The 68,759-nt window shown below is 50.8% G+C and overlaps 4 protein-coding genes across 5 annotated transcripts; 1 reads left to right on the forward strand and 3 right to left on the reverse strand.

The window, feature by feature from the left end:
• Positions 1–20,780: 20,780 nt before the first annotated feature.
• On the reverse strand, positions 20,781–31,815 carry Plod3 (procollagen-lysine,2-oxoglutarate 5-dioxygenase 3). Its single transcript, XM_004666291.2, has 19 exons — positions 31,395–31,815; positions 30,901–30,992; positions 30,630–30,766; positions 30,361–30,524; positions 30,111–30,223; positions 29,887–29,950; positions 27,680–27,777; positions 27,372–27,473; positions 27,093–27,218; positions 26,854–26,975; positions 26,280–26,384; positions 26,075–26,200; positions 25,398–25,539; positions 25,163–25,276; positions 24,524–24,592; positions 23,445–23,549; positions 22,582–22,728; positions 21,461–21,586; positions 20,781–21,207 (listed from the first exon to the last, which is right to left on the reverse strand). Exons 1-19 carry the CDS (start codon positions 31,513–31,515, stop codon positions 21,052–21,054), a joined length of 2,229 nt encoding a protein of 742 aa, XP_004666348.1. The 5' UTR covers positions 31,516–31,815; the 3' UTR covers positions 20,781–21,051.
• Znhit1 (zinc finger HIT-type containing 1) lies at positions 31,654–39,173 on the forward strand. 2 transcript variants are annotated; one of them, XM_045143278.1, is made up of 5 exons: positions 31,654–31,768; positions 34,250–34,420; positions 37,341–37,420; positions 37,512–37,681; positions 38,980–39,173. In XM_045143278.1, the coding sequence occupies exons 1-5, from the start codon at positions 31,750–31,752 to the stop codon at positions 38,999–39,001; spliced, it is 462 nt and encodes a 153-aa protein (XP_044999213.1). In that variant the 5' UTR covers positions 31,654–31,749; the 3' UTR covers positions 39,002–39,173. The 2 variants fall into 2 exon arrangements, with proteins under 2 accessions (XP_044999213.1, XP_044999212.1); XM_045143277.1 differs by lacking the exon at positions 31,654–31,768 and adding an exon at positions 32,488–32,587.
• A 5,570-nt stretch (positions 39,174–44,743) lies between these two features.
• On the reverse strand, positions 44,744–52,550 carry Cldn15 (claudin 15). The gene is made up of 5 exons (XM_004666199.2): positions 51,517–52,550; positions 46,716–46,880; positions 45,481–45,562; positions 45,263–45,379; positions 44,744–45,177 (listed from the first exon to the last, which is right to left on the reverse strand). Exons 1-5 carry the CDS (start codon positions 51,731–51,733, stop codon positions 45,084–45,086), a joined length of 675 nt encoding a protein of 224 aa, XP_004666256.1. The 5' UTR covers positions 51,734–52,550; the 3' UTR covers positions 44,744–45,083.
• A 1,074-nt stretch (positions 52,551–53,624) lies between these two features.
• On the reverse strand, positions 53,625–57,339 carry Fis1 (fission, mitochondrial 1). The gene is made up of 5 exons (XM_004666290.3): positions 57,185–57,339; positions 56,251–56,383; positions 54,670–54,746; positions 54,125–54,230; positions 53,625–53,964 (listed from the first exon to the last, which is right to left on the reverse strand). Exons 1-5 carry the CDS (start codon positions 57,227–57,229, stop codon positions 53,867–53,869), a joined length of 459 nt encoding a protein of 152 aa, XP_004666347.1. The 5' UTR covers positions 57,230–57,339; the 3' UTR covers positions 53,625–53,866.
• Positions 57,340–68,759: the final 11,420 nt, after the last annotated feature.

A 68,759-nucleotide genomic window follows, 5' to 3' on the forward strand; every position in this document is an offset into this window, starting at 1 on the left:
GTCTCTATCTGCCTCGTGCTCTCTCTCTCTTTCTCTCTAAGATAATTAATAGATAAGTAAAAAATATATTTTTATTATTTATTTACTTATATAAGGAAGGCAGCTGGATGAAGGAAAAGACTCGGGCTTCGTGACAAACGCCTTTAATCCCAGCACTGAGGAGGCAGAGGTGGGAAGATCGCTGTGAGTTTGAGGCCATCCTGAGATTCCATAGTGAATTCCAGGTCAGCCTGGGCTAGAGTGAGACCCTACCTCGAAAAACCAAAAGAGAAAGAGAATGGGCATGCCAGGGCCTCCAGCCACTACAAACAAGCTCCAGAAGCAGGTGCCACCTTGTACAGCTGGTTTATGTGGGTTCTGGGGAATCAAACCTGGGTCCTTAGGCTTTGCATGCAAGCGCCTTAACCACTAAGCCATCTCTCCAGCCTCTCCTTTTTTTTTTTTTTTAATTTTTGTGCTCCTGCTCCCAGAAACTCCTAAGTGGGCCCTCAAACCTGTCCCTGTTTGGAGCTCCCCACTTCCCATACCCCATCCTCACCGACCTAGCTCTGGATCCCCAAACTTTACATTTTGATCTCAAAGCAGACCTTATCTTTAGTTAGCTAGAGGAGGGCTCACCTTGTCCTTGAGCCACCCCCTCACCTCTCAGCATTCTCACCCACGGTCAAGAGATGAGAATCCTGGCGCAAGCCCAGGTGGTAGCTCAAAAGGCAGGTGAAGCCGGGGTGGTGGCGCACGCCTTTAATCCCAGCACTCAGGAGGCAGAGGTAGGAGGATCGCTGTGAGTTCGAGGTCACCCTGAAACTACACAGTGAATTCCAGGTCAGCCTGAGACCCTACCTTGAAGAAACAAACAGAAAAAAAAAAAAAAAAAAAAAAAAAAAAAAAAAAAGCAGGGGAAAGGGGGACTTAAGGAAGGAAGGCTTGATTTCTGTTTGAAGTTCGAGGATATAGTCCATCTTGGCATTGAGGCATTGAGGCATTGAGGCAGCTGGTCCAAACTGAGGAAGCAGAAAAAGACAAGTTCTGATGCTTAGCTAGCTTTCTCCTTTAAAAAAAAATTACATATATATATATATATATATATATATATATATATTCAGTAGAATGCTGCCACCCACAGCAAAGGTGGGTCTTCCCACCTCAGTTAAATGAATCTCCACAGTCCCTCACAGGCATGCCCAGAAGCTTGTTTCCTAGGTAATTCTTGAACCTGTCAAGTTGACAGTCAATATATTTGAGAGAGACAGAGAGAGAATTGGCACACCACGGCCTCAGCCACTGCAATTGAATTCCAGAAGCTTGCGCCACCTAGTGGATGTGTACAACCTTGCGCTTGCCTCACATTTGTGTGTCTGGTTTATGTGGGTTCTGGAGAGTCGAACAAGTGCCTTAACAGCTAAGCCATCTCTATGGCCCGACAGCCAATATAAACCAACACAATACCTGAACCCCTATACAAAAATCTCCCAGAAAGCCAAACTCACCCTGCCCCACCCTAGTCAGGATGTCTTCTGCCATCCTAAACTCCTCCTCCTACCTCAGCCTCCCAACCTCTGGGGCCAAAAGCATGTACCCAGATATGCCCAGATCCATCTTTAAAAAAATTAAATTATATATATATATATATAAAGGCATGGTGGCGCACGCCTTTAATCTAAGCACTCGGGAGGCAGAGGTAGGAGGATCGCTATGAGTTTGAGGCTACCTTGAGAATACATAGTGAATTCCAGGTCAGCCTGGGCCAGAGTGAAACCCTACTTAAAAAAAAAAAAAATTTTTTTTAGTTATTTACTTGGAAGGAGAGAAAGAATGAGCACACCAGGGCCTCTCTAGCTGCTGCAAATGAACTCCAGATGCATATGTCACTTTGTGCATCCTGCTTTATGTGGGTACTGGACAATTGGATCCAGGTTGTTAGGCTTTGCAGGTAAGTGCCTCAACCACTGAGCCATGTCTCCAGCCCTCCCTGTTTTTCTGAGATAGGGTTCCTTGAATCCTGTTTTATGTGGGTACTGGGGAATTGAACCCAGGTCATTAGGTTTTCCAGGCAAATGCCTTAATCGCTGAGCCACGTCTCCAACCCTCCTTGTTTTATTTTTGAGACAAGGTCTCCTGTAGCCCAGTCTGACCTCAAATTCAATATATAGCTGAGGATGACTTTTAACTTCTGATCATCATGCCTCTATCTCCCAAGTAATGGGATTACAGGCACATGTCACCATGATTGGTAGGTGTGGTAATTTAAATGTATGGCCCCTAATATATTCAGGATTTTATTATAGTTTCTAATTTAGACCTGGCTGGAGGAGATGTCACTGGTCAGATCTTAGGGTCCAACCCTAAGATGTGATGGTGGATTTGGAATTCCAGTTTAAAGATATACAAAGGGCCCGAGTTCTGCCTGGAGGTCCTGAAGTGTGCTTGTTTGAGGTGTGGCTTGTTGGTGGTGCCTTGTGGCTTTCCCCCCTGTGCTTGGATCTGTGAAGGCAGGACAGCTTCTTCTGCCATTATGGAACTTCCCCTGGATCTGTAAACTTCAGTAAGTCCCTTCCTCCATAACTGTGCCTGGTCTGGAAGTTCGCCTCAGCGAACCTGAGGCTGTCTGCTAGAATTGGTAACCCTATAAGCTCTCCAGAGACTTACCTCAGACCTAGTCTAGATGCATCCAGTTCTTAGTGACCCAGCAAAAGGAAAGAAGGCCTTTGGACTGGTCAAAAAGTAGAGGAATACCTCTCAGGAGAGTTTGCCTTCTCTTCATAACCTCTGCAAAGATGGGAGGAAGAAACTCCCATTACCTCCAGTCTGCCTATGAAAGCTCCTCAGAGAAGAACGGAGGGTTTGCCCCCACTCTCTGGAGTCCCTTTCCTGCCTCTATCACTTCATCACTCCCCGGGAAAAAGGAGGATGCAGACCTCAGACCTCCTTCATATTGCTGGGCCAGCGCTCCGTCCCCTGACACGTGCATGCAAACACGAGCAAAGGGGGTGGGGGACAGCGTCACTAGACACCCTCAAGCCATTCTCCCTAGGGCAAGCAAGACCCTTTCCTTCCTTTTGCTAGAGATTATTTATTCCATATAGAGCTGGGGAGATTGCTCAGTGGCTAAAGGTGCTTGCAAGTCCTCAGTACCCACGTAAAGCCAGATGTACGATGTGACACGTGCATCTGGAGTTTGTCTGCGGTGTCATGGGGCTTTGACATGCCCATATTCTCATTCTCTCTCTCTCTCTCTTTGCATATATATGTATGTGCATATATATAGATATAGATATAGATATAGATATAGATATAGATATAGATATGGATATGGATATAGATGTAAATTTTCTTTTTGGTTTTTTGAAGCCAGGTCTCATTCTAGCCCAGATTGACCTGGAATTCACTATGTAGTCTCAGGCTGGCCTCAAACTCATGGCAATCTTCCTATCTCTGCCTCCCAAGTGCTAGGATAAAAGGCGTGCACCACCACGCCCGGCTAATTTTTTTTAAAGTATTATTTATTTATTTATTTATTTATTTGAGAGCGACAGACACAGAGAGAAAGACAGATAGAGGGAGAGAGAGAATGGGCGTGCCAGGGCTTCCAGCCTCTGCAAACGAACTCCAGACGCGTGCGCCCCCTTGTGCATCTGGCTAACGTGGGACCTGGGGAACCGAGCCTCGAACCGGGGTCCTTAGGCTTCACAGGCAAGCGCTTAACCGCTAAGCCATCTCTCCAGCCCTAATTTTTTTTTTAAATTATTTATTTGAGAGAAAGAGAGAGGATGGGTTCACCAGGGCCTTCAGCGGCTGCAAATGAACTCCGGACGTGTGCGCCCCCTTGTGTGCATGTGCAACATTGCACCCTTGCATCACCGCGCATCTGGCTTACATGGGAACTGGAGATTCAAACAAGAGTTCTTAGGTTTGGCAGGCAAGTGCCTTAACCTCTAAGCCATCCCTCCAGCCCTAAAATATGTTTAAAAAATAAGAGATTATTACTGGGCATGGTGGCACACAACTTTAATCACAGCAGATTGAGAGGTAGGAGGATCGCCATGAGTTCGAGGCTGCGCTCAGCCAGGGCTGGAGTGAGACACTACCTTGAAAAAAACAGGGGGGGTATTGTCCCCTACTCCTCCTCTCCTTCCTCCTCCTCCTCCTCTCTCTCTCTCTCTCTCTCTCTCTCTCTCTTTCTCCCTTCTCCCCTTCTCTCTTTTCATATTCCTTGCATCATCTCCCACATAGGATATTCTTTGAATTTCCCATTCCTTAATACCTCCTTCTGAAACAATCCCTGCGGAGCTGACATGCTTGAAGCTGCCAGTTTTACCTTCTCTGCCTAGAGACAGAGCCACCCTCCCTCACCAAGTCCTGACGCCTTCTAATTCCAGACCTATCTCTTCCATACCAACCAAACAACCAATCAAATCCCCCCTCCTGTCTCTTTCAGCCAATTACAATGCTCCCCTCCTAGCATTATCTAATTAAGCCTCATTTACTAACATCTCAGGGAACACAGACCAGCTACTCTGTAGGGGGTGATATCAACTCGGCTGGATTTTGGTTTAAAAACAAAAATGCAACCCAGACTTCAAGGAGGGAGACCAGCTGTGGCACCAAGAGGTGTTTGGGAGATACTTCTTTTAAAGCACAGCTTGTTTGCTACACATGCAGAGCGTCAAAACAGATCTAGCCACCTCTTTTCCTTTTATTATTTATTTTTGAGAGAGAGAGAGGAGAGAATATGGGTGCACCAAGGCCTTTAGCTGCTGCCAACAAACTCCAGATGTGTGCGACATTGCGTGTTAGGTTACTGTTGTGTGTCTGGCTACCTGGGACCTGGAGATTCAAACATGGGTTCTTAGGCTTCACAGGCAAGTGCCTTAACTGTTAAACCATATCTTCAGCCCTCCCCACCCCCCCTGCAAGGGTCTCACTCTAGCCCAGGCTGACCTGAAATTCACTCTGTAGTTTCAGGGTGGCCTTGAACTCACAGTGCTCCTCCTACCTCTTCCTCCCAAGTGATGAGATTAAAGGCGTGTGCCACCATACCCTAGCTTGGAGCTCACCAGTTAGGGGTTTCCACCTTCCCATAGCTGGGATTCCTGGCACATGTCACAGTACCCACATGGGCACTGGGGATCGAACTCAGGTCCTCAAAGGTAAAGGCAAACACTTTACCTACGGACCATCTCCCAAGCCCTTCCTCTTTCTTTTAATCCTTTCTGATCTGATTCCAGTGCTGTTGTTCTCTCCGAGGAGCCCAAGTGAGGTGAACAGCGTCCAGCCCACATCATCAGAGATAAGGGCAAGCTGAGCTGGAGGTTAACTGCTTCTCCTGGGGCATGAAAGCCACAACGTTCACCCTTTTTGCTTTTTCACAGCAAGGAGATGGACTTTTGTTGTTGTTGTTGTTTTCAAGGTAGTGTCTCACTGTAGCCCAGAATGACTTGGAATTCATTATGTAGTCTCAGGTTGGCCTCAAGCTCACAGCCTCCTGAGTGCTGGGATTATACACCACCACACCGGGCCTGAGATTGATGCTTTGAGGGTTGTTAACAAGCTGGTTCAAGGGGACTGGAGAGATGCCTTAGCAATTAAGGCTCTTGCCCACAAAGCCTAAAGATCCAGATTCAATTCTCCAGGTCCCACATAAGCCAGATGCACAAGGTAGTGCATGCATATGGAGTTCATTTACAGTGGCTAAAGGCCCCGATGCACCCATTCTCTCTCTCTCTCTCCCTCTGTCTCTAATAAATAAATAATAATAAAGACATTTATTTTCCCCTAAGGTAGGGTCTCACTCTAGCCCAGGCTGACCTGGAATTTACTCTGCATTCTCAGAGTGGCCATGAACTCATGGAGATCCTCCTACTTCTGCCTCTCAAGTGCTGGGATTAAAGGCGTGTGCCACCATGCCCAGTAGATTCTTATTTTTAAGTATTACTTATTTGTTTGAGAGAGAGAAAGAAGCAGAGAGAGAGAGAGAAGCAGAGAGAAGCACACCAGGGCCTCCAACCACTGCAGATGACTTTCAGACGCATGTGCTACCTTGCACATCTGGCTTACAAGGGTCCTGGGGAATTAAAAACCTAGGTCCTTTGGCTTTGCAGGCAAGTGTCTTAACCACTAAGCCACCTCCCCAGCCCTAATTTTATTAATATAAATGATCAGTCGAGGCATGGGGGTGAAGGTAATCACTGTGTGGGCATGCTGAAAATCCCCTTACCTACCACCCAAACTCACTCCCATCCTACCACACACACCTGAAATATTGATGCCCCCAAGGCCGGTGGATACTAAGCACTGAGGGAAGGAGGAGGGAAGGGAGATATAATGAGCAGAGTCAAAGAAGGCAGCCACACAAAAAGCCCAGATATACCAGGGGAGATGAGGCGGTAAGGAGATGCAGGCCAGGAGTGGACAAGGGACCCCTAGGAGGCATCCATCCTGAATTTCACACATGACGCTTCGTGACTCTCAGCCCTGGGGACGTCAAATAAAATAAAATTGATCCTAGCATGCAGCCCCGCCCCCTCCAGAGGAACCACAAACAGCCAAGTATTATGACACACCTCTTTGAGCTCCCTTGTGGTTGTCAGTGGGGGAGGCACCGAAGGGATGATGGAGTTAAAAAAAGAGGCTAAGACAGAGCAAGGGGCACCGGGCTGGACAGATATCTCGCAGGTTAAGGCGCTTGCCCGCAAGACCAAAGGACCCAGGTTCAGTTCCCCAGGACCCACGTTAGCCAGATGCACAAGGGGGCGCACGCGTCTGGAGTTCGTTTGCAGTGGCTGGAGGCCCTGGCGCTCCCATTCTCTCTTCTCTCTCCCCAAAATAAATAAAAATATGCAAAATATTTTTAAAGTGTCCTAGTAGCATCTCTTTTTTTAAACTTTATTTTTATTTATTTATTTGAGAGAGAGAGAGAGAAAGAGGCAGAGAGAGGGAGAGAGAAAATGGGTGCACCGGGGCCTCCAGCCACTGCAAACAAACTCCAGACACATGCACCCCTTGTGCATCTGGCTTATGTGGGTCCTGGGGAATGAAACTCTGGCCTCGCAGGCAAACACCTTAACCTCTAAGCCATCTCTCCAGCCCAGTGAGAAATATTTTAAAAAAAATATTTAAGTTTTAATTATTTATTTGACAGAGAGAAAGGAGTGGGGGAGAGAGGGAGAAAGAGAGAATGGGTGGGCCAGGGACTCCAGCCACTGCAAACCAATGCCAGACACATGTGCCCCCTTGTGCATCTGGCTTATCTGGGTCCTGGGGAATCAAACCTGGGTCCTTTGGCTTTACAGGCAAACGCCTTAACTGCTAAGCCATCCCTCCAGCCCATAATATGAGAAATATCTTTAGTGGGGGAGGAACACAGTATGAAGTGGGATAGGCTGCAAGTTGGGGGGGACAAGTGAAGAGAAAGGTGGCCTAGTGACAGGAGAAGGGAACTGTCGCAGAGGGCCGGCTTTACTGGGGGAGAGGGCGAGGGTCTAACTTCTCTGTTCCCACAGTGAGGGGTGCAGGGGGATTCCCAAGCAAGTTGTTTATTCGGATCTCCCTGGACATTGGGCCCTGGAGACCGGTGGTAGTGAAACATCAAAGGAGGAGGGTGCAAGCCTGTGGACTCCTGGGGTGATCTCTGTCCCAGTAATGTAGGTCACCAGAGCGGGCAGGGTTGGGCCACCAGTGAAGCCTCTTTGTCCCCTGGGAGATGGTTGCTTTGTACTGTTCCCTGTTCCACTAGGAGGAGCAGCCCAGTCGTCAATCCTCCACCTTCCTTCCTCCCCAACACACACACACACACACACACACACACACACACACACACACACACACAGGGACATCCCCTACCTGACCCGAGCTGGAGCCAGGATGCTGAAAAGTGAACACAGAGGCCCAGGGGTCAACTGGGGCTGGGGTGCCACTTCTGAGCCCCAAGAGCTGGAAAGGATGATGCGCAGGGGACTGGGCTGCGCTGTGGCGTCCCATACTGGGCCTGGGCCTGGGCAGCTCCGGGGCAGCTGCTGGTTCCAGGTTCGCGCTCGATGCCACAGCTCAGGCAACAGCTCAGGACGGCAGAGATCCCAGCGACCGTGGTGGAAACCTGGGACGGATCTGAATGGACCTGAGCCCTTGAGGGGCCGACAAGGGGGTGACACGGCCCTAGTGACAGTGCACCTACTGGATGGGCATGACACCCCCCCCCCCCACGCCACGTCCCTCCACTCCAGGACCCCTCTCAACTTTTAAATCCCCTGACTGCAGGTTGAGCGCCAGCATTCAATGCTATTCCTCCCTTAAACTGATTTTAGTCAGGTATTTTTGTTTTGTTTTGTTTTGTTTTTGAGGTAGGGTCTTAGTCTGGCCCAGGCTGACCTGGAATTCACTATGTAGTCTCAGGGTGGCCTCGAACTCACAGTGATCCTCCTACCTCTGCCTCCCGAGTGCTGGGATTAAAGGCGCGCGCCACCACGCCCGGCTCTGGTAATTTTTTTTTTTTGTAAGGTTTTTATTTTTATTTATTTATTACAGTCAGAGAGAGAGGAAGAGAGAGAGAACGGGCGTGCCAGAGCTTCTAGCCATTGCAAACAAACTCCAGATGCATGCGCCACTAGGTGCATCTGGCTTACATGGGTCCTGGGGCATCGAACCTGTTAGGCTTCACAAGCATGTGCCTTAACCACTAAGCCATCTCTTCATCCCCCACGGGCTCTGGTACTTTAAAAAAATATTAGTTATTAATTTATTTATTTGACAGAGACAAAGAGCGAGAATGGGCACCCCAGGGCTCCAGCCACTGCAAATGAACTCCAGACGCGTGCGCCCCCTTGTGCATCTGGCTAGTGTGGGTCCTGGGGAATGGAGCCTCGAACTGGGGTCCTTAGACTGCACAGGCAAGCCCTTAACTGCTAAGCCATCTCTCCAGCCCTAGTCAGGTATTTTTGTCTCCGCAACAAGAAGGTGATAAGCATGACCCGCCAGTATGGGGGTGGGCTGGGGGCGTCACCCAAACTGCTCCTGCCAGTCAGAAACTTGGACTTAGGAAGCGTGCAGACGCTGCTGGGATAGCAACCAAAGCCTGGCGGAGATGAGAGAGGAGCCCCGTGACCCAGCAGACCTGGGTTCCAGGGACCCCTCCAGTCCCAAGGGATGAGGATGATGCAGTGTGAACCCCGCTACACCCCTCCTCGTGTCCCCCCCCCCCCCCCGTGTGTTTTCAAAGTGATGGTGTGAAATGTCGCCCGAAGGCTGGTGCGGTTGAACACACTGAGTCTCCAGCAGACGGCGCTGCTTTGGGAATGCATGCAGTCCTTGGCACATGAGGCCTGGCTGGCAGAGGAGTCCGCTGGGGGTGGGCCTTGGCGATGGCGTGGCTTGGCCCTGCTTTTGCTTCCATACCCTGCTTTCTGATCTGTCAAGACGTCCTCTCAGACTCCTGCAGCTACGAACAAGAGCTGCCCCAGCCATAATGACAAGTCCTTGTCCTTGCAACAAAAATGTGGTCTGGGGGGGGTTTGGAGAGATGGCATAGCGGTTAAGTGCTTGCCTGTGAAGCCTAAGGACCCCGGTTCGAGACTCGATTCCCCAGGACCCACGTTAGCCGGATGCACAAGGGGGCGCACGCATCTGGAGTCCATTTGCAGTGGCTGGAGGCCCTGGCGCGCCCATTCTCTCTCTCTCCCTCCTTCTCTCTGTCGCTTTCAAAGAAATAAATTTAAAAAAAAAAATGTGGTCTGGGGTCTTGGCGTGTGCTAGACAGGCACTCTACTGACCCAGCTGCACCCTGGGGGCCCTCTCCTATGCTCTATAACCTTCACAACTAGCTGATTTCGCAGGGAAGGGGAGGCCAGAAATGATAGGGTTAAGTAATTTCCTAAGATCACAGAGCCAGAGAATGCCTTAAAAGCCTTACTGGGAATGACAGAAAGATAGCACTGAAAGGAGCCATCCAGATTAGCCCAGAAGACAATGCATTACTGACGTCACACTCACTGGTGAATCATGACGGCACAATTTCCCTTTCTATAAAGAGGACCTAACACCTCGCTTCCAGTAACAGCTGAATAAGAGGGTGCCTAGCACAGCACTTCTGGCCCAGAACTTCACATAATGGAAGTTGTTATTTACCCAGTTGAAGTAGCAATGGTCAAATGGGAAGCATGGAGCCAAGGATGCTGCAGTTCAGACATTAACAGAAGCCTGTCTCATGTAGTCTATAGACAGAATACAAGGAATGCCCAGAAGAGCTTCTTGAATCAGGCAGAGAGAGTGACGGAGAACCATTTTCCTGGCCCATTGTATTGGTGCCTTTCTCAGGCCAGGCGTGGTGGCACACGCCTTTCATCCCAGCACTCAGGAGGCACAGGTAGGAAGATCATAGTGAGTTCCAGGCCACCCCGAGACTACATAGTGAATTTCAGGTCAGCCCGGGCTACAGTGAGACCCTATCTCAAAAAAAAAAAAGGGGGTGGGGCTGGAGAGATGGCTTAGCAGCTAAGACATTTGCCGGCAAAGCCTATGGACCTAGGTTCAGTTCCCCAGTACCTACATAAGCCAGATGCACGAGGTGGCACATGTGTCTGGAGTTTGTTTGCAGTGGCTAGAAGCCCTGACATGCCCACTCTCTCTCTCTTTCCCTCTCTCTCTCTTCCAAATAAATAAAACAAAAATACAGGTTAAGAATGGAGAGATGGCTTAGTGGTTAAACACTTGCCTGTGAAGCCTAAGGACCCCGTTTCGAGGTTCAATTCCCCAAGACCCGTATAAGCCAGATGCACAAGGTGGCCCATGCATCTGGAGTACATTTGCAGTGGCTGGAGGCCCTGGCATGCCCATTCTCTCTCCCTCCCTCTCTCTCTCTCTCTCTCTCTCTCTCTCCCTCAATATATATATATATATATATATAGATAGATAGATAGATAGATAGATATAGATATAGATATCTGCCTCTTTCTGCCTCTCTGCCTGTCGCTCTCAAATAAATAATAAAGTAAACTAAAAAATTAAAAAAATATTTTACAGGTTAAAAAAAAAATGAAAACAGTATTGGTACTTTTCTCGTTGCTGTGACCCAGTCTCTGAGTGGAAGCAGCTTTAGTGGGAAAGGGTGACAGTGTGAGGGACGTAGCTCATCATGGCTTGGAAGGCACGGTGGCAGCCACAGGAGACTGCTGGTCACATTCACGGCAACCTCGAGGCAGAGAGCCATGGCTGCTGGCTGGTGCTAGAAGCCCTGGGGCGCCTCCCTCTCTCCTTCCCTCCCTCTCTCTCTCTGCCTCTTTCCCTCTCATAAATAAATAAATAAATAAATAAATAAAAATTTTAAAAAGAAAAAAATTGCAAAAAAACAATCTCTTTTCACATATCTTCGAGGCCCACGCAGGTTCTCAGACCATGTGGGCGTATTCATTTTCCTTCCCTTGGTTTTGTACTCTTCTAAACAAATAGAACAATTTAAAAGTTATCCTTCTCAGTTTGGTTTGCCCAACTCTTTGCTTGGACACAAAGGCACACTTAGGGTTTGGGGCTCCAGGACTTTCCTGGACTCCCCACAGACCCGGCGTCCCCAGCACATGTCTCTCACCCCAGCACTCTGGATACTGACCAGCCCGGGCTACACAGTGAAACCCTGTCCCAAAAAGAGCAAAACAAAACAAAACAAAAATAAATGAACAAAAGTGAGCTCTGCAGACTGCATGAGGCTGCACCTTTGCACCCACGCTGTGGGCAAGGCCGACCCGGCAGGGGGAGTTGTTAAACAGGCGCGGATTCACCATGTCGGTGGAGCCCACCCTCTGGTGGCCACACCAAGTATGACAGGGAGTGAAAAAAGCCCTGAGAAGGGGGAAGTTGACCTTGTGCCATTATGTTGCGCTAGACTGTACCAGACTGCGGCGAGAGGACCGCACAGGTGGGGGGGGTTGTTCAAGTACTGGGTAACTCTGATCACAGGACTCTTGGGTGTGGGGGAGGGAGGAGGAGTGGAGGGAAAAAGAAGAGAAAGACCCAGAGAAGAAGGGAAGAGAAGGGGAGGGAAGGAGAAGAAAAGGAACAGGATTGAACTGTCTGGGCACGGTGACTCATGCCCGTACCATCAGCACTCACGCTGAAGCAGGAAAGATTGTGAGCTGGAGGGTCAGAACAAGATCAGGGCTGGAGAGACGGCTCAGCATTTAAGATGCTTGCCTGCAATGCTTGCAAACCTGAGTTTGATTCTCCAGTAGCTACATAAAGACAGATGCACAAAACAATGCATGCATCTGGAGTTGATTTGCAGCAGCTAGAGACCCTCTTTCTTTCTTTCTTTTTTCTTTTTTCTTTTTTTGTTCATTCTTTATTTATTTATTTGAGAGCGACAGACATAGGGAGAGAGACAGATAGAGGGAGAGAGAGAGAATGGGTGCGCCAGGGCTTCCAGCCTCTGCAAACGAACTCCAGACGCGTGCGCCCCCTTGTGCATCTGGCTAACGTGGGACCTGGGGAACCAAGCCTCGAACCGGGGTCCTTAGGCTTCATAGGCAAGCGCCTTAGGCTTCATAGGCAAGCGCTTAACCACTAAGCCATCTCTCCAGCCCCCCTCTGTCTTTCTTAGGCAGAAGAGCATCACGGGACACCCGGCTTTCCACTGGGACAACCATAGGCAAGTGCCCCCTGATGCAGACAAATATATGGGGTGACACAGCACCCCACCAGACTCTTTATTTCTTTCTCTCTTTCTCTCTCTCTCTCTCACACACACACACATAGGCCAGAGACAGTAGCATAGAAGGTTATGGAATGGAATGGGCCTGGGATTTTGCTTTTCTACAGAGAGACTATCCTATGAACCCAGGTGGCTGCTGCACACTATAACCCTAGCACGTAGAAGATGAAGGCAGGAGGATCACGAGTTCAAGGTCAGCCCTGGAGCAATGTCTCAGCAGTTAAGGCACTTGCCTGCAAAGCCTAATGACCCGTGTTCGATTCTCCAGTACCCACGTAAAGTCAGGTGCACAAAGTAGCACATGCATCTGGAGTTCATTTGCAGCAGCAGGAAGCCCTAGTGCATCCATTCTCTTTATTTCCCTCTCACTTCTTATAAATAAATAAAAAAATCAAAACAAAAAAGAAAAGACAATATCTTACTGACAAGTATTGCTACTACACCTAGCTTTTTTTTTTTTTTTCAGGCAAGCCCAACAGACTGGCTTATTTGTGTGTGTGTGTGTGTGTGTGTGTGTGTATGAGAGAATTGGCACACCAGGGCCTCCAGCCACTGCGATCGAACTCCAGATGCATGTGCCCCCTTGTGCGCGTGTGCAACCTTGTGCACATGTGTCAATGTGCGTCTGGTTTACGTGGGACCTGGAGAGTCAAACATGAGTCCTTAGGCTTCACAGGAAAGCACTTTAACTGCTAAGCCATCTCTCTATCCCACACCCAGCCTTTTTTTTTGGGGGGGGGGTCTCACTCTAACCCAGGCTGACCTGGAATTCCCTATGGAGTCTCAGGGTGACCTTGAACTCAAGGCGATCGATCTTCCTACCTCTGCCTCCAGAGTGCTGGGATTAAAGGTGTGCGCCACCACGCCCGGCATCACAGCCAGCTTTTTTTTTTTTTTTTTAAATTTTTATTAACATTTTCCATGATTATAAAATATATCCCATGGTAATTCCCTCCCTCCCCACCCCCACACTTTCCCATTTGAAATTCCATTCTCCATCATATTACCTCCCCATTACAATCATTGTAATTACATATATACAATATCAACCTATTAAGTATCCTCCTCCCTAAAAATGAGTTTTAAATGTGGTTCAGTGATAGTGTACGCTTAGAATGTACAAGGTCCTGGGTTTCATTTCCAGCACCAAGGAATATATCAGTAAATTATTTAAAAATGGTACACAGATTCGGGCGTAGTGGTGTACACCTTTAATCACAGCACTTACGAGGCAGAAGTAGGAGGATTGCCAAGAGTTCAAGGCCACCCTGAGACTACAGAGTGAACTGCAGGTCAGCTTGAGATGGAGTGAGACCCTAGCTAGAAAAACAAGGAAAGAAACAAACAGAAACACAGCCTTTTATTTATTTTATTTTTTTTTCTTTAATTTTTATTTATGTATTTGAGAGAGTGAGAAAGAGGCAGAGAGAAAAAGAGAGAGAGAGAGAACGGGTGCGGCAGGGCCTCTAGCCATTGCAAACGAACTCCAGATGCATGTGCCGCCTTGTGCATCACAGCCAGCGTTTTTATGTGGGTTCTGGGCCTCATGCTTGTATGAGACTTTGTCAAGAGAGCCATCTCTTCAGCCCCTACCCCTCCTTTTACTCCTGTGACAATGAACATGGTCATGATTAGACTCTCGTTGGTTCCTGTTGTGTCTCCATCTTTATTCTAAGTCCTTACATCTTTTGTTTCTATTTATTTACTTATTTTTAAAATCTTAATTAATTATTTATTTATTTGAGAGCAACAGACAGAGAGAAAGAGGCAGAGAGAGAAGGAGAGAGGGAGAAAGAGAGAGAGAGAATGGGAGCGCCATGGCCTCCAGCCACTGCAAAGGAAGTCCAGATGCGAGCGCCCCCTTGTGCATCTGGCTAACGTGGGACCTGGGGAACCGAGCCTTGCACCGGGGTCCTTAGGCTTCACAGGCAAGCGCTTAACCGCTAAGCCATCTCTCCAGCCCTTATTTACTTATTTATGTGAGGTTTCCAAGTAGGGTCTCACTCTAGCCCAGGTTGATCTGGAATTCACTATGTATACTCAGGCTGGCCTCATAGCAATCCTCTTACCTCTGGCTCCCAAGTGCTAGGATTAAAGGTGTGTACCACCATGCCCAGCAGGTTTTGAAACATTTTTATTTGTGTGTGTGTGTGTGTGTGTGCATGTGTGCATGTGTGTGTATTATGGGCACACCAGGGTCTCTTGCCACACTGCAAATGAATGCCAGATGCATGTGCCGCTTTTTGTGCCTCTTTCCCTCTCTCAAATAAATAAAAATAATATATGTATTTTTAAAAATGCTGGGCATGGTGGCACATGCTTGTAATCCCAGCACTAGGGAGGCAAAAACAAGAGGATCCCTGAAGTTCATCAACCAGACAATCTAGCCTATTTAGCATGCTCCAGGCTGGTGCGGGACACCCTGTCTTGAATATTTTATTTATTTATTTAAAAGAGAGAAAGAGGGAGGGAGAGAGAGAGAATTTGTGCACCAGGGCCTCCAGCCACTGCAAACAAACTCCAGACACATGCGCCCCCTTGTGCATCTGGCTTACGTGGGTTCTGGGGAGTCGAACCTGGGTCCTGCAGCTTCACAGGCAAGCGCCTTGACCACTAAGCCATGGCTCCAGACAAATAGCAGACTAGCTGACCTGTGAGCTCTGGATTCTCCTGGTTCCACCTCCATTGTTGTAGGTTCCGTGGGATCACAGATGCGTGAACCACTTTTCAACCGGATTTATGTGAGTGCTGAGGAGGACTGAACTCAGGCCATCAGGCTTTGCAAGCAAGCAAGTGCCTTTAACCTGTGAGTCATCTCCCCAGACACTGAACTCATCCTCACACTTGCGCAGCATGGGCCTTATTCAGTGAGTCATCTTCCCAGCCCCACAGACGCCTTCTCTCTTGCTGCTCTTCCCAGGGCCTCTCTGGTGCCTGCGCACTTCTCTGGGGAGAACGACATCTACAGATTGAAGAAACGTCCTGCGGATGCCTTCAAGAAGCTCATGGGCTTTTTCTCCTTGCATCTCTTAGGGCCGAAGTCTCCTCTCAGCCAACCTCTGATACCATTTTCCCCACCCAACACCACTGTGGGTGAGTGTCCATTTCCAGGGGCGGGAGCGTGGGCAACAGAAAACTCCTTCACTCACTCATGTCACCCCTGTCCATAGTGGGTCGCCCCACTCCCAGTGCCCTGGTGCCCCATGCCCACTGAGGAACAAGTGAATCACTGTCACATACTCTACATGAAGGCTTTGGAGCAACAGTTCGATGACCACAAGGAAAGCTGTGGTGTCCCTGCTTCGACCCGACTCACCCTTCTTCTAGACCTTAATAACAGCCCTGGACATGGAGACCTCCATCTCGCGTCATGCTTTGTCCGTTAATAAATGCTAGTTCTGGGCTGGAGAGATGGCTTAGCCGTTAAGCGCTTGCCTGTGAAGCCTAAGGACCCCGGTTCGAGGCTCAACTCCCCAGGACCCACGTTAGCCAGATGCACGTGGGGGCACACGCGTCTGGAATTCGCTTGCAGTGGCTGGAGGCCCTGGCGCGCCCATTCTCTCTCTCTCTGTCTGTCTGCCTCTTTCTCTCTCTGTCTGTTGCTCTCAAATAAATAAATAAACAACAAAAAAAATTAAAAATAAATAAATAAATGCTTGTTCTGAAAGTGAGCGCGCATAAACGTGACCGTTCCTGGCCTGAGGGGCTGAAGTGTGATCACTTCAGACTGGGAGTCTCTCATGACCTTGAATTCTCCTCCCACAGAGACTTGACTCCTTGGCCTTGGATAAGTTTCTGTTGCTGTTCCTTTTCATGGTTTTATTTATTTGTTTATTTATTTATTTGCTTTTTGAGGTAGGGTCTTCCTCTAGCTCACACTGACCTGGAATTCACTATGTAGTCTCAGGGTGGCCTCGAACTCATGGTGATCCTCCTACCTCTGCCTCCTGAGTGCTGGGATTAAAGGCATGAGCCGCCATGCCTGGAAATCCACTTTAAAAAAATTTTTTTTTGTTTATTTTTACTTATTTATTTGAGAGTGACAGAGAGAGAGAGGGAGGGAGGGAAGAAGAGAGAGAGAATGGGCACGCCAGGGCCTCCAGCTACTGCAAAGGAACTCCAAATGAATGTGCCCCCTTGTGCATCTGGCTAACGTGGGTTCTGGGCAATCAAGCCTCTAACCGGGGTCCTTACAGGCAAGTGCTTAACCACTAAGCCATCTCTCTAGCCCTCCCCCACCCTTTTTATTTTTTTTTATTTTTTATTTTTTTGGTCTTTTTTCAAGGTAGGGTCTTACTCTGGCTCAGGCTGACCTGGAATTCACTATGTAGTCTCAGAGTGGCCTCGAACTCTCAGCGATCCTCCTACCTCTGCCTCCCTAGTGCTGGGATTAAAGGCGTGCGCCACCACACCTGGCAATCCCCCCCCCCTTTTTTAATCAATTATTTATTTGAGAGAGATGGAGAGAAAGAATGGCCATGCCAGGGCCTCTAGCCACCACAAATGAACTCCAGAGACATGCGCTCCTTGCGCATCTGGCTTCATGTGGGTACTGGAAAATTGAACCTGGGTCCTTTGGCTTTGATAAACCATCTCTCCAGACCCCTGCTTTTTTCTTTTTCCTCTTTTACTTTGTGCTTGTTTTTTTTTTTTTTTTTTTTTGAGGTAGGGTCTCTTTGTAGTCCAGGCTGACCTGGAATTCACAGCAATCCTACCTCTGCCTCACCAGTGCTGGGATTAAAGGTGTGCGCCACCACACCTGGTTTGTTCCCACCTCTAAATCCATTCCCACACCTGCAGTCAGTCACTGAGGGGACAGGATAGGGCCAGGACACGGGGACCCTAGGTGAGGACAGCGTGCCTGGCAGGGACACCACAGTGTGCTTTGTGCTTTTCGAATAGCTGTCTGAGCCACTCCACATTGACTGCATGTAGCTCCTGCCCCTGCTCATGGCTGGGCCCTGGGCTTTCTGCAGCAGAATTGGGGTTCCCACTGTGGAAGGAACACCCCGAGAGGAGGCTCACTGTAAGGATGTCTCTACCCTTGGGCCTATTGCGGGCAAGGATCAACCTAGACAGATTTCAAAGGCCACCTTGACGTATGGATAAGGTTCACTGATAGGCCAGACACTCTCCCACAGCTGGGACATCAGGACTTAGGGGTGTAGACACACCAGAGAGGAGTGGATGGAAGAGATGGGGGAGGGCTTCACCCACGGTGTGGATCGGCACACGGACGGGCAGCAGGAGACGCAGGCGACCATGGACTAGTGGCAGGACCACACTTAGCAGTGCCTGTAGTCCCTTCTGCACCCTCCACACCCCGGGTGGGTTTGGGAACTGCTAGAAAAGTTCATTCTCTCCAAATGAGAAAACACGTACCAGGAAGGCCCTGGCGGGCCCTGCGGCAGTGAGCAAGGCTGATTGCTGGATGAAGGTCCCATCCAGGAACTTTTCTAGGGGTGTTTTCTCCTGCCTTTGTTCAGACCTCTTTCACCCACAGGGCATGACACAGTAATGGTGACAACCTGACAGACAGGGGGAAGAGACTTAAAAGTCGCCTCAAGGCTCTAAGCTGGAGCTCAGTGGTAGAGCTGGTGATATGGTACAGTGGTAGAGCTCCTGCCTAGAATCCCCCAGTGAGGGGCTGGGGTGTGGCTCAGTGGTAGAGCTCCTGCCTAGAATCCCCCAGTGAGGGGCTGGGGGCGTGGCTCAGTGGTAGAGCTCCTGCCTAGAATCCCCCAGTGAGGGGCTGGGGACGTGGCTCAGTGGTAGAGCTCCTGCCTAGAATCCCCCAGTGAGGGGCTGGGGGCGTGGCTCAGTGGTAGAGCTCCTGCCTAGAATCCCCAGTGAGGGGCTGGAGGCGTGGCTCAGTGGTAGAGCTCCTGCCTAGAATCCCCCAGTGAGGGGCTGGGGGTGTGGCTCAGTGGCAGAGCTCCTGCCTAGAATCCCCCAGTGAGGGGCTGGGGGCGTGGCTCAGTGGTACAGCTCCTGCCTAGAATCCCCCAGTGAGGGGCTGGGGGCGAGGCTCAGTGGTGCCAAATGCTCTTGGGTAGCATGTACTATAAAAGGAACAGTTCTTTCACCCAAACTGTATGGAAAGGTGATTGGCACCACTACCAGGAAAGTGTTCTCAGGAGTCTGAGCAGAAGAATTAAGAAAAATCTTACTTAATAGGTTGATATTGTATATACGTAAGTACAGTGATTGAATTGGGGAGGTAATATGACGGAGAATGGAATTTCAAAGGGGAAAGTGTGGGGGGGAGGGAGGGAATTACCATGGGATATTTTTTTATAATCATGGAAAATGCTAATAAAAATTAAAAAAAAACACAAAACAACAAACAAACAAAAACAAAAAACTCTTGAGAACTGAGCAGCTTTCAAAAGAAGAAATGCAAATGGAAGACACATACTTTTCAAAGTGTTCAACATCTTTAGCCACCAGGGAAATGCAAATTAAGACTACTTTGAGATTGCATCTCAAGCCAGTCAAAATGGCTGGCATCAAGAAGCAATATAACAATAAATGTCTGTGAGAGTGTGGGGAAATATCATCGGTGAGGGTGAGAGGAGAGAGCAAACTTTACTTACTGTTGGTGGGAGTGCAAAGTAATGTGGCCATTATGTAAACCAGTAGTTCTATAGCCTAAGAGACTAGCCAGAACCTCGTGACTGTGGAAGTTAGGATATTGTAGATCAGAAACAAATTATTTTAGGCTATTTTTAGTCTCTATAACAGCCATTCATTTTCTACTACTGTGTCTGACCAAACATCACTGTGACTGTCAAAACCTTTAAAACGGGCCTGGAAAAATGGTGTAGCGGTTAAAGCACTTGCCTGCAGAGCGTAACAATCAAGTTCAATTCCGCAGTACCCACATAAAGCCAGATACACAAAGAGGTGCGTGCATCTGGCGTCTGTTTGAAGCAGCTGGAAGCCCTGCCGCACCATTCTCTGTCTCTCTTCTCTCTATCACTCTCTGATTGCAAATAAATAAAATAAAATAAATTTTAAAAGAGTTTAAAAATAAAAAAAATCTACCTGTAAGTAGAGATGTGATGAGGTAGGGAATGTTCAAGGATGAATAAAAAAGCCTGCTGGAGGACTGGACAGATGGATTAGTGATTAAGGAATGTGCCTGCAAAGCTAAAGGACCCAGGTTCAGTTCCCCAGGACCCATGTAAGCCAAAACACAATGTGGCGTATGCATCTGGAGCTCATTTGCAGTGGATGGAGGTCTTGGCATGTCCATTCTCTCTCTTAAATAAAAGCAAAATACATTTTTTTTTAAATTACCAAGTTTTTTAAAAATTAATTAATTAATTAATTAATTTGAGAGCGACAGACACAGAGAGAAAGACAGATAGAGGGAGAGAGAGAATGGGCGCGCCAGGGCTTCCAGCCTCTGCAAACGAACTCCAGAAGCGTGCGCCCCCTTGTGCATCTGGCTAATGTGGGACCTGGGGAACTGAGCCTCGAACCGGGGTCCTTAGGCTTCACAGGCAAGCGCTTAACCGCCAAGCCATCTCTCCAGCCCGCAAAATACATTTTTTAAAAGCCTTCTTGGTTTTAATTTTTTTTTTAATATTTTATTTGGCTGGGCATAGATGTACACGCCTTTAATTCCAGTACTCGGGAGACAGAGGTAGGAGGATTTCAGATGCACCCCATGAGTTCTCTCAGTCTACATAGTGAATTCCAGGTCAGCTTGGGTTCGAGTGAGACCCTTCCTCGGGAAAAAAAAAATACATACGTGTGTGTGTGTGTATACATAAAATATATATATATATATATATAAAGAAAAGAATGGGTGTAAGATTGATGGAGCAAGACACCTGTCATTTACCTGTGACCACTACAGGTGAATGCAGGTTGAGTGTACGGGGCACTGCATGGGCACATACATGTCCACACACCATACCACACCACATTCTAATAAGCAACAAAACAAAACATACCACCAAAAAATGAGCCTCTAAGCCCGAGCATGGTGGCACACACTTGTAATTCCAGCCCTTGGGAGGCTGGGCAGGAAGATCGCTGCAGAGAGATACTGTCTCAAAAAGACTCAGGGACTCGGGAGTTACAAATCATCCCCTTTATTTGGAACAAGGCTGAGGAACCTTAATAATTTATTCCCTCAGGAAGCCCCCAGAAATCCATTCCCCATGAGCCTCCTGGGGACCACAGGGAGGGTGGGGCGCCCAGGAGCTTCCTGAGAGGGCTGTGAGTGGGCCGCATGTCCAGTCCTAGGAAGTGAGGAGAGGGCAGCGCAGAGCCCGCTCTCCAAGGACGGGGGTTCGGCCCCGCAAGAAGGCACGATGGCAGAGGAGGTTCGGCAGAGTGGTTGAATGTCAGGGGTCAACAAAGGACACCATAATGTAGCGGGTGCCTCGGGTTGTGGGCAGCCCCTCGTGGTAGTGGGTGAGGCGGCCGGGGTGCAGGAGTGCCCAGCCCTTCCTTGGGGACGATATCTTGCAGTCGTAGCGTAGGAAGCGACAGCCACCTCCCTGGAGAGAGAAGGGGACGCAGAGGAGGGTGAGCTTATGGGGGCTGGGGCGTGGGGAGGCAGGTGCATGGGTGGAGGGCATGGTGAGCCAGACCAGAGGCGGGAGGCATCTGGAAGCAAAGAGAACCGGCTGAAGGAGGCACCAGCTGACCCAGAGGTGACAGAGCCAAGGCGACTGAGGGACAGAGGTGCTCCGCAGGAGGTTATGGAGGGGCCCGGCAGTGCCCTGAGGTGGGAAGGCGCCAAGTCCTCACCTCATAATCCACGCCCTTGTGGTTCAGGGCAACGTTTAGGGTGAAGGTGGACGAGTCGTGGTGGGGTCGGAGAGAGGGCTGTTCATCCGGCCTGTAGCGGACCACGAAGTTCATCACAGCCCGAGTCTGTGAGGATGAGCGAGAAGTTGCAGGGAAGTCTGGGAGAGCAGTCTGCTCCTTTTTTCTTTTCTTTTTTTCCAAGTAGAATCTTGCTCTAGCCCAGGCTGACATGGAATTCACTATGTAGTCTCAGGGTGGCCTTGAACTCATGTGATCCTCCTACCTCTGCCTCCCAAGTGCTGGGATTAAAGTGGTGTACCACCATGACTAACTTTATATTTATTTATTTATGGGGGGGGGGGAGAGAGAATGGGCACACCAGGCCTCCAGCCACTGCAGATGAACTCCAGATGCATGTGTCCCCTTGTGCATGTGGCTTACGTGGGTCCTGGGAAAATGAACCTGGGTCCTGTGGCTTTGCAGGCAAGGGCCTTAACCACTAGACCATCTCTCCCCAGCCCCCAACTTCTATGTTTTTTTTTCTTTTGATTTTTTAAGGTAGGGTCTCGCTCTAGCCCAGGCTGACCTGGAATTCCACTATGTAGTCTCAGGGTGGCCTCAAGCTCACGGCAATCCTCCTACCTCTGCCTTCTGAGTGCTGAGATTAAAGGCATGCACCACCATGCCTGGCTCCCCAACTTCTTTCTAATATTAAAAAAAAATTAGCAGAGGCCCCCACCCCCATCCACGTTTTGAAACAGGGTCTCTCAATGGCTTGGAATTGGCCAAGGAGGCTAGGCTGGCTGGCCAGCGAGGCAAGAGATCCCTGACCTCCCCAGCACTGGAATTACAAGTATGCACCACAGCTGACTATTTAACAAAACAAAACAAAACAAAAACATAGGTCCTGGGAATCACTCAGGGCCTTACAGTTGCAAGGCAAGCACTTCACACAGAGCTCTCTCTCCAAACCTCAGGCATTCTTCTAATGACAACGGAACCTGCCCAGTGTTGCCAACCAGACAGTGTCTTGATCCGAGACCCTGACTCCACGGAGCCCCAGATGGCACAGGGACAAGGAGCCTGTGCGGATGGGGTGTTCTGCGGGCACTGCAGCTCACCTTGGTGTGGTAGCCCGGGAACAGGCTCTCGGTCATGGGCCCCACATACGTCCTCAGCAGCTGCAGCCACTGGTCCTCGTAGCCCACCTGCTTCATGTGGATGTCCACGGTGGGCACATTCTCATAGCCTCCTGCCAATCTCGAATCCTATGAGCAGCGGGCACTGAGACACATATATCCCTGGACACGGCACCCCACCCTAGGGGATATTACAAATTTTCCTGATCTCCTCAGGCTCAAGACGTGTGCCCCTGCATTTGACAGTCTTCTCTTCCGTGCCTCAGCCTGACTCACATCTGCTGGCCCTTTGAATCTCAGCTAACATGTCACCTCTTCTCTAAATGCCTCTGGCCCTCCTTTATCTGATCCCAGCTTCCCTGTTTAGCTCTGCCCAACACAGTTCTACACTACATCGATGTTATTTGCACCAGCAACCCAGTATATTCGCTGGATGGATAATGCAATTGTACTCCTGGGCTCTCTATGGTTCAATTCCATTCACTTTCTTCTCTTGTGTGTGTGTGTTTTTTTTTTTTTTTCTTTTTTCAACTTAGGGTCTCATTCTAGCCCAGGCTGGTCTCAAAACTCACAGTGATCCTCCTACCTCTGCCTCGCGAGTATTGGGATTAAAAACGTGCACCACCACACCTGGCTATTTTTTTTCTTCTTAAAGGTAAAGTGTCACCCTAGCCCAGGCTGACCTGGAACTCACTTTGTAGTCTCAGGTTGGCCTTGAACTCCCAGTGATCCAGCCTCCAGAAAGGAGGACCAAAGGCTTGTGCCACCGCACTGAGCTCTCTAATTCTATTTTGTCCTGACCTCGCTCCCTCCCGGGAGCCCTCTTTCCTCTCCGCCCCCCTCACCTCATGCCGGCCTCCCGACCACTGGCCGTAGTGCTCCATCTCCTCCACCAGCTCGTCACACATTTGCTCTGATAGCAGCGGGAACCAATATACATCGGGGCATGGCTGGAAACAGGGCGGGAGAGGAGACAGGGGGCTGGGTGAGGTTCACAGAAGGGATAAAAGACAGGGAGGAGGAAAGAGAAGCAGAGAGGAGAGAGGCTGGGAAAAGGGCAACCCATGCTGGCAAACAGAAGAGGCTGGTGCAGGAGACGGTACCAACTCGGTGCGGTTGGGACTGCCCTCCACAGTGCGAATGGCAGGAGGAGGCTGGGGCCTCAACATCTAGGACGGCTATCTTCTGTCTTTATATAGATATGTATGTATGTATTTTGGTTTTTCGAGGTTGGGTCTTGCTATAGCCCAAGCTGACCTGAAATTCACTCTGTAGTCTCAGGGTGGCCTCAAACTCATGGCGATCCTCCTACCTCTGCCTCCCAAGTGCTGGGATTAAAGGTTCTGTCTTTTTTTAAATTTATTTATTTTTTATTTTATTTATTTACTTATTTATGTATTTAGTGAGCGACAGACAGAGAAAAGGGCAGAAAGAGAGAATGGGTGTGCTAGGGCCTCCTGCAAACGAACTCCAGATGAATGTGCCACCTTGTACATCTGACTTATGTGGGTCCTGGGGATTTGAACCTCGAACCAGAGTCCTTAGGCTTCACAGGCAAGCATTTAACTGCTAAGCCATCTCTCCAGCCCTAGCCCTGTCTTTTTAAAGTCAGGGTCTCCTGTAGCTTAGGGTGGCCTTCAAGTACGTTGCTGATAATGGCCTTGATCCTCCTAGGTGCTGAGATTACTCACACGAACCGCCACACCCAGCTTTTTTTGTCGTCTTGAGACAGGGGTTGCAATGTGGCCCAAGCAAGCCTCACACTACTACTCTCCTGAGCGTCCCAAGTTCTAGGACCACAGGTGCATGGCACCAGTCACGGCACTTTCCCCTCCCTTGTTGATGCAGAAAACCCTCAGTCCTCTGGAGGCTAGGCTTGGAACCCGCTCACCCTGGCAGTGGGGAAGGTCTTGGGGCAGCTTACCTGTTCTACCAGGCCCTCCCCGTCCAGGGCTCGGCTGTAGTTCTCATGAATGTACTGTTCTTTCCAGTCCTGCAGGGGAGGTGAGGGCACCTGAGTGGGACTCTCTTTATGACTAGCCTGGGGCCCCCACCCCCAGGGGCAACAGAGGTGGGAAGGGACTCTATAAAGGGAACTTCCCCCTCATGTACTGGTATCCTCCTCCTTCTTTTTAAATTTTTATTTATTTATTTGACAGAGAAAGAGGGAGGGGGGAGAGAGAGAGAAAGACAGAATGGGCGGGCCAGGGCCTCCAGCCACTGCAAATGAATTCCAGACACGTGCACCCCATTGTGCATCTGGCTAATGGGGGACCTGGGTTCTTTGGCTTTTCAGGCAAATGTCTTAACCACTAAACCATCCCTGCAAAACCCCCCCCCCACTTTTTTATTAGAGACAGAGAATGAAGAGAAAGTGAGTTGGTATGCCAGTGTGACCTTGTGCATTTGGCTTATGTGGGTTAGGGAGAGTTGAACTTGGGTTCTTAGGCTTCACAGGCAAGTGCCTTAACCACTAAGCCATCTCTCCAGCCCACTGGTATTCTTCTTAGTGAAGGGCTGGGTGGCTTTGCTCTCTGAACAAGGGAGCCCCACACCCACTCACCACAGGATTGTCGAAGATCTGCCACAGGTCAGGGTGCAGGTGGTCTGTGTCATACCGGGAAGTGGCCAGCAGACGACCAAACTCGTGTTGATTGCTGAGGTGGAGAAAGATGCCCTGGCATGGAGCGGGGGTGGTGTGGGTGACTGGATGACAGAGCTGATACTGGGTGGCTCCTCCCTCAGCATCCCACCATCAGGCACCCAGGTTCCGCACCACAGGCCAACCGCCCTCTCACCTTGTCTCGAAGGCTCTTACAGAAGGCCATGTCTGGGTCAGTATCACTACTTGAGAACACATCCCGCTGGGTCAGCTCCGTCCTCAGGGTCTCCCCGCGGATCAAATATGCCTGGGAGATGTAGGGCACATTCCACACGCCCCTGAAGTACCAGTGTGAGAGGTCAGTTAGGGGGCAGCCTCCCCTAGATCATGCTGAGTCCATTGTTAAGAGTTCCTTCCCTTGGGATACCTCAGTTCCTGAGTCCAATGACCCCTCTTGTCATGGGCATTTGGTTCAGATCAGTGTCTACCCCACAGCTGAGGCATGTCTACTACCACATAGGACCCTTGGGAGGGGCCGAGATTGCTGGCACACTCCTTTGATCCCAGCACTCAGGAGACTGAGGTAGGAGCGCTGCCATGAGTTCAAGGGCCTGGGTCATAGAGGGAGTTCCAGGTCAGCCTCGTTAAAAAATAAAATAGGGTGGGCGTGGTGGTGCACGCCTTTAATCCCAGCACTTGGGAGACAGAGGTAGGAAGATCACCGTGATTTCGAGGCCACCCTGAGACTACAGAATGGATTCCAGATCAGCCTAGACTAGAGCAAGAGCTTACCCTGAAAAACCAAAATAAATAAATAAACAAAACCCTTTGGGAGAAGGGACTTGGGAGAGGGCCTGGCGCTGTGAGACTCACACTCGTTTCCGCTGTACCAGTTCTACGTAGTCCTCAGAGCGGGCATAATACTCGCCTGGGCTCAAGGCCCCCCAAAAGTTGGACCACAGCTTGCCGTGGCGAGACAGCATGGGTGCTATCACCTTCCTGTGGATGGCACAGAGGTGAGGGCTGGGCGGAGGGGAGAAGGCCCTCCTGGGCACCGTGGACAAGCACAGCAGCCGACCTGTTCTGCTGGATGAGGAGGCGCAGGGTCTCCGCGTTGGTGAGGACGGCGTCAGCATCCAGGCTGAAGTAGAACTCGCACTCGGGGTCCTGCCGACAGCTGTCCCTGGAGACGGCAGACCCACAGAAGGACAGATGAGCCAAGAGGAGGAGGAGAGGGCTGGAGGGAATGCCTCAGCGCTGTGCAAGTGTGAACACCAGGGTTTGCATGCCCAGCACCCACATTAATGCCAGGTGGGTGTGGTAGCCTGCTCGTAATCCCGGTGTTCAGGAGCCAGAGACAAGGGACTCCTGGGACAAGCTGGCTGACCAGCCTAGCTGAAGAGGAGCACCGGGCTCAGCTAGAGGCCCTCTGGGTAAATAAAGTGGGGAGAGTGCAGACAGACACGCACGCGTGCACACACCACAAAGCATGTGCACTAGTTAAATAACTAAATAGGGCATGATGGGGAAGATGGGGACCACGGGACGGGCAGGACACGGGTCACTATCTCCTTCCCCAGGGTACTCAAAGCCTGTGGCAGATGATGACCAGGGGAGCGAGTAGAATGTACGGCCCAGGGAGATTCACTCACATGGCCATGTCCCTGGCCTCCTCTGGGCTCAGGGCCTCCTCAGGCCCCACCAGCTTCACAGCTGCGAAGTGGTCTTGGAGCTGCGGCCAGGCGTCTGCGATGTGAGGCTCGTGGTAAACCTCCTGTGAGAAGGGGCCAGGAAAGGCAGGGGCTGAGAAGGCAGAGATGGTGCCCAGGGGATGGGACCAAGGGAAGACAGACGAGGCAGAGTGTGGGGTGCAGGAGACCCCATGTCTCACATTGTTGTGGAGAAAGAGCGTGACCCTTTCTGGAGGGTAATCCAAGAGCAGCAGCCGCTGCAGGAAGCGAGGCAGGAATGGGGTGGGCTGTTCCACAAACACGGCCAGAAGCACCCGGGGGGGAGGCTGGAAGAGACAGGACGTGGCTTATGGGAAGCCCCATGTCCCCCTGCCCAACAACCCTCGCCAGCTGCTACCCACCCTGCCAGGCTAGGGTACTGAGGAGCCCCACCTCCTAGGCTACCCAGCTTGTTCTCTTTGCCCCATACTCCTCCTCACCTGCCCCCCCGGGAGTATCCTCAGATCCTGGTTGCAGAAGCCACAGCCACTCTGGGGAGTCCAACCATTGGGGACATAGTTCCCTAGGTAGTTCAGCTCGAGCTGTTGGGACAGGAACATGAGTGGCTCAAGTGGGCGCTTCCAGGGGCACACACGAGGCCGGCTGGGCAGAGGGCAGGGGAGGCTGTCCTGGTGAGGGGGGAGCAGCTCTGGCACTGTGGTGGCTGGCATTGAGGAGGACCAACTGCTCAGGAGGGTCGGGGATACCCAGGGTTTGAAGCAGGCAGGGCAGAGGCCATGGTAGGCACCTTGGTGGGGCCATTTCCATGGACCACAATGGGAAGCGTGTCATAGGCCACGTTTCGGATGCGTACACGGTTGCGATCGAACTTTAAGACCACCTCATCTGGGGAAAAAAGGGCAGGGTTTAGATTCCATATATATGTGTGTGTGTGTGTGTGTGTGTGTGTGTGTGTGTGTGTGTGTGTATGTATGTATGTATGTTTGTTTGTTTGTTTTAGAGAGCGAGAGAGGCAGAGGCAGAGTGAGAAAGAGAACTGGCGTGCCAGGGCCTCAGCCACTGCAATTGAACTCCAGATGCTTGTACCACCTAGTGGGCATGCAAGACCTTGCACTTGCCTCACCTTTATGCATCTGGCTTACATTGGACTGGAGAGGTGAACATGGGTCCTTAGGCTTTGCAGGCAAGCGCCTTAACTGTTAAGCTCTCTCCAGCCCCAGACTCCCTTTATGTGGGAGCTGTGAAGCAACAGGTGCTTGTGTGGGTGTGCGTGTTCAGGTGCACATGCACATATGTGCGTGTGGAGGCCGGAGGACAAGCCTGGGCGTCATTCCTCCGGTGCTATCCACCTCTTCTCAGACAGGGCCTCTCACTGGTCTGGAGCTCATCAATTAGGCTACACTGCCTGGCCACTGAGCCCCAGGGACCCTCACGTCTCTGCTTCCCAGAAGCTCGGATTACATTCCTGCATCACCACACTGCTTTTACAATATTGGTACTGGGAGAGATCTCAGTTCTATATGCTTGCAAGGCAGGCACTCTACCAACTGACCTATCTCCCCAGCCCACAACAAGTTCATTTTTAAAAAATATTTTATTTTTATTTATTTATTTGACAGAGAAAGAGGGGGAGAGAGGAAGAGAGAGAATGAATGGGTGCCCCAGGGCCTTCAGACACATGTGCCCCCCTTGCACATCTGGCTAATGTGGTTCCCAGGGAATTGAACCTGGGTCCTTTGGCTTTGCAGGCAAATACCTTAACTGCTAAGCCATCCGTCCAGCCCCACAACAGGTTCTTTTAAATATGGGAGCCCTAATTTCTCTAAAGGACAAAGTGGTACCTGGGCCAAAAGGTCTCTGTACCATGGCTCAGTGTGTGTGAGAGAATCTTTTTTTTGAGTTTGTTTTATTTTTTCAGTTTTTTGAGGTAGGGTCTCCTGACCTGGAATTCACCAGGTAGTCTCAGGCTGGCCTTGATCTCAGTGATCCTCCTACCTCAGCCTCCTGAGTGCTGGGATTAAAGCATGAGGCACCATGCTTGGCTTCTTTTTGAGAAAGGGTCTTGCTATATATAGCCCACAATGGGCTGGAATTAGTAATCCCTGTGCCTCAGCCTCCCAAGCACTGGGTTTACAGGCATGTGATACCGTGCACACCTTCTTCTGGGCTCTGATCAGTTTACTGCCACCTTGGAGAGCTGTATCACTCAACACCATGTGTCCTGGGCAAGTTTACTTGCCCACGAGGAGCCAGTTTCCTCATCTACCCAAGGACTTGTCCCCTATACTCATGAAATCATCAAGGAAGAGCCCCTGGCCAAACGCCTCAGCATGTACCATGTACCTGGCAGATACTCTATCACTGAGGGAGTCTACTTAGGTGCTGTCCTCCTGAGCCACGCCCTTGGCCCTCACTGGATGATTCTAGGCTACTGTTTCCCTGAGGAATCTGGCTCCTTGCCTCACAACTCCTTTGTTTTTTGGTTTTTCAAGGTAGGGTCACACTCTGTCTCAGGCTGACCTGGAATTCACTATGTAGTCTCAGGGTGGCTTCAAACTCTTGGAGATCCTCCTACCTCTGCCTCCCGAGTGCTGGGATTAAAGGCATGCGCCACCACGCCCGGCATTGTTCATTATTTATTTATTTATTTGAGAGCGACAGACACAGAGCGAAAGACAGATAGAGGGAGAGGGAGAGAATGGGCGTACCAGGGCTTCCAGCCATTGCAAACGAACTCCAGACACGTGCGCCCCCTTGTGCATCTGGCTAACGTGGGACCTGGGGAACCGAGCCTCAAACCGGGGTCCTTAGGCTTCACAGGCAAGTGCTTGACCACTAAGCCATCTCTCCAGCCCCACAACTACTTTTGTTACTGTTGTTAGCCCACTGCACATGCTCAAGATTTAGATAAAGTTCACAAATGATCAAGCTGTTGACCAGGTCAGTTCCAGCAGGAACCCCTGGTCACCCACCTCCGGCCACCTTCTTCCTCACCTAAGGCTCCATTGAGATTCTGGAAGATCCGGGATTTATGGTCCAGATTAAGTTTGAGTTTCTCCTGCATGGGATGAGATGGGGCAGTTAACCAGAGACAAAGGACACCGTTTCTCACACTTAGCTCTTCACGTCTTCCTCCCCATCCCCATGCCTTTTGCTCCCATTCAGCCTCCCTGCCCCAACAGGCCTGTGGGGTTCCCCCATTCTCTGCCCTTCCCTACCCTCAGCCCTGGGTCCAGGTAGAGTCTCGTGTAGAACAGCTGATCATCATCATCATCCTTATACTTCCACTGGCGGACAATTTGATGGATGGTAGGGGCAAAGCCAATGAATCCTGCAGGACAGGAGACAGGCTGATCCCAAGATTCTTGGGGTCCCACGGACCTGCCGGGCTTCCTTTCCCGCTCTCAGGCTTCTGGAGCACCTATGCTCCACCACTCGGGCCGTTGTCTCGGCCCTTCTGCCACTCACCACCAGAGTTGAGGAAGCGCTTCCCTGTGCCCACCTCAGGGTACTGCTCAGCCAGCCCCCACTCAGGCCAACAGAAGCCCTCGGCAGAGAAGAGCAGGCGGCTGCCACTCTGGACGAACTTCTTCAGCAGCTCTGAGGGGCTGCCAGCCAGAATCACGTCATAGCTGGGGCAAGGAAAGGCAGGCTGAGCCGGAGCCCTCTAGGTACACCAGCATCTTTTCCCGTCCTCACTCACTCCCTCCTCTCTCCCCATCCCAGGGCCCTTTTACCTGTCCACAAACATGATCACCATGTCCTCCTGGTCTGCGTATTTTTCCATTTCTTTCTTTAGCCACCTGACCTTCTGGCCTCCACCAACTGTTCGAGCCACATCACCCCCTCGCCACTCCTGTCCCAGGCCGAGGGTCTGTGGGCAGACACCGTCCCCATACCACGGAGTTGTTCAGCTGACCAACCCTAAGGGGAGGTCTGACCGGGTTCACCAGGGGGACCCAAGCATCCCAAATCCCAGGCCACTGCTGCAGAGGGTTCCCTACTCACCCGCACAGTATAGTTAAAGAACTCTGCGGATTGCAGGAAACGCCGGTATCCCTCAGTCTCCGCAGTGGCCACAGTGATCACCAGCAGCTTGCCTATCACAAGCGAGCCATTAGCACTTGAGGCCCACCAGCCAGCTCCTGGTCCCACATGCTTAGCGACTCCCAGCCCCTTCACCTCACTGCTACCCCACTCTCTTCTTCCCAGTTCCCCTTTCAATTCTTCCCGCCCAGGGTCATTTGGACCCCAGTGAGAGAGACATTCAGAAATTTGGGGGCGTCGTGGGGGTTGTCTGTTGGCCTGTGTAGGCTGGAACCCTCCAGGTCAGCATTAAGCGGGGTGGAGGATGAGAAACTTGCACGATTCGTTCCCAAGAGTGAGCTGGACCAGGGAGAAGTTGGATTCCTCCTGGAGTCTCACAACCCTACCCTCCCAGGGTGGCAGACATGTCACATCGACACCCACTGGGACCCACCGGCCGGATGCCGGGTTCTCACCTGGGTTGACGGGGTTACCGGCCCGGGGCCGATCGGAGGCAGAGGACCCAGGAGCCGGCAGCAGCAGCAGCAGTAACAGCAGCGGGAGCAGAAGCCCGAGTCCCAGGCCCGAGGTAGCCATAGCCGGGAGAAGGCCGGAGAGGACACACGGGCCCTCACGGGGCTGAGCTGTGTGCTGCTCGGATTCCTACTCGGGAGAAGGTTCTGGGGCAAGGGTGTGTGTGTGTGTGTGGGATGGGAGGGGGGGGGGTTGTGGGGAACCCGAGCTGCAGAGCCGCCCGCAGGGAGGAGGAGCGGGGCTGGGGACTCCGCCCTGGAAAAAAAGGCGTTAACCGGAGGCTACAGAGAACGGGACATGCAGACGGCGAGACAAGGCAAGGATTGTCCCCCCGCCCCCCGGGGCTGAGCGCGCGGGGAAGGGGGCGCCGGGCCTGCGGGATGGGGAGGAGCTGCTGGGCGCACGGGCGGGGGGGGGCTGCTGAGGCCCACCGTCCGCTTCACACGTGAGGAACGCGGAGGGGAGAGGACGGGACGGAGAGGAGGGGTCGTGACCTCGGGTCCGGCGGGGTGCCGGGGGCGGATCCTGGCCGCAGCCCAGTCCCGAGCAGCCCCGGGCGGAAGAGCGGACGCGGGGGCCATGAGGGGCCTGCGCGCCGCCCGGGGCGACAGGCAGGCCGGGGATGCGGCCCCGGGACCGCCGCAGCAGGCCGGGTTTTTCCTTCGCCAAGAACCATCCTCCTCGGGTTTCCCACGCAAGCCCGCGGGCCTCGGCTACCCCCGGGGGTGGATGGTCTTTGTGTGATCGTAGCTCCTCCACAAGGGCCCAAAGGAAAAAGGCAAAGGGGAAAAAAAAAAGGAGCATTCCTCAAAAAACTCCTAGAGCCGCTTTTTTAGAAAACGACTCATCAGCGGCGGATCTTCCTAAAGCTCTCTGCCCCACTACCATGAGGCCGGAAAGTAGGTTTGCCCTTACAAAACATGGCGGACGGCTTTCCTGTCTCCAAGGGAAACGTCACGTAAGGGCAAGCGGGGCGGGGCCGGGGGAGGTGACTGCGCACGCGCCACGGGAAGTGGCGTTTCGACCCCAGTTGGGGAGCTTAGTACGCGTGCGCAGTAGGGTTTTCCTCAAGCCCCGCCCCCCCACCGCCTCCCCGGCGTCTGTATTGCGCAAATGGTGGAGAAGAAAACCTCCGGTGAGTCCCCAGCGGAAGCCGCCCCTTTCCGCTTCCCCAAGTCTTGGTTCCTTCCACCCGCGCGTCTCCGCAGACGTACCCCCGTAGGGGCTCGAGTATCCGAGCTGTGTCACTTTGTTGGGAGCCCCGTCCCTTCGCGGTTCGTTGACATATGTCTTCCACGAGCTGATGATCGCTGAGGACGGGTAGGAGAAACAATGTTGTCGTCCCAAGATCTGGCTTCTTTTCCCGGAGGGGACAGACGGGCGTGCCATTGTACCGTAGCGTGGTACGTGTCATGGCAGGAGCAGGCCAGCTTCGGGGATTAAAAAAATGACAGAAGAGCAGGGCGTGGTGGTGCACGCCTTTAATCCTAGCCGTGAGTTCGAGGCCACCCTGAGACTACATTGTGAATTCCAGGTCAGCCTGTCAGCCTGGGCTAGAGTGAGACGCTACCTCGAAAACCCGCGGGGGAAAAAAAAATAATAAAAAGGACAGAAGAAGGCTGCAAGGAAGCAAGGCTTGATTTAATCCCAGCACTTGGTTTGTGCGGTGCTGGGGATCGAACCCCAAAGCTGAGTGCATTCTGGGCTACATCCCTAACCCCAATCCCAACCCCAGTACTTAGGAGGGGCCGGGCTTGAGAAAGGAAGACTATTGTAAGAGGCCAACCTGGCCTACATAATGAGTTCAAGGCTAACTTGGGCTACATAATGATATGCTGTCTCAAAGGGTGGGGAGGAAGGCTTAGCTTGGGTCTCCCTCCTCCACACCCTTTCTAAAAAAAAAAACAACAACAACAAAAAACTTAGGTGCTGGAGAGATTGCTTAGTGGTTAAGACGCTTGCATGCACATTCAAAGTGCCCAGGTTTCATTCCCCAGGACCCATGCAAGCCAGATGCACAAGGCAGTGATGCACCTGGAGTTCATTTGCAGAGACACTACCCCGAAAAATCCAAGATTAATTAATAAAAGAGGTAGATTTAGCCAGGTGTGTTGGTACAGGCCTCTAATCCCAGCACTTAGGAGGCAGAGGTAGGAGGACTGCCGGGAGTTGGAGGCCACCCTGAGACTACAGTGAATTCTAGGTCATTCCGGGCTAGACCAAGACTGTACATCAAAAAACAAAACAAAAAAACCCAAAAGAGGTAGACTTGGTACCTGAGTGTGACACCCAAAGTTTTCTTTCTTCTTTTTTGTTTTTTTGAAGTAGGGTCTTTCTCTAGCTCAGGCTGACCTGGAATTCACTATGTAGTCTCAGGGCGGCCTCGAACTCACGGTGATCCTCCTACCTCTGCCTTCCGAGTGCTGGGATTAGAGGCGTGTGGCACCATGCCTGGCTCAATTGCTTCTTTGAGAATGGCCCTTTGGGGGTGAGGCTTCCGGAGCCATTAGGCTCTGATTGTTTGTAGAATTACAAATTATTGGATCTGGCCCTAAGCAGTTAGGATCTAACTGCTGGCGAGTGAGAGAATTTTGTTTTCACCTTTGGTCTTTTTGTATCTATAAGTATTGGCTTGGCCTAGTTGCCCAGAAACCAACATGAAGGGCTGACACTGAGCACCATCCATGGCCTCATGACTGAGATGAGACCAGAGGACAATGGCTCCACACCTTTCACCTCAGCATCCCCCTTTCCTGTGCCCCCATAACTTTCCTTGCCCTGCCCGTCCCACATCTAGTTCGCTCCCAGGACCCTGGACAGCGGCGGGTGCTGGACCGGGCAGCCAGGCAGCGGCGAATCAACAGACAGCTCGAGGCCTTAGAGAATGACAACTTCCAGGATGACCCCCACGCAGGCCTCCCCCAGCTGGGCAAGAGGCTGCCTCAGTTTGACGATGATGCAGACACAGGTGAGGTGGAGGGAGGAGGAGGGGGGCCAAACTGAGGAAGGCCATGGTAGAAGGAAGTCTCCCAGGAGGCAGGTGACCTAGGAACCGTTTCTGGCTTTGCCAATTACATGTTCCAGTGCTGGAGCAACTGCTCTCCCCTTTCTGTGCCTCAGTTTCCTTGTGTGTGTGGAATAAGAAATATGGAGTGTGGTAGTGTACACCAGGAATCCCACAACTCAGGAGCTTCAGGTGGCAGGATTCCCTTGAGTTTGAAGCCAGCTTGGGCTACATAGTAAGAGCTTGTTTTATTTTATTCTATTTTAAAAATTCTTATTTATTTGAATGTATATGTTTAGGGTTAGGGTTTTCTGCCATTCAAGCAAATTCCAGACACACACACTTTTTTGCATCTGCCTTTATATGGTTGCTGGGGAATTGAACCTGGGCCATCAGGTCTTGCAAGCAAGTGTCTACAATGCTGTGCCGTCTCCCCGGCCAGGAGCTTGTTTTAAAAAGTAAAAACAAGATGTCCCTCAACTGATGAGTGGATAACGAAGATGTGGCACATTTATACAATGGAGTTCTACTCAGCGGTAAAGAAAAATGAAGTTATGAAATTTGCAGAAAAATGGATGGACCTGGAAAGGATTATACTAAGTGAGGTAACCCAGGCCCAGAAAGCCAAGCGCCACATGTTCTCTCTCATATGTGGATCCTAGCTACAGATGATTGGGCTTCTGCGTGAGAAGGAAAATACTTGGTAGCAGAGGCCAGTAAGTTAAAAAGGAGACAAAAAGGGAAGAGAAAGGAAGGGAGGAGTATAATTAATAGGTTGATATTGTATATATGTAAGTACAATGATTGTAATGGGGAGGTAATGTGATGGAGAATGTAATTTCAAAGGGGAAAGTGTGGGGGTGGGGAGGGAGGGAATTACCATGGGATATTTTTCTATAATCATGGAAAATGTTAATAAAAATTTTAAAATAAGGGCTGGAGAGATGGCTTAGCGGTTAATTGCTTGCCTGTGAAGCCTAAGGACCCCGGTTCGAGGCTCAATTCCCCAGGACCCACATTAGCCAGATGCACAAGGGGGCGCACGCGTCTGGAGTTCGTTTGCAGTGGCTGGAAGCCCTGGCGCACCCATTCTCCCTTCCTCCCTCCCTCCCTCTCTCTCTCTCTCTATCCCTCTTTGTCTGTCACTCTCAAATAAATAAATAAACAAAAAAAATTTAAAAATTAAAAAAAAAGAAAAAGAAAATAAAATATTTTCAAAACAAAACAAAACAAAACCAGGCGTGGTGGTACACACTTAATTCCAGCACTTGGGAAGCAGAGGTAGGAGGATTGCTGTGAGTTCAAGGCCACCTCAAGACTACATAGTGAATTCCAGGTCAGCCTAGGCTACAGAAAAACCCTACCCTGAAAAAGCAAATAATAAGAATAAGAATAATAAAGTAAAAAATGAAAATAGCAAGAACAGGGCTCAGTGAGTGAAGGGCTTGCTGCACAAGGAGGAGGGCCTGAGTTCAGGTCCCCAGCACTCACATGAATGTCACGTGTGCTGGTGAATGTCTGTTGCCTCAGGGCTAGAGAAGCTGAGACAGGAGGACCCCTAGGGCTTGCTGGCTATCTAGTCTAACCAAATCAGTGAGCGCCAGGTTTGGTGCAAGACCCTGTTTCAAAAACTGAGGTGGCCAGGCGTGGTGGCGCACGCCTTTAATCCCAGCACTTGGGAGGCAGAGGTAGGAATATCACTGTGAGTTTGAGGCCACCCTAATACTACATAGTGGATTCCAGATCAGCCTGGGGCTTGAGTGAGGCCCTACCTGGAAAAACAAAATAACAAAAAACAAAATAAAAAAAAAATTCAAGTGTATAGCAACTAAGGAATACATCTGGTCAACCTTGGGCCTCCACACCCATTTGTGTAGACACTCATGTCCACATGTATGAACATGCATGCACCCAACATAGAAATACATGTGCAGGGGACTGGGGGGGAAAGCTGGGTTTGGTGACATATACCTGTAATCTCAGCACTTGGGAGATAGAGGGAGGGGAATCAGGAATTCCAAGTTCATCCTTAGCTACATAATCAAGTTTGAGGTTAGCCTGGACTGTGTGAAACCTGTCTAAGGGGCTAGGATGTAGCTCAGGTGATAGACTGCTTGCCTAGCATGCAGGAAGCCCTGGGGTTCCATCCCCAGCATTACCTAAAGCCAGGTGTGGTGCCACACATGAAACCCTGTCGCAAAAAATAAATAAAAAGGGGGCTGGAGAGATGGCTTAGCAGTTAAGGTGTTTGCCTACAAAGTCAAAGGATCTCGGTTCCACTCTCCAGACCCACGTAAGCCAGATGTACAAGGGGGTGCATGCGTCTGCAGTGGCTGGAGGCCGTGGTGTGCTCATTCTCTCTCTTTTTCTCTCTCAAATGCATAAATAGGGCTGGAGAGATGGCTTAGCGGTTAAGCGCTTGCCTGTGAAGCCTAAGGACCCCGGTTCGAGGCTTGGTTCCCCAGGTCCCACGTTAGCCAGATGCACAAGGGGGCGCACGCATCTGGAGTTCGTTTGCAGAGGCTGAACGCCCTGGCGCGCCCATTCTCTCTCTCTCCCTCTGTCTTTCTCTCTGTGTCTGTCACTCTCAAATAAATAAATAAATAATTTAAAAAAAATACATAAATAAATAAAATATTTTTTTAATTAAAAAAGTAAAAAAAGATGGAATTGACAAAGTGACAATAAAGTCTAGATTTGGGATGTCGAGCTGCCTGGTGGTAGTGGAGAAATTGGGGTACAGGACAAGGTGGATGGGGAGGAACAAGATCAGACTCACGGTGAGATGTGGACAGGGGCTGTACCAGGGCTCTCCAGCCCACTGAGCCAGAGAAGGTGCTATTGTCAGTTAAGTGTCAAATGACCCATTGCCCTTGACGTCTAGGAAAGAAAAAGAAGAAAACTCGAGGTGATCACTTCAAACTTCGCTTCCGAAAAAACTTTCAGGCCTTGCTGGAGGAGCAGGTGAGAGAGGAGGTGGCCCGAACTTCCCTGACGGACGTTATCTCCGTGGGTGGGGAGAGATGCCATGCACTTATCCTCTGTGTCCCTGCAGAACCTGAGTGTGGCCGAGGGCCCCAACTACCTGACGGCCTGTGCAGGCCCCCCATCCCGGCCCCAGCGCCCCTTCTGTGCTGTATGTGGCTTCCCGTCCCCGTACACCTGCGTTAGCTGTGGTGCCCGGTACTGTACTGTACGCTGCCTTGGCACCCACCAGGAGACCAGGTGAGCTGAGCGGCTGTCACCTGCCCACAGCCTCATCTCTTGGGACCTCTTTCCCCACTCCTCCAGTGGCCTTCCCCTCTGCATTAGTTATTTTCTCAAATGCCTGACCAGCGATAGCTTATAAATGGAATGATCTATTTTGGCCTACAGTTCAAGGTTACAGTTTATCACGGTGAGAAGGGCAAGGCAGAGGCAGCTGGTCATGGTACCGGCAATCAGGAAGCAGAGAGCATCATGTCCGCTGTTGAGCTCACTCCGCTTTTTTTTTTTTTTAAATATTTTTTTGTTCATTTTTTATTTATTTATTTGAGAGCGACAGACACAGAGAGAAAGACAGATAGAGGGAGAGAGAGAGAATGGGTGCGCCAGGGCTTCCAGCCTCTGCAAACGAACTCCAGACACGTGCGCCCCCTTGTGCATCTGGCTAACGTGGGACCTGGGGAACCGAGCCTCGAACTGGGGACCCTAGGCTTCACAGGCAAGCGCTTAACCGCTAAGCCATCTCTCCAGCCCTCACTCCGCTTTTTATTTTTATTTGCTTTTTAATATTTTATTTATCTATTGGAAAGGGGAGGGCAGATATATAGAGAGAATGGGTGCGCCAGGGCCTCTAGCCACTGCAAACAAACTCCAGATACATGCACCACCACGCCCGGCTCAGTTTTTTAAAAAATATTTATTGGGCTGGAGAGATGGCTTAGCGGTTAAGCGCTTGCCTGTGAAGCCTAAGGACCCCGGTTCGAGGCTCTGTTCCCCAGGTCCCACGTTAGCCAGATGCACAAGGGGGCGCACGTGTCTGGAATTCGTTTGCAGAGGCTGGAAGCCCTGGCGCACCCATTCTCTCTCTGTCTCTCTCTGTCTTTCTCTCTGTGTCTGTCGCTCTCAAATAAATAAATAAATAAATAAAAATTAAAAAAAATTTATTTACTTATTTATTTAACAGGGAAAGAGGGAGAGAGAATGGGTGCGCCAGGGTCTCCAGCCACTGCAAATGAACTCCAGACCCTCTTGTGCATCTGGCTTACATGGGTCCTGGGGAATTGAACCTGGGTCCTTAGGCTTTGCAGGCAAGCGCCTTAATGGATAATCCATCTGTCCATCCCTCACTCTCCTTTGTATTTAGCCAGACATCCCAGCCCTAGGAATGGTACCATCTACAGTTGAGTGGGCACTCCCATCTCAATTAACCTAATCTAGAAAAATCCTTAGCAGGCATGCCAAGCAGTTTGTTTCTATGGTGAATCTAAATCTTGTCAAGTTGATAACCAGAGATTAACTGCCACACCCTCTTTCTGCAGGTGTCTGAAGTGGACTGTGTGACCCTGTTCTCCTAGAAAAGGAAGGACCCCATCCATCAGCAAAGGACTGAGGGAGGAGCTGTTTGCTGTGGAGTAATGCTGTGTCGGGCCCGGGTGAAGGCCAGTGGGAACCAGGGACTGGCAGAGTGGTCTCTCCTCTGAGTGTTGTGATAATAAAAGGCCCAGTACAGAGACCTGCCTGCTTGGTTGGGGGTCAGGTTCCAGGATCACTTGCTGCTCCGTCTCTCCCAACCTTCCATTGTTTGTCAGCAGCAAGTCCTTTTAACCAGAGAGCCATCTCCCCAGCCCTGTTTTTTTGAAGTAGGGTTCTCGCTCTAGTCCAAGCTGACCTGGAATTTACTACATAGTCTCGGTATCCTCGAACTCACAGTGATCCTTCTTTCTCTGCCTCCCGAGTGCTGGGATTAAAGGCATGTGCCACCATGCCCGGTTCACTTTTAAAAAATTATTTTTATTTATTTGTTTATTTGATAGAGAAAGAGGGTGAGAGAGAGAGGGAATGGGTCTCTAGCCACTGCAAATGAACTAGCTAACTTGGGTCTTGGGGAATTGAACCTGGGTCCTTCGACTTTGTAGGCAACACCTTAACCGCTAAGCCATCCCTCCAGCCCCCGGCTCACTTTCTTTTATTGCTTGCTTGCTCGTTTGTTTTTGAGGTAGGGTCTCCTCCTAGCCCAGGCTGACCTGGCACTCACTCTGTAGTCTCAGGCTGCCCTTAAATTCACAGTGATCCTCCTACCTCTGCCTCCCAGTGCTGGGATTAAAGGTGTACACCCCATGCCTGGCTTGCTTCAGACTTGTTTTTATTTATTTAATTTGTTATTTTATTTTATTTTTTTGAGATAGTATCTATTCTGGCCCAGAATGGTCTGGGCTGCTCTGTAGTCCCAGGCTGGCCTCAAACTCACAGCCATCCTCCTAACATTGCCACTCAGCCTCTCCCAGTGCTTTTCTTTTTCTTTTCTTTTCTTTTTTTTTTTAAGTAGGGACTCTCTGTAGCTCAGGCTCACCTTGAACTCACAGCAGTCTTCCTATCCCAGCCTCCCAAGTGCAGAAATCAGAGGCGTGTGCCACCACACCCAGTTTTATTTTTACTTATTTTATTTGGTTTTCAAGGTAAGTTCTCACTGTAGCCTAGGCTGCCCTGGAATTCACTATGTAGTTTCAGGCTAGCCTCCCAGGTGCTGGAATTAAAGGCATGTGCCATCATGCCTGACTTACTTTTCATTTTAAGACAGTATTTCACTAAGTTGCCCAGACGGGTCTTGAATTCAAAGTCCTCCTGCCTCAGGCTCCAGAATAGCTAGGGTTACAGGCCAGCAAGCCTGGTCCCCAAGCATTTTGAAATTTCAGCTAGATTCAAGGGCTGGGTGACTAGGAAGTGGGGTGAAGCTTGGGAATGGGTGAAAAATGATCCTGTGGAAGGAGCCAGTCTGATAACCCAAATGGGAACTGTCAGGTAGGCCCTTGTTGCTGTTGCTATGAGTGCGTGGGAGCACTGGGTGTCCTTAGGAAATCCCTATTTATTTTATCGTGGTGGTTCATTGTTATTATTACTTAAGGAAGGGTCTTGCCCAGGCTGACCTGGAATTCACTGTGTAGTCTCTGGCTGACCTTGAACTCAGCAATCCTACTTCTGCCTCCCAAGGGCTGGGATTAAAGGTGTCTGCCACCATGCTCGGCTTGGAAACCCCTAGTTGTGTGTGTGGCCATGCATGTGGAGGTCAGAAGACAACCTTGAAGTGTTAGTCCTTACCTTCCAACCTCATCTGACAGGGTCTCTTGTTTGCTGCTGCTGTGAACTCCAGACTAGCTACAGACTTCAGCTGATTCCACCTCCCATTGCCACAGGCACATTGGGATTACAGATGTGCAACATTGCATCAAGCTTAACGTGGGTTCTGGGGATCTGAACTCTGGTACTCAGACTGACACAGCAAGAGCTTTTAACCCTTGGATCATCAGTCCAGCCAGGAAGCCCTTATTGCCAAAGGTGGTAGAAGGTGAGATTCTTAGCAGCACACAGCTCAGAGTTCCAGGGAAACTGGTCCTGATGCTGTGACTGACATGGTGATAACCAGACCTCAAACTCAGTTTGTCTAAGGAGATTGCAAGTTAATCTTGTAAGCTTCTTGGAATTGCCCTGTTAAGCACATAGTACAGCAGGGGCCTCCTAAGTATTTGTTGAACAAATAACCTTAATAAGCTACTAATGAGACCTGCCTGGTACCTTCTTAGGTGCTCTCCTGTTTTGTTTTGTTTTTTTTTTTCTTGTCTGTTTGCTTTTTGGGTGGGGGCAGTATTTTTCTGGGGATATGCTTTCCTTTTCTTTGAAGACGTGGAGAGACCCCAAGGAGCTGGGAGATTGCCCAGCAGTTAAAGGTGTTTGCTTGAAGACTTGGGGAGGAGGAAGTGGTGGTGGTGACAGCTTCTTACTGGACAGGTGGTGACTGGGTTTAGAGATATGCTAGAACTCGTGGTTGAAAATGGCTTTAAAGCTGGACATTGTGGCACATGCTTTTAATTCCAGCATTCAGGAGGCAGAGATAGGTGGCTTGTTGAGAGTATGTAGTCTCAAACAACCCAATTAAAAAATTGGCTATGGAGCTGGGTGTGGTGGCGCACGTCTTAAATCCCAGCACTAGGGAGGCAGAGGTAGGAGGATCGCCGTGAGTTCAAGGCCACTCTGAGACTATATAGTGAATTCCAGGTCAGCCTGAGCTAGAGTGAGACCCTACCTCAAAAAAAGAAAAAAAAAACAAAACAAGACAAAAAACAGGCATGGGGCCTCAGGAGATGGCTCAGTGAGTGTAGTGAGTGAGTTGAATAGAATGTCCACTCATAAATTCATGTGTGTGTGTGTGTGTTTATAAGAGTAACCTCCTGCCACTGAAAGTGAACTCCAGATGCATATGCCACCAGAGCAGGCAGGTTTTGCAAGCAAGCACCTTTAACCTCTGAGCCACCACTCCAGCCCCAATTCAGGTGTTTTGAATGCTTGGTCCCCAGCTGCCCTCAATTTGGGGTCCTTGTTGGAGGAGGTGGTTGGTTGCAGGTGGCTTTGGGATGTTATAGCCAGCACCCCTTACCAGAGCCTAGCTCATTTGTTGCTATTTTCCACCTGCTGTGGCAAGAAGTGACATCCGGCCTCTGCTCTGCCATCTTTTCCTGAAGCTTCCTCTCTAGACTATAAGCTAAAGTCTTCCTTCCCATCAGCTGCTTTTCTTTTTTTAAGGTATAGAGAGACTTGATGAGATAAAGAGGAGGAGCGAGGAGTTCAGAGAGATCCCACCATGAGGGAGGCAAGAGGGGGTAAAGCACCCCATGAACTGCTTTTGGTTCTGTGTTTTGTCCTAGCAACACAAAGGTAACTACAACATTGGGTATGAGCATTTGTGAAGCAAGTATGAGGGCCTAAAGACCTCAGTTTGAGCTCCAGAAGCATCCATGTAAAAAGCTGTGTATGGGGCTAGAGAGATGGCTCAGCGGTTAAGGCACATGACTGTGATGTCTAAGGACCCAGGTTCAATTCTCCAGGTCCCATGTAAGCCAGATACACAAGGTGGCGCACGTGTCTGGAGTTTGTTTGCAGTGGCTGGAAACCCTGGTATGCCCATTCTCTGTCTCTTTGTCTCTAATAAATAAATAAAAATAAATCTTAAAAAAAAATAAAAGTTGTGTATGGGGCTGGAGAGATGGCTTAGTGGTTAAAGCACTTGCCTGCAAAACCAGAGGACTCAGGTTTGATTTCCCAGTACCCACGTAAGATGCACAAGGTGGTGCATGCATCTGAAGTTCGCTGGCAGTGACTGGAGGCCCTGGTGCTCCCATTCATTCTCTCTTTCTCTCTCTGCCTCTCTCAAAAAATTTTTTTTTGTTTTTGTTTTTTGAGGTAGGGTTTCACTCTAACCCAGTCTGACCTGGAATTCACTATGTAGTCTCAGGCTGGCCTCAAAATCAGCAGTCTTCCTCCCTCTGCCTCCCAGGTGCTGGGAGGAAAGGTGTGAGTCACGTCTCCCAGCTTAAAATAATTTTTTAAAATAATTCTTTGAAAAAGGTGGGAATGGCCACACACACCTGTAACTCCAGTTCTGTTGTGAGGGCATAGAGACGGGAGAATCCTGGGTTCACTCGTTAGCCAGTCCGACCATGAAAAGTGCAGCCTTAGGTTCAAGGAGAGACTTTATCTCAAGGAAACAACATGGAAGGGTAATAGAAGAGGATGTCTGATGTTCTCTGGCCTCCCTGTGTGTACCTGAGTGCATGCGTTTGCACACCCCTTCATACATTATACATACACACATCACTCCACACACACACATGCACGCCAAAAGCAAAGGCATGGTGGTGCATGCTTGTTATTCCAGCTATTCAGGAGGCTGGGGTAAGAGAGTTGCTGGGAGTTAAGGCAGCTTGAAGTATAATGTGAGAACCGGTCTCAAGAAAGAAAAAGTGCCGGGCGTGGTGGCGCACACCTTTATTCCCAGCACTTGGGAGGCAGAGGTAGGAGGATCGCCGTGAGTTCAAGGCCACCCTGAAACTACATAGTGAAGTCCAGGTCAGCCTGGGCTAGAATGAGACCCTACCTCGAAAAACCAAAAAAAAAAAAAAAAAAAGAAAGAAAGAAAGAAAGAAAGAAAAAGTGTGGGGTTGGAGAGAGAGCATTTAAGGCTCTTGCCTGCAAAGCCTAAGGACTCATGTTCGACCCTCCAGATCCCACATAAGTCAAACACACAGTGACAAGTGCACAAGGGACGCATGCGTCTGGAGTTTGATCGCAGTGGCTGGAGGCCCTGGCACACCAATTCTCTCTCTCCCCCCTTCTCATTTATACAAGGCAGTCTGCTGGGCTTGCTTCAACCACCACCACAACAAAGTTTGGGGGTGGGGTACTCGCCTGGCACGCACAAAGCCTGAGCTTCCATCCTGAGCCCGCGTAAACTGGATGTACCAGCACACAACTGGAGGTGGGCAGGAGTTCAAGGCCAGCCTAAATCAGGTAGTGAGGTTTTGAGGCCATCCAGGGCCACATGAGACCCTGTCTCAACAAATCAAACTGTGGCTGTGACAGCCCAGATCAAGGGTCAACAAGCAGGTACCTCCACTGGAAACATCTTGTAGTTCGTAAGTGCCCCTGGAGCTGGGGCTTTCTCATTGCTGCTGCTTTTGTTTGTTTCTAAGTAGGGTCTTGCTCTAGCCCAGGCTGACCTGGAATTCACTATGTAGGCTCAGGGTGGCCTTGAACTCATGGTGATTCTTTCTGCTACCTCAAGCCTCCTGAGTGCTTGGATTAAATACATCTGTTTTTTTTTTTTTTTTTTTTTTTTTTTTTTCAAGGCAGGGTCTCACTCTAGCGCTGGGATTGAAGGCATGCGCCACCACACCTGGCAACATTGCTTTTTTTTCTTTCTTTCTTATTTTGGTTTTTCGAGGTAGGGTCTCACTCTAGCCCAGGCTGACCTGGAATTCACTGTGTAGTCTCAGGCTGGTCTCGAACTCATGGCCATTTTCCTCCTTCTGCCTCCCAAGTGCTAGGATTAAAGGCATGCGCCACCATGTCTGGCTCACACCTGCTTCTTGGTGACTCTGAGTAGTAATTAAATGGCACCGTTTTAAAATCACTTGCAAAACTCTGCTTCACTGGACAAGACAGCCCAAAGACGAACTTTCCAGTCTGTGATGCGCTTGCATGGTACTACCTCTCCTTGCCTGGCCGATCATTTCGTAACGCTTGCACCTGGCGAACAATCACAGTATACATTTATTTATGCGCGTATTTATATAGAATGCACACGCTGGGGACACCTCAGTTCCCTTGGGTCCAGCGGCAGGAGGCCAGGGGAGTGAGTTAACAGGAGTGGGTTCTGGGCCTGGGAAGAGCTGCTGAAGGAGTGCCAGGGAAGGTGGTGTGCCCAGGACGTGGCTCTGACCCGAGGCGAGCCTAGAGTGGGGCGTGGCTTCCAGGCACGGGGCGGAGCCTGGACGTGGTCAGCCCTGAGGTTATCAAAGAGAATTAAGAGGTCCTGGGGACCGTCTCCGCTGGGGGCTGTAAGAGGAGAAATGGGGTCCACAGGCCAGAGCTCCTACACGTAGGCGTTTTTGCCGTATTTGCTAAAGCCTTCATCGGAGATGGTGGGGGACATCACGACTGAAGGAGCCTTGTAGGGAAGCCGGGCCCTGTTGGGGGGGGGGGACGAACAGAAAGGTCGGATCACAGGACAGGACGGCCCTGCCCCACCGCCCCCGCTCGCCCCCTCCTCACCTTGCCTCGCGGTCCTCCTTAAAGGCGCAGCAGCAGGTGGAGAAGAGACAGATGCCTCCCAGGATGGAGAGCAGCGACGCGCTCCAGCCCAGGTAGAGGGCGGGACCCAACTCGTACCTGGCTCACGGTGAAGGGGGGTAGGGGAGGTGAGTGCCGCGGCCCTCCCCTCCCAGGGCCGAGTCCTACCCGCTGCCCCACAGGCAGGGTTCCTCACTCACTTAGGTCCAAGAACCAGAGGATTGAAGAAATCTGTGGTGATGTTGACCGCGTACCAGCAGATGGCCACCATTCCGCAGGTCCCTGGGGAGGTGGAAGGAGATGGCCCTAGTGCCCTTCTAGCAGCCTAGGTCTAGGTGTGAGAGGCTCGGGGAAGGGTGGGTGAGGACAAGCCCAGAAGCAACAGTTCCTTTCTCCTATAAACTTTGCTATTTCTTTGGTCAAACTTAGCACCCCAACTCGGCCCACCTTCCTCATCTTTTACCACCGGGCACCTAATCCAAGCCCCCTCGGTCCAGATTTGCTTCGTTAATTCCTGTTCATATCCAGGGAACGCTCTTTCCCCACATGTAGCCCAGGCTGGCCTTAAACTTGCTTTTGAGCTGAGGATGGCCTTCTACTTCGGTTGCTCCTGACTCTACTTTCCCAGTGCTGGGATTCAGATGTGCACCACCGTGCCCATTTTATGCAGAGCGGGGGATAGAACCCAGGGCTTCGTGCATGTTAGACAAGCACTCTACCAGCTGAGCTCCAGTTCTGCCACTGTCCAAGAAGCCTTCTCTGGTTGTGTTACCATCACTACACTGGCTGGGGACCTTTCTGAGCCTTCAGATCAGGCTAACAGGATGGTACCCATCCTGCCTTGAAGACGTCTTGTGAAGGGGATGTGTGCAGGAATAGGCACGCTGGAAAATGGCAGGCAGTCTATTTAGCATAGTTGTGCATGTGCAGTATGTGAACACGTGAACATACGACCTAACACTGATCTCCTAGCCAGGTGTAAGCTTTAAATTTTCTTTGAGAGAGAGAAAGAGAATAGGCGCACCAGGACCTCCAGCCACTGCAAAGGAACTCCAGACGCCTGTGCCTCCTTGTGCGTCTGGCTTTATGTGGGTACTGGGGAATCGAACCTGGGTCCTTAGGCTTCACAGGCAAGTGTCTTAACTGCTAAGCCATCTCTCCAGCCCCGGATGTAAATGTTAGCAGGAAAACACTCTTACGCCTTGAGGTCCTTTCCCATATGTGGTCTGAACCTGACTCAGTGGAAGACCTAGAAACCCGGCCGACAGGCTGAACTACGACACAAGGATTTGAGGGCACAGCCAGGCTGTGAAGAGGTGAGCAGGGCTGGCAGGTGTCAATGCCGAAGGAAGGTGACACAGGCACTGGGAGCAAGAGCTGGAGTTGAGATCCCAAAACCCAAGGGTCTGTGGCCAGAGCTGCCCCGTCCCATTACCAGCAAGTAGGTGTAGGGCCCCTGCGACAGCCGCTAATTTGGCCTTCCTGGAGAGGTCCACGCTCCCCACGTTGATGCACCGCAGCCCCAGCAAGCTTCCAAAGAGGCCCAGGGAGCCCATGGTGATGGCTGCTATCATGAGAGCCCGGCAGGCCTGGAGAAACCCTGTGGAGGTGATGGGGTGAAGACATCAGCCTGTCCCCTCAAGCTCCTCCCACCTACCACAGAGCCCTCCCCTTGCAACTCCTGCTCAGGTGTGTTTTCTTGCTGGTCTCTTGTTCTTAATTTTTTTTCCCCCCCTGTGGTAGGGTCTTGTTCTAGCCCAGGCTAGCCTGGAATTCACTACGTAGTCTCAAGGTGACCTCAAACTCATGGCAATCCTCCTACTTCTGCCTACCAAGTGCTAGGTTAAAGGCATGTGCCACCACACCCAGCTTTAAAAATATATTTTGCGGGGGGGGGATGGCTTGGAGGTTAAGGCGCTTGCCTGCAAAGCCAAAGGACCCAGGTTCGATTCCCCAGGACCCATGTAAGCCAGATGCACAAAGTGGCGCATATATCTGCAGTATGTTTGCAGCAGTTGGTCTCTCTCAAATAAATAAATGAATATTAGGGCTGGAGAGGTGGCTTAGCAGTTAAAGCTCTTGTCTGCAAAGCCTAAGGACCAAGGTTCAATTCTCCAGGTCCTATGTAAGCTAGATGCACATGGTAGCACCTGTGTCTGGAGTTCACATGCAGTGGCTAGAGGCCCTGGCGTGCCCATTCTCACTCCCTGTCTCCCTCTATCTCTAATAAGTAAACAAAAATAAATAAAATCTTTTTAAAAATAAATGAATATTAAAATTTTTTTAAAAAATATTTATTTAGAGGTGGAGATACACATAGAGAGAGAGAGAGACAGAGAATGGGTACACTGAGGCCTCTCCAGCCTCTGCAAGCAAACTCCAGTTGCACGTGCCCACCTTGTGCATCTAGCTTATGTGGGTACTGGGGAATCAAACCTAAGTCATTAGGCTTTACAGGCAAGTGCTTTAACCAGTGAGCCATCTCTCCAGCCCTTGTTTTTAAAAATCTTGAGCTGGGGGCTGGCATGGTGGTGCATGCCTTTAATCTCAGCACTTGGGAGGCTAAGGTAGGAGAACTACCATGAATTCAAGGCCACCCTGAGACTCCATAATGAATTCCAGGTCAGCCTGGGCTAGAGTGAGACCCTACCTCAGAAAAAAAACACAACAACAACAAAAAACAAACAAACAAAACAAAAAACAGTGCTGGCGTGACAGGCATGAAATCACCACATCGATGTTTTACATGAGCACTGAGGATCCAAATTCAGGTCCTCAGACTTGTGTGGCCATCTCCTTAGCCCTCCTTCCTTTTTTGGTCCCTCCCCCCCAAGGTAGGGTCTCATTCTAGTTCAGGCTGACCTGGGATTCACTATGTAGTCTCAGGGTGTCCTCAAACTCACAGCAATCCTCCTACCTCTGCCTCCCGAGTGCTGGGATTAAAGGCGTGCACCACCACACCCAGCCCAACCCTCCTTCCTTTTTTATTTTATTTTTCTTATTTACTTACTTTTTTCGAGGTAGGGTCCCACTCTAGCCCAAGCTGACCTGGAATTCACTCTACTCTCAGGCTGGCCTCCAATTCACAGCGATCCTCCTACCTCTGCTTCCCAAGTGCTGGGATTAAAGGCATGCGCTACCACACCCGGCAAATAAGACATTCCTTGTTTTTTCATTTTGACCTAGGATCTCATGTAAGCCAGATTGGCCTCGAATTTGCTATGTAGCCAGGATGACCTTGAACATCTCCTGCCTCCACCTGGAGTGCCAGTGTTAGGGATGTGCACCACCACACCCAACACCACTGATTTTGGGCTGGGAATTTAGCCGCATCCTCCACCTCTACCTGCCCCATGCCAACGGCAGTCCCCGCTTCCTTCCCTTCTGAGTGGTGGTGAGGAAAATGCCAAGTCGTCTCTGTGGAGACTCACTACTCTATTAGATCACATCTGTGTTCTGTCCTCTGTTCGGTCCTCTTGTAAAATCCCCACCTAAGTGCCTGCCTAGCGCCATGCTGGACACCCCAAGCTGAGTATCTTCTGGGGTGACCAATAGGGGGCAGCAGTGCCCCATAGCAGAGGGTCAAGAGCCGCGTCTGAACGGTGGGAAGCCTAGGCCTAGGAACTCCTCCAGGTCAGTTCAGCTCATGTTCTTTCAGTGCCTCAGTTTCCCCTTTCTCAAAGCTTAGGGAAGCTGTTGGCTCCTCCTCCTGGTTTTGATGATTGCCAAGCACTCCCAGGGACCTTGTAACCCTTTTCTGGGTGGGGACCTGTACATGGGGTTGAAAGGCTGGGCCCTTGCCAGGAACGGGTAAAGTGGCCAGGAGTTGAGCGGCTAGTTGTGAGGCAGGGAGGAGGGGCAAAGTTCTCTGAGAAGATATTCTGATTCCCAGCCACACCTTCTAGAAAGTTCACCACCAATTCTGCATGCCCAGGGAGCTCTGGAGGGCCTATGGGTGTGGGTCCAGTGACCTGAAAGGGGTCAGGAATGCACAGATGGGAAACCATTAAACGACAGGCTGGGCATGATGGCACATGCCAATAATCCCAAGCACTCTATGGAGACTGAGGCAGGAAGGTTTAAGTTCAAGGCCAGCCTGGGCTACAAAATGAATTCAAGGCTAGCCTGGGAAATTTATCAAGATTGTCTAAAATTTAAAAAGTAAAAGGTGGACTGATAATATAGCTCAGCAGGAGAATGCTTGTCTAGACCCCCCAGTGAACGGCTGGGGGTGTAGCTCAGGCCCTGGGTTTAATTTCCTGTAGTGCCAAAAAAAAAAAAAAAAATCCTTTCAGGACTCAACACAGGATTACATGGGGCCCGTTGGAACCCTAGCTTCCCCTCCACCACCTCTGACTCTGGGTGGATTGCCTAACCCTGCAGAATTGTCCAACTTCAGTAAAATGAGATTAGCACAGTAAACACTTCTGAAGCCACACAGAGGAGGAGTGGTGGGTGAGGGCAGGTGTTCACAGATAAGGGAAAGCTGGGCACGGCGACACACACCTGTAACCCCAGCACGTGTGTGTGGAGGGGGCGAGGGCTGAGACAGGAGGATCACTGTGAGTTCAAGGTCACCCTGGGCTACATAGCAAGATTGCATCTCCAAAAAGCGCACACACACACACACACACACACACACACACAGAAAAAAAAAATACAATTTAAAAAATCCCCCCACATGTGCACATGTACACCCCCCCCAAACAGAAGACTAGACAGGGTCTAGGAATACCTAGTCACCTCCATCCCTGCGGGCTCTCTGCTCCAGGACCCCCCCCCACACACACACACACACCACCAGTGAGCTCCTTCACCATTTTCCGGCACTCCCATGCCCTCTCACAGGCCAAGAGCAGCGCTGCCTTGGACAGCCCCTCTCCAGTGACCAGGTTCACTGCCCTCTGCATGGCAAGGACACAGGGGGGTAGCCACCTCCAGGCTTCCTTCTGAGCAGTCACTGCTATGGAGTGGTTGCCCACATCGGACTCAGCTTTTCCAGGGGTTGAGGTGAAGAGGCACTTGCCCAGCACGCTGCAGGCGCCAGAGAGATGGCTAGAAACACCACACTCCTGCAGCTGCCTTGGGGGAGGAGGAAAGAAGTGGGGCACACGAGAGATTCACGAGGGGCTCTAACTGCTCAGAGCATCTCCCAGGTTCATGGGGCCATTTCCTGGGGCCCTGCTTCCCACCCCAGGCTGGAAAAGCAAGCCCAGGACCTGGGAAGGGGTACCCACTGATGGCTCATGGTCTATGTGGTGTGGAAACTCCCCGGGAAAATGATGAGGATGAGGCAGGAGGAAAGAGAAGTAGCTAGCAGTGAGGCACCTGAGCCCAAGTTAGAACCGCAGGTTGCAGCCTTCTAAGTCCCTCAAAAAACACCCTGCGAGGGCTCGGAGAGATGGCTCAGTGGTTAAAGGCACTTGCTTGCAATGCCTGATGACGCAGGTTCGATTCCTGTACCCACACAGAGCCAGGTGCGCAAAGCAGCGCATGCATCTGGAGTTCGTTTGCAGTGGCACTAGGTCCTGGTGTGTCCATTCTCTCTTCCACTCTCTGCCTCTCACCTCTCTCTCCTCTTAAATAAATAAGTAAAACTATTTAAATTATAATTAACATAAACACCCCAACAACCTCAAAAGCACAAGCACACATGCATGTCCACACACCACCCACTCAGATTCCAATGCGAGCAGCCCGTATCTGGGTCCCTTTGGATCCCAGCAGGGCAGGGAGGCCAGCACCAGAGTGCTACTGGGACTGCCGAGAGTCTGAGACACAGTCCTGTCCTCACCTCGACAATGCGGCTTGCAATCCCATCCTAGAGTAAAACACTGACGTGTACGTTCAAGATCGATGACCGCCAATGGGCCAGCACCATTGCGAGTCCTGCTCTTGCAGATGGATGAGATGGAACCTCATTCCATCACTCTCCGGACGCAGGTGCTGCACCGGGCAGCTGGACCGGGGTGCCCACTCACCTAACCACTTCTGGAGGGTCCCACTAAAGCAGAGGGATCATGTTTGACAAGGCCTCTCTCCAGTTCCGTCTTGAGTCTTGACCCCCTTGGCACGCCTAGACACAAGTACTAGGGGCCTCGTTTTTGTATCTTCCAAGGCCAGATCAAAGGCAGCAGCTGCCTGCTCCCCGGGGGAGCTCTCCAGTCCCCTCCTTGCACATCCCTCTGCTAAGGGGGTGGTAGTGGTGGTGGAGGGGAGTGCTCCCTACTCCTTACCAGACAGGGCCAGCATGGACGGGAACTCCCAGCAGTTAGAGACTCCCATGGAGTCGGTGGCACAGGACTGCCAGAGGTTCTCGTAGATGGTATTGGTGGTGATGACGCTGCCATGCACGGTGCTCACTCGCCAGTAGTTGTTTGCCAGAGTCAACCCCAGCATCAGCAGCCCCAGGGCTGCCATGAAGAAGCCGAAGATCTCCACTGCGACTGGCATGCTGGGAGATGCTGGCCCCGTGGGGCTGGAGCCCCTAGGCCAGGGGCAGGGATGGCGCTCCGGGAGAACTTGACAGGGGGCCTTGGGCTCAGGAGGGGTGTTAAGGCAGCCTGGGGAGGGAGAAGGGCAGCCAGCCGTCCAGCTGCGGCCTCTTCTTGCCTCCCTCTGGGCTCTGGTCTATCTGTCTGAGGACTGTCTCCGGGGCTCTCTGCTTCCAGGCAGGTCAGAGGAATAAGCCAAGCCCCGCTTGCTCGCTCGGCAGCTGTTGACGGTGATGGAGGGAAGAAACGGGCCAAAAGTCCACCCCCTCCCCCAGCCTGGGGCTGGCCAGGACTCCCCGCCCTATGACTGTGGGGGGGGGGGGAGCTGACTTACCCGAGAGACTAACGGATATGGCCAAGGAGCAGCCCTCAGGGGAGCCATCAAGGACCAAGGGGAAGTGGCCTTCACTGACTCAGCTGTCATTGGGGCCAGAGAGGGGAATAACAGGGACAAGGAGGGAAAAGGGGACAGAGAGGCCAGAGTGACAAGGGAGAGAGATTACACCCCAACAGGTCTACCACGGCCTTCCTTGGATGGAGAGCGTGGACCAGCCTTTCTGGATGGAGAAGGCAGCCTAGGACGCTTGAAGAACCAAGGGTTGGGACATCATCCATCAGCTCTAGTGCTTCACGCTAGACTCCAACAGTTTATCAAACGATCATTTTTGGCTCCCTCAGCCTTGTTGACATAACGCTACTGGCTTTCCGGGTTGTGAGGGAGTCGGGACCACAGATCATAGCTCCCAGGCACACTCCAATTGCCTGCAGTTGGTGATTATCAGGGATCTGGGTGCCTCCGGTCGAGGTTGTTGAGGTGAAGCCACCGGGGCTGCTGTCCTCCAAACTTCCTGAACTTGAAATGCCCCCTTCTGGAGCCGACCTTTGACTCAGCATTGAGTTTGATCCTGCTGCCAAGGGGCCTGGAGGCGGGTAATCACAGGCCTGGGGCATGCATCATCCTAGGGCTAATCTCTTTACCTCCCACTATAACTTACTGGGAAGGATCACCAGCTCTGTCAATTAATTATGATAAATAAAAGCCTCTGGGTCCCCACCCCTAGCCTGGCTGAGCACCTGTCCCTAGCTTAGATGCCAATTTCTCTGTCGGCAGCTGGGACAGCACCTGCTCTCTCCTGGCAAGTCCAGTCAGAGTGGACATCCCTGTGCCCATCATGGCTGCCCACCTCCCTCTCCCCCACATCATCAGGCTCCTCCGTGGCCCTTTCAGGTGCCTCCTCCTGCCCCAGCAGACCTGGCAGGGACTGTGGAACGAGAGGTATGTGTGGAGGCAAGCAGGCCCGCGCAGAGCCTGGCACAGGGGCTATGGGGTAGACCTAGGGAGGCGGGGCCCCACATCCCACCCCACAGGCTGGAAGTGGGGCCCCCTGCAGCGCTCAACTCCCCCCTAAATGGCTGCTTCTCCACACCAGGTGACCCTGTGTCACCGTCTTTCTCCTTAGGAGCAGAGGAAAGGGGAGGGCGCAGGAAGACAAAAGCGGGGGAAGGGTGGAGGTTTTTGGAGGAAGCCCAGTGGGGCCCCCCTGGAGTGGAAAACTCCAGGGCAGCTGAGTGGGTCAGAGGAGACCAGAGTCTTAAATTCCAGCCTGCCCCCGGAACAGCCCTTCCCCGCCCGGCTCACTGTCAGGGTTCTGGGGCCCTGTGCTGTCTGTCCACAGCTGCTCCCTGGGCAGTGGCTTCAGGGAGAGGGAGGAAGGAAGGGTGTGGGCTGGTCGGCTCACCGGACAAAGGAGAACCCACGCGAGCTTGAAGGGTGGGAGCAGGAAAAGACCACGGGTGGCTGCCCTGGTGCACCCAGTGACCCCACCTCTCCCTCAACACAGGCTCGGAGGTTCCCAAGCCACAGCCCAATTTTATTTACACACATCCCAAAGCACATGACTTGGGGCTACACAACAGGTCTCAGGAGTGGGGGTTGAAGTTCATGGAGGACTTGGAGGGGGATGACAAGGGTGAGGGAAGACTAGGCAAGGGCCAGCAAGGATGGACAACACTCTCTTCCAGTGTCCCCCATGGGCTCCAGGTCTGCACCCCCCCCCCGCAGCGGGGGGACTGAGAGCAGGTGCGGCCACCTTCAGGATTTGGACTTAGACACAGCCAGTCCGATGAGTCCGGCCAGTCCCGCCACGCCCAGGGCCATGCCGCCAACGATGGCCATGCCTACAAGTCCATCTGGGGAAGGGAAGGGAGGGTATCAGCAGCTCAGCCCCGAACCCCCACCTTCAGAGTCTGGAAGGTGGGGTTTGAGAAGACACTGGGGGTTCTCATGGGCTCGGGCATTGGGGGGTGCAGTAGAGGAAGGGGATTTCATAAGGGTGGAGGAGCTCATCACCTTTCTTCATGGCCTTGTCTATGAGCCGTTCCAGTTCCTTGGCCTGGTTGTTCTGGGGCTCCGTCTGCAGTAGCCCTCGCACATACTTGAGAGCTTTTTCATATTCCTGCATTCAGGGGAAGACACACCCCACATCATATGTACCCCCCCAGGATTCTGGCACCTCTCCTGCCCACAGGAGTGATGTCTTTCTCTGGCCCTGGCTCCTCCCTCTACCTTCTCTCCGCCTCCCACCCCACCTGCCCCCATTCCAGCCCCACCCAGTGGAATAGAGTCCACAAACAGGCCAGCTGTGGGGGTGTGATAAGCCAGGGGAGATAACAGCCCAAGGCGTGGGGCTGCACTCCAATCCTGACGTCACCATGGTCCCCACACCCTCAGCACCCTGATCCTCTCTCTCACCTTCCCTCAGAGCTCTATCCTGGGGTCACCCTGCATCCATGAGCACAATGTTACCACTGCCCGCTGTCCTTCAGCTTCCTCATGGCCAGAGGTCTGCCAGGGGCACCAAGTGGGGAGGCGGAAGACAGGAACCATCACCTTACCTTGAGTCTGTAGTTGCCCACGGCCAGGTAGAAGACATAATCCCGTTGTTCCTCTTTGCTCCCTTTGGGCAACAGCTCTGGGGAGGGGAGGGGAGAGAAGAGGGTGAAAGAGTTTCTCTCTTCCTAACACTATGTCCCACAGATCCTGCCACTCTGATTCTCTTTGGGACCCTGGAAAGGCCTCCATGGCAGCTCCCCTCACTCTTGCGTCCTGGTCACAGCCCTAAGGCAGCATGGGCTGGGGCTGCCCTATGTCTGGGATAGACACCCTGGAACCAGAACTCCAGTTATCTGTGGGCCAGCAAAAATCAAGGCACTGGAGAAGTTAAAAGGCAGCTGTGAGACTGAGGTTATGGCTCAGCAGTTAAAGGCAAAGCCCGACCACCTGGGTTTAATTTCCCAGTGCCCACATAAGGCCAGACACACAAAGGGGCAGGAGGCTCTGGCATGCCCATTTTCGTTATCTCTGTCAAACAGAGATGGCTCAGTGGTTAAAGGTGGTTGCTTAAAAGGCAGCTATATATCTCACTGCAATTACCTTCTGACTTTTAAAATTTTATTAATTTTTATTTATTAGACACAGAGAAAGGGAGAGGGAGAGAATTAGTGTATCAAGGCCTCTAGCCACTGCAAACTCCAGATGCATGTGCCACCTTGTGCATCTGGCTTACGTGGGTCCTGGGGAATCAAACCTTAAGCTTCCCAAGCAAGTGCCTTAACCACTGAGCCATCTCTCCAGCCTTCCACCTGCTTTTTTTCCCACTTGTTTTGGAGGGGTTGAGACAGGGTCTATGTAGTCCATGTTGGCCTTAAACTCACAACCCTCCTGCCTCAGCCTCTCAAGCGCTAGGGTTACAGGTGTATGGTACACGGTGGGCCTGACTCTCTTAGTTGGGTGAACTCCCAGAGGCTTAGGTGCCCGTGGTACTCGATGTATCTGGGTTTGCTGCTAACTAGTTCTGTGGTGTAGAGAGCGTCCCATGTGTCTGCACTGCGTCCTTACTGAGACTGACAATGCTGGGACCACCCTTACTGGCATGGTCTGCCACAGCCAATACTGAACAATCCTGACTCGTGTGTGTACACACATATATACAGGTGCATGTGTGCATAGGCCACAGGACAGACTCAGTTACTCAGGTATGAAGCCTCTCTCTCTCTCTGTTTTGGTTTTGGTTTTTCCAGGTAGGGTCTCACTTTAGCCCAGGCTGACCTGGAGTTCACTCTGTAGTCCTAGGGTGGCCTCGAACTCACAGCGATCCTCCTACCTCTGAGACAGGGTCTCTTGTTCGTCTGGAGCTGACTAATTAGGCAAGATAGAATGTCTGGCCAGAGAGCTCTTGCCCAGCACTTCACATGGGTACTGGGGATCGAAGGTGGTCCTCTTGCTTGTGAAGGAAGCGCTTTATCGACTCATATTTCCCCAGTCCCCACAGTATTTCCCATCTGAATGAATTCAGGGGCGTGGAACTCTCATCCCTTGCTGCAGCACTAGAGGTGGCAGCGCTGAGTGAAGCCAATGGCAGTAGAGGGCAGACCACTGGCCGTTGGGAAGGAAGGTTGGGGGGCCCAGCGCCTCACCCTCCAGCAGTGTGATGCCTCTACGGATGTCATCATTGTACTTGCTCCGCACCAGGCACCAGGCGTACTCAAACTGCGTGCTCTTGGACACTGAGCCGGCTGCCTGCTCGGACTGAAATTTCTTTTCAAACTTCTGTCACAGGAGAGGAGAGGAATTATTTAGAACGGAAGGGCAACGGCTGTTCTCTATCTGGACTTGGTGCCCAGGCCGCACTTAGAGCCCCGTCGTCTTGTCTCCGCCCCCTTCCCCTTAGGGATCTTAGGACCCGGGCACTCCAGCTTCTGTTATCGCCATCCCCGGGACCCAGGCGTTCTGCTCTCTGCATAGAAGCCTCCTCCCCCACCCTCCCCTGCGTGGTACCGAGCGGAGATGCCACCTGGTGGCAGCTGCGGGCACCACTCCCGGAGCAGCTGACCCAGAATGACTGAACAGTAAACACACTGTCCCGAACTGCTCAACAACATCCCACGCGATCCTCGCCCGAGTCCGCTGACCCAACTGGCCCCACCCCGCCGGCTTTGGACCTTAACTTATCTGGAAAAAAAAAAAAAAACACCGGAAAAACACGGCTACAAAGACTGAGATCTGGCATGCATGAACTTAGCCCCGTGCCGAACTCAGCACTACGTGAAAGGTTATAATGGTGTTCCCTCACCGCTGAAGTACCGTGAGTTCCACCTCTGCACAAACACGGAACCCATCAGCCTTTCCAATGCCAGACTCCAGGCCTCAGGTCGGAGGCTCAAGAAACTACAACTCCCATCAGCGCCTTGGGGCAAAGAGCACATTCTAGGAAGGCGCCTGGAGCCGCAGAGGCTGTTGGGAATAGTAGTTCGGTTTCCTCAGGTTTTCTAGGCTAGGAGAGGGTTTCTCCTCTGCGTCTCTCCTCAGCACCCGCCTCCTCCCTAAGCCTTTTTCGGGGCCGGGCCTCACCTTCAGATCCTCCACAGACACCAGATCGTTCAGCACGGCCTCCATGGCCACCGGCCCTGCAATCCTCACACCACAGTCCCTACAGTGACAAGGTCTCCATGGTCCAGTAGCAGAGGCGGAGAGGCACTTCCGGCGCTGACCTGCACAGGCCCCGCCTCTTCCTCCTTGTGTAGTTGGGCCGGAGGGGGCGCTGGCGCGCATGCTCGGACCAATCTCCCTAGCGCCCTAGCTTGTCTTCTGTCCTCTTCCTCCAGGAAAATTTGAACTTAAGACTTTTTTTTTTGAGGGGGGGGACCCCCAGGCTGAAAGAGCGTAAAGAGGATGGTGGGGGGCTGGAGAGATGGCTTAGCGGTTAAGCGCTTGCTTGTGAAGCCTAAGGACCCCGGTTCGAGGCTCGATTCCCCAGGACCCACGTTAGCCAGATGCACAAGGGGGCGCACGCATCTGGAGTTCGTTTGCAGAGGCTGGAAGCCCTGGCGTGCCCATTCTCTCTCTCTCTCTGCCTCTTTTTCTCTGTGTCTGTTGCTCTCAAATAAATAAATAAAAATTAAAAAAAAAAAAAAAAAAGAGGATGGTGGGATTCCTAGCAGGGATGACATTATGTTAGGGACCAGTCTAACGCTCCCCCAGAAATCTAGGATTCTAGAGGCTACTAATTTCACTTTTTGCAACAAAATTCTAACTGTACTAGGGTTCCTAGGGCCTCTGTTGAATCACGCTGTTCCATTACGATCTGCTACTCATAACCCCAAAGAATGGGGCACATGAACAGCTGCTGTCCCAGGGTCCTGGCTTCCGATATAATTTAGCTAAAACATTTTATGAGCATACCTGAGGATTTTGCTTCATGAGCAATGAGTGTGGAAGCTAAGCATGAAGGAAGGAGCAAGGCAGAAATGTCGCTTCTGGGGCTTGTATTCAGTGATTGGTGGTGGTGGTGGTCTCCATTCTAGCCCAGGCGGACATGAAACTCACTGTGTAGTCTCACTGGCCTTGAACTCACAGTGATCCTCCTACCTCTGCCTCCTGAGTACTGGGATTAAGGGGGTGAGCCACCATGCTGGTCCTCCAGTGACTTAAAATTTGTTTAAATTTAATTGTTATTTATTTGAGAGAAAGAGGCAGCCAGAGACAGAGAGAGAGCGGGGGGGGGGGGGGGAATGGGCATGACAGGGTCTTCCTCTCAGGACCTTCAGCCACTGCAAACGAACTCCAAACACTCTGCTACGTGGGTCTTGAGGAATTGAAGCTGGGTTCTTTAGCTTTGCAGGCAGGCAAGTGCCTTAACTCCAGCCCTCCAGTGACTTACAAAGAAACAAACATTTTTATATTTGAGAAAGAGTGAGAATAGGCATGCCAGGACCTCTTGCCTGTGCAAATGAACTCCAGACGCACGCACCACTTAGCACACATATATGGGCACTTATCTATATAGGCACTGGGGAATTGAACCCAGGCTGGTAAGCTTTGCAGGCAAGTGCCCTAACCACTGAGCATATCCCCAGCCTCCCTCCTTTATATACATATACATACATACATATATATATATATATGGCATAATATAATATTGGTTTTTTGAGGTAGTCTTGCTGTAGCCTAGGCTGACCTGGAATTGTTCTCAGGTTGGCCTTGAACTCACAGTGATCTTCCTACCTCAGCCTCCCAAGCACTGAGATTAAAGGCATGTGCCACACCCAGGCCCAGCCTTACTAGGGACTTTTCAGTTGCTGTTCACTTTAACCCACAATCTTCAAGTATCCTATGCAATGTAAATTCCCCAAGGGCAGAGGCCGTCTTATCTACCAGCACCTAGCACAGGCACATGGTAAATGCTCAAAACATTTTTGTTGAATAAAGCACACAGCAAATTTTTGTTGATTAAATAAAGAAGGCAATGCAAATGCAGGGATTATTGCCCAAGCACACTCAGGTTTATAATGCCCTTAGTTTTAGCTTTAGTTTTTTTTTTTTGTTTTTGAGGTAGAGTTTCACTCTAGTCCAGGCTGACCTGGAATTCACTATATATTCACCTGTGGGGTGGCCTCAAACTCATGGTGATCCTCCTACCTCTGCCTCCAGAGTGCTGGGATTGAAGGCATGCATCACCACACTCAGCTAGTTTCTTTTTCTTTTCTTTCTTGTTTTTTAAACATAGTTTTATTTCAATTTGTTTGAGAGAGAGAGAAAGTGAGGGAAGGTGCATCAGGACCTCCTGCCACTGTACATGAACTGCATGCAACACTTTGTGCATCTGGCTTTACATGGGCACCTGGCAATCAAACCTAAGTCTTTAGGCTTTGCAAGTGTCTTAACTGCTGAGCCATCTCTGCAACCCTACTTTCTTTTCTTTAATTTTCCTAATAGTCTTGTGAGTTGGGAAGGCAAGAGTTTTTCTTCCCTAACTGGCAAGACAGTGGAACATGCACTGAGAGCTCAGTAAACTCTGGAAGAAACCTTGGATTGGGGAACTGGCTGACGACCACTGGCATAATGCCCAGGGAGAGAAATTCACATTCATTCAAAGACATACATGAAGCCCTTAACTTTGGGCCTCAGGTTAAACAGGGAGGACAAAAAAAATGTACATAAGAGCTGGGGAGATGGCTTAGTGGTTAAGGCCCTTGCCTACAAAGCCAAAGGACCTAGGTTCGATTCCCCAGGACCCATGTAAGCCAGATGCACAAGGTGGTGCATGCATCTGGAGTTCGTTTGCAGTGGCTGGAGGCCCCAGTGTGCCCATTCTCTCTCACTCTCTCTCAAATGAATAAAAGATAAATAAAAATATTTAAAAGTCAAGTTCTGCTTGGCATGGTGGTGCACACCTTTAATTCCAGCACTGAGGAGGCAGAGGTAGGAGGTTTGCTGGGAGTTCGAGACCACCCTGAGACTACAGAGTGAATTCCAGGTCAGCTTGGGTTACTCTAAGACTCTACCTCAAAAAACCAAAAAGAGAAAAAGAAAATAAAGTTAATTAAAAAAAGATGTGCATAATGTGAAGATGACTGAGAACAAGAGGCAGCAACCACCCGCAGGAGAGGCGGAAGAGCTCTACTTCTGCCAGGATACTTGTTTGGGGGTGGCATGGCCTTCATCTGTCCACCCAGGTATCTACTCAGTGTGTGTAAGTGCAGATGCACACATGTACACCACGACATGCATGTGGTGGTCAGACAACTTTTGGGGTCAGTCCTCACCTTCCACTTTGTTTCATGCAGGGTCTCTTGTTGTCTTTTGGGAAGTTCACCTGTCTGCACCCCACTTTTCACTGTCAGTGCTCTGGGATTAGTAGGTGGGGCCTACTTGGCATTGTGCATCCAGGTGCTTTATCCCCGGGGCGGCCTGCGTGGCTTGCACTGCTATGTTATCTTTGCATCTGGTGCGCAGCCAAAGCTCTGTGGGGACTCGCTGAATATGCACAAAAGGATAGAGTGTCTTGCTCCCTTGGCTCAGTTCTGTGCCAGTGAAAGGAGCGTAAGTGTTGTGTCCTTTCCAGTCTATGTAGCACAGCCGGCACCATTGACCATGGGGACAGGAAGTTAGCCCAGTTAATTTTGTATCCAAATTATGTAAGTCCATCTTCTGTGGCCAGCCCTGCCTGGAGGACATCGATGGCTGCCTCAGGGCTCCCCTGCTTCCGTCTGCCCCACTGCCACCCATGTATCACCAAGCAGCCAGGGAGGAGGGCTCACAGCTTTAATCCTAACACTGTAGAGGCTGAAACAGGAGGATTACTGTGAGTTGGAGGCCAGTCTTGGTTACAGAGCTCGACAAACCACAAAACAAACAACACAAAATGTAAACCCCCCAACAATTCCCAATTTACACACATTCCCATTGCCCTTAGGACAAAGAGCAAAATCTTATCATCTTCGAAGTCCTTTATGATCTAGTTCCTAATCTTCGGCCTCATCTCTCTATCAGGACGTCTCCCTGTCTGTTCTCTTTTGCACAGTTCTGAAAGCCCCAGTGGCCACAGGCCCTAGTTTTTATACCACCTATCTCCTTTGTCCTTTATTTGGCCCACTCATTCCAGAGTCAATTCACTCAAAAAATACCGAGCACCTATTATGTGCCCCCCTTTATATTTAAGTGTTAGGGATCAGGTCATCACTGATACAACCCCTATTTTCATGCAGCTTACCTTTGTGTGTGCGTGTGTGCATTTGTGTTTGTAACAGAAATAAAAGCAGTAAATACAAACAGAGCTGGGTGTGATGGTGCACACCTGTAATCTGTGCACTTGGGAGGTACAGGCAGGAAGATGAGGAATTCAAAGTCACCTTTGGCTATATATGGTATTAAAAGCCAGCATGGACTTGGGAGGCAGAGGAAGGAGGATTGCTGTGAGTTCGAGGCCACCCTGAGACTACACAGTGAATTCCAAGTAAGCCTGGACTAGAGAGTGAGATCCTACCTCAAAAAACCAAAACTAGCCGGGTGTGGTGGCGCATGACTTTAATCCCAGCACTCAGGAGGCAGAGGTTGGAAGATTGCTGTGAGTTCGAGGCCACCCTAAGACTCCATAGTGAATTCCAGGTCAGCCTGGGCTAGAGTGAGATCCTACCTCGGGGTGGGGTGGGGGGGGGAACAACCAAAAATGAAACATAAAGGCAGCATGGGCTACAACAAAACAAAACCAACTACTATGTCAAAATTAAACAAACATATTTGGTCTCCACACAGAGATCCAAAGATCCTTGTATTTTCTGATGGAAGTCACGGGAGCATCTTATAGGCTAGGCTCCTCACACCCCTGGGGGAGGGATGGGAACACCTTTCATTTGAATAGGGTGGTTCCTGGTGGGGTCCTGGGTGGCTGCGGTGTGGAGGCTGGGCACAGAAAGAAGCAACCCAGATGAAAGCCTGGAACTCTGAGCTCTCCCTGCTTCTCATCCTTCAGGGAAGGGAGAAGGGCTAGAGACTGAGTTAATAATTAATTGCGCCCACAAGCCTTCATCTCCGGGGTTCAGAGCGCCTTGGGGGGTGTGTGTGACCACGTGGTGGTGCACTGAGGCAGCTGGGGGTGTCTCCCCCCAACACCCTGCCCTGTGTATCTCTTTCAATTGGCCAATTCTGATGTGTATCTTGTATTATTATTATTTTCTGCCAGCGTGTGTGTGTGTGAATGATGCCTGTATGGGAGTGGGTGCCTTTAGTCACATACATAAACCTGCACAAAACACCAAAAAAAAAAAGAAAGAAAAAAAAGAAAAAAAAAAAAGAAAGAAAAAAGAAAAAGAAAGGACAAAAGCAAGCACATTGGGAAAGGACGAGCAGTGTGGTGGGCTGGGCGCTCTAGGAATGTCCAGTCAACAATGCGTGGGTGCACACACATGTGAGCTTGTATGTGTGGAGGCCCGCGGTCAAGATCACTGTCTTTCTTAATTGCTCTCCACCTTTCGAGACAGGGTCTCCCCTTGAACCTGGGGCTCCCCAAGTAGCTAGGCTAGCTGACCAATGCGTCCCAGGGATCGTCCTGTCTCTGCCTTCGCGGTGCTGGGGTTACAGGCGCACACTGACACACCTGGCTTTTCCATGGGCGCTGGGAATCTTAGGTGTACAGGCAGGCACTTTACCCACAGTCACCTCCCCAGGTCCCCAAGTGTTTTTTTAATTTTTTTTAAAAATTTTTTGTTTATTTATTTGAGAGCGACAGACAGAGAGAAAGAGGCAGAGAGGGAGAGAGAATGGGCGCGCCAGGGTCTCCAGCCACTGCAAACGAACTCCAGAAGTGTGCACCCCCTTGTGCATCTGGATAATGTGGGTCCTGGGGAATCCAGCCTCAAACTGGGGTCCTTAGGGTTCACAAGCAAGCACTTAACCACTAAGCCATCTCTCTAGCACTCCCAAGTTTTATCTTTTACAGTAAACTAGGGGAGCAAGAGCTTCCTGGAGTCCCATCAGCTGTCACAGCGTGTCAGCCCTGAGGAGGCAGGCTTTGGGAACCCTCAATTTATAACTAGTAGCTCAGAGGTACATATGACAACCTGGGGCTTGTGACCAGCATCTTAACTAGGGGATGTTTTGTGGAAATGAATTGAAGGACACCTGAATGGGCCCAAAGATAAGTGGCCAATAACTGGGTTTTGAGGAAATAAGCACCTCTGTTATCAGCAGTGGTTTGAGAGTACAGAAATCGTTTTCTCATTTAATCACGGCAATGTTGGGAGTTTAAAGTACAGAGAAAACAAAACTGGGTTGGGCTCAGTGGAAAAAGCACCTGCTGTGCAAACGTAAGTACCCGGGTTCAGACCCAGCACCCACATGAAGCCGGGTGTCATGGCCGGTTTCTGTAATCCCAGAGAGCCTAGATGAGAAGGAGGTGGAGAGAACGGCAAAGGAAGTGCTGAACAACAGACCCTGCCTCCAACGAGCTGCGAGGTGAGGACCAACATCTGGAAGCTATCCTGTAACCTCCGCGTGCGCCCACACTGACACTCATGAACAGGCACAAATCTTACAAACAAACCAAAGGGGTAAAGAGTCCAAACAAAATGGAAAAGGAATGGAGGAAGAGGAGGACACTGAAGTCGGGTGAATGAAGCCTGCTCACAGGCAGTTACACCTGAGTGGATTCCTAGTGGGAATTAATGAGCCATACAAGTAAATAAGAGAACATTCCAGACACACAAAGATAAGGGCAAGCTGAGCCTCATGGTGCTCCTGCCTAGAATCTCCCCTCCCTTGAGGGGCTGGAGGCGTGGCTCAGTGGTGGAGCCTCTGCCTAGAATCCCCCAGTGAAGGGCTGGGGTCATGGCTCAGTGGTAGAGCTCCTGCCTAGAATCCCCCAGTGAAGGGCTGGGGTCATGGCTCAGTGGTAGAGCTCCTGCCTAGAATCCCCCAGTGAGGGGCTGGGGGCGTGGCTCAGTGGTAGAACTCCTGCCTAGAATCCCCCAGTGAGGGGCTGGGGTCATGGCTCAGTGGTAGAGCTCCTGCCTAGAATCCCCCATGGAGGGGCTGGGGGCGTGGCTCAGTGGTAGAGCTCCTGCCTAGAATCCCCCAGTGAGGGGCCGGGGGCAGGGCTCAGTGGTAGAGGGTTTACCTAGCACATGCAAGTGCCAAGCTTCCGTACCACAGCACTGCACAAAAACAAAAACAGTTCAGAGTGCATATTCAGCAGACAGCAGGTTGGAATCAGCTGATGCTATGCTGTGTGAGAGGACTCTGAGTTGACAAACAGGTTTTTGTCTTAACTGGCCTGGTGAACTCTCAACAAACCACAATAAACTCCTTGTGGTAGGCCTTTGTGGGCCCCTTGACCAGATTAGGAGCCTGTGAGAGGGACAGTGTCACTGGGCAGACATTTTCTGATCCTGTGTGGGGCACTGTACATTTCTTTCTTCATGAGCACTGTTTGTCACTCCAGCGCCTGGGTGTGACAATGAAACCCATGGGGAGCCATACACCCCATTCTGCTCTCACCTATTTTCTCCCACATAATAGAATGTTCACCTATGTTATGTGCCCCCCCCAAAAAAAAATGACAATCGGGTTCTAGGAAGTTCTACCCAATGTCACAGAGCTAGAAGTTAAAAAGCTGGGATTTGAACCCAAGTCCTACTACTGTGCCCATTGTTTTAAAGTTGTTTGATGCACAACTGACTTCAATGTTGTATCAGGTTCTTGCTTACACTTCAGGGGAAGAGGAGGAGGAGGAGGGAGAGAGGAAGAAAGAGAAGAGAGGAGGAGAGGGTAAGGGAAGAGAGGAGAAGGGCGGAGGGAAGAGGAATGGGGGGAGGGGGAGGGAGACAGCTGCCAGAGCTTCATGCTTACAGCAGAAATGACCAAGTACCAGTGGGAGGAAAGGTTAGGTCTTAAGACCACAGTAGTCATTCATCTGTAAATGAATTTAGGACGTTTGTAATTGTGTGCGCCTGCACATGCCCTGGCACATATGTCATGAGGAGGCAACCTCAGATGCTGGTTGTCGACTTCTACCTTGTTTGAGGCGAGGGATCTCTCCTGTTTACCACAGCACTCGCCAGGCTAGCTGGCCCATGGGCTTCCAGGAGATTCTCCCATCTGTCTCCCATCTCACTGTAGGCATGCTGGGATTGCAGGTGTCCTGCTCCAACAACTGGGGTTCTTGGGATCCGAACTCAACGGCAAGCCCTTTATCCACTGAGCCATTCCTACAGCCCAAGTGCACAGATGTTTGTTGATTTACATTAGAGGCACCCCCAGTACTTCACTTAAGGAGCAGGGGAACTAGGAATGAACAATTCCAGTTAGTTTCAAAGCAAAACTAGGCAAAGCAAATCAGAATTAAAATTAAAGACAGCACCCCCCCCACACACACCTGACCACCATCACTTCTCCTAAAACTGTAAATCTGATTTCAGCCTCCTGATTTAGTGGCTACATTTTTCTTCATACTGTTTCTCAGTGTGTAATTCTACCCTTATGAGATGATGGGATTAATAACGGCCTCCTGTCCTAGGCTGGAAGCTACATGAGGGTAGGACTTAGGTCACTCTGCTCCTCCTAGACCCACAGAGCTCAGCTCAGTGCTAACACAGATACTCAATTCATAATCATTGCAATGGTGGACTATTGTCATTATTAAGATTTATTTTCAAGGAAGGGTCTTACTCTAGCCCAGGCTGACCTGGAACTTACTCTGTAGCCCAAGCTGGCCTTGAATTCACAGCAATCCTCTTACCTCAGCCTGCGGAGTGCTGGAATTAAATTGTGTGCCAGCACACCTGGTTTGAACCTTTTATTTTATTTTTTCCAGGCTGGCATTAAACTCTGTGTAACTGATAGATGACCTGGAACTCTTGATCCTCCTGCCTCCACCTCCCAAGTACTGAGGTTACAGACAGTGCTATGATGCTGGTTTCATAATTTAAAAAATTAATTATTTTGTTGTTTTTTTTTTGAGGTAGGGTCTTACTGTAGCTCAGGCCAACCTGGAATTCACTATGGAGTCTCAGGGTGGCCTCGAACTCACAGCGATCCTCCTACCACTGCCTCCTAAGTGCTGGGATTAAAGGCGTGCGCCACCATGCCTGGCTATTATTATGTTTTTAGGGAGGGAGGGAGAGAGAGAGGGAGAAAGAGAGAGAATTGACACACCAGGGCCTCAGCCTCTGAAATCAAACTCCAGATGCTTGTGCCACCTAGCAGACATGTGCAACCTTGTCCTTGCCTCACTCTGGAGTGTCTGGCTTACATGGGATCTAGAGAGAGATCATGAGTCCTTAGGCTTTGCAAGCAGGTGCCTTAACCACTAAGCCATCTCTCTAGGCCTTATAAACGTTTTGGAAAGCAGTATGGTAACTTACAACAAGATGCAATGTTATTGGCTGGGGAGATGGCTCTTGCTTGCAAAGCTTGATGGCCCAGGTTCGATTCACCAGTACCCATGTAAAGCCAAATGCACATGCACCTGGAGTTTGTTTGCAGTGACAAGAGACCCTGACACACACACACACACACACACACTCTCTCTCTCTCTCTCCCATTCACTCTCCTTTTTTCACAAAGATGCAGTTATTACTTGGACAAGTAATATACTCCTTGATGAAAACATTAATAAGGGGAGGGGAGAAGGAAGGCATGAAGACATACATTCCTGAATTATCTAAGACAATAAACATGTAACAAAAATGACAGGGAATGGCTTTTTTTGGGGGGGGGATGGTTTTTATTAAATGACAGCACATCACTGTAATGGAATGATATACAGGCTTAAGAATCACAGTCACATGGGTTTCATACATGTAGATGGGAATATTCAAAACAACAGCATGAACTTCTCCAATTCAGGCCTGTGCCCGAGCAGAAAGGAAAACCACATCTCTGGTTGGTGACACTAGACCTAGCACTGGCATTTGTCCTGGTACTTACAGATTCTGGGCTCTGGGCTCTCCCTGGAATCCACCAGCATTTGGAACCTGTTTTGGATGTCTGCCCTTTAGGCTGTGGCCAAAGGTGAGCCTAGAAATGTCCAGAAGACCCCATACTGCCCAGATTTCTGCTGCTGGTGTTCTCCCACTTTTCAGGAACGTTTCCTGTATTTTTGTTGTTTTGTTTGTTTTGTTTTTTTGAGTAGGGTTTCACTCTAGCTCAGGGTGACCTGGAATTAACTATGTAGTCTCAGGGTGGCCTCGAACTCACAGCGATCCTCCTACCCCTGCCTCCCAAGTGCAGGGATTAAAGGCGTGCACCACCATACCCGGCATGTTTCCTGTATTTCTTAATGCATACCTTCTATTTATTTATTTTTAGAGACACACAGAGAGAGATAGTGAGTGAGAATGGACACGCTAAGGCCTCTAGCCACAGCAAACGAACTTCAGACGCATGCGCTACCATGTGCAGCTGGCTTACGTGGGACCTGGAGAATCGAACTTGGGTCCTTAGGCTATGAAGGCATGTACCTTAAGGGCTAAACCATCTCTGCAGCCCTCCTGTATTTCTTAGTAGCACCTGCTATGCAATCAGTGAAGAAGTCTTATCAAGAGCAAATCCAGAGAGGCTAGAGAGATGGTCCAGCAGGTAAAAAGCAAGGCAGAGCTGCGCATGCCTGTGACTCCACAGCTGCAGCTAGCAGGTGTACAGACAGGAAGATCACTGGGGCTCCCTTATCAGTCAATCTAACAGAAAAATGGGGAACTTCAGGTTCAGGGAGATTCTGTCTCAGGTAACTAAGGCGGAAGGGAGTTAGAACATCGATGTTTTCCTCTGGCCCTTCACCTACATGAGCCAAAAGCACATGCATCTCATTACACACACTGAAAAACATCAAAACAAAAGGGCAAACCCAATCAATCATCCAATATAAACTAAGCACCCAGACATTCTTTTCAGTGCTAGATAAGAGAAATGAACTAAACTAAGGCCTTGGTCTAACGGAAATTACATCTAGGTGGAAGCAATAAATAGTTCCTGGCCGTCCCTTCTTCCATCCTGGCACCACATTCCAACGACCAGCCTGCAGATCTTCCTTTCTGAAGCCAACCTGGCTCCTAGTTGCATTTCAGATTGGAAATCAGGGCTCCGATGTCTTGACTCATAATGCCATCTAAAGCTGGGCCTGGTTGCACACATCTGTAATCCCAGCTCTTGGGACGCTAAGCCAGGAGAAATGTGAGTTCGAGGCGAGCCTGGGCTCCACTGCCAAGACCCTGTCTCAAAACGAAAAGCCTCCCCCCCACCCCCAAAAAAAAGAAAGAAAAGGAAAAAAAAAGGAAGGAAATGCTGTCCATGACTACTCAGGATGCTGTCTGAATCTTGAATGATCATCCCTGCCCCTACTTACCTTCCGAGCTTCATCTCCGGGCGCCCAGGTATCCCGCACCCACGGACATTTTCACGTCAGCCTCCTTTCTTCTACCGGGATGCTCAGCCAACCGGAAGTCATCCATCCACGACACCCCCGCGAGCCTACACGGCCGGCAGGTGTTCGGCCCAGGGCCGCCCCTCTTCCAGGCCCCTCGGGGGCACAGCATCCTGTACCTTGAAGTACGGTACTCATCACCCCGTCCTACGGCCCTTCCTGCGACACGGCCCGGACCGTGCTTCGTTCATCTTAAACCTGTCGGTGGGCTGACGGCGGCGCTCAGGGCCT

The sequence above is a fragment of the Jaculus jaculus genome, chromosome 2 (assembly GCF_020740685.1).
Source record: "Jaculus jaculus isolate mJacJac1 chromosome 2, mJacJac1.mat.Y.cur, whole genome shotgun sequence".
Classification (NCBI taxonomy): Eukaryota; Metazoa; Chordata; class Mammalia; order Rodentia; family Dipodidae; genus Jaculus; species Jaculus jaculus.

Excerpts from the sequence above, each read along its gene's own strand:
- Plod3 (XM_004666291.2), bottom strand. The coding sequence starts at position 31,515 with ATGGCTACCTCGGGCCTGGGACTCGGGCTTCTGCTCCCGCTGCTGTTA. Across the intron at positions 30,993-31,394 it reads CGGTAACCCCGTCAACCCAG|GCAAGCTGCTGGTGATCACT; the intron begins GTGAGAACCCGG and ends CGCTTGTGATAG. Across the intron at positions 24,593-25,162 it reads AGATCTTCGACAATCCTGTG|GACTGGAAAGAACAGTACAT; the intron begins GTGAGTGGGTGT and ends CCTCCCCTGCAG.
- Znhit1 (XM_045143277.1), top strand. The coding sequence starts at position 32,566 with ATGGTGGAGAAGAAAACCTCCG. Across the intron at positions 34,421-37,340 it reads TGACGATGATGCAGACACAG|GAAAGAAAAAGAAGAAAACT; the intron begins GTGAGGTGGAGG and ends CTTGACGTCTAG. Across the intron at positions 37,682-38,979 it reads GGCACCCACCAGGAGACCAG|GTGTCTGAAGTGGACTGTGT; the intron begins GTGAGCTGAGCG and ends CTCTTTCTGCAG.
- Cldn15 (XM_004666199.2), bottom strand. The coding sequence starts at position 51,733 with ATGCCAGTCGCAGTGGAGATCTTCGGCTTCTTCATGGCAGCCCTGGGG. Across the intron at positions 46,881-51,516 it reads GTCCATGCTGGCCCTGTCTG|GGTTTCTCCAGGCCTGCCGG; the intron begins GTAAGGAGTAGG and ends TCACCTCCACAG. Across the intron at positions 45,380-45,480 it reads CCTCTGGTTCTTGGACCTAA|GTACGAGTTGGGTCCCGCCC; the intron begins GTGAGTGAGGAA and ends ACCGTGAGCCAG.
- Fis1 (XM_004666290.3), bottom strand. The coding sequence starts at position 57,229 with ATGGAGGCCGTGCTGAACGATCTGGTGTCTGTGGAGGATCTGAAG. Across the intron at positions 54,231-54,669 it reads TGGGCAACTACAGACTCAAG|GAATATGAAAAAGCTCTCAA; the intron begins GTAAGGTGATGG and ends CCCTGAATGCAG. Across the intron at positions 53,965-54,124 it reads AGACAAGGCCATGAAGAAAG|ATGGACTTGTAGGCATGGCC; the intron begins GTGATGAGCTCC and ends TCCCTTCCCCAG.